The sequence below is a fragment of the Chenopodium album genome, chromosome 1 (assembly GCF_948465745.1).
Source record: "Chenopodium album chromosome 1, dcCheAlbu1.1, whole genome shotgun sequence".
In the NCBI taxonomy this organism is placed as follows: domain Eukaryota; kingdom Viridiplantae; phylum Streptophyta; class Magnoliopsida; order Caryophyllales; family Amaranthaceae; genus Chenopodium; species Chenopodium album.
The window spans coordinates 32,630,621-32,702,709 of record NC_137834.1 but is presented as its reverse complement, the minus strand read 5'-3'; the positions used below and the strand labels follow the sequence as shown (position 1 = coordinate 32,702,709).

Sequence of the window (72,089 nt, the reverse complement as noted above, 5' to 3'; positions counted from 1 at the left end):
TATAGAGAAAATCAGTCGGATGGATAAAAAAACGAATAAGAGTTTCAACGAGAATAAAACACGATTAGCGCCAAACGCTGGTCATTAGCGCCAGGCGCTAATGCTTGTCGTAAGGCGCTAATAATCAGTTTCACGCGTTTTTGTTTTTATCATATCTTTTGATCCAGAAGTCAAAATAAGGCATATAATATGTCGTTGGAAAACTATTGAAGTCTTATTTCCAACCCAATTAGAATCAGATTAAAATCTTTTGTAGATAAAAATATATGGAAAAAATAGTGAAAGGGTGTCAATTTTGGATAGAGTTTCATATCTCATTCATATCTTTTTCGTTAAAGCTCGAATTTAATATTATAATATATCATTGGAAAGATAATTTCAATATCTATCCAACCATATGAAATTTGGATAAACATTATGAGGCACGAAATTAAAATCTGAATATTTTCCACTTCGTACAAAACAAGGATTTTAAAAAGGTGTAGTTTTATTCAATTTCAAGCTCTTTGAAACATAATTATCAATCCTAACTCCATTAGGATTTAAAAGAACCTTCTAGAGTATTCTAGAAGACTATAATCAATCCTAATAGATTTAAGAATGATAATTAATAATAGGCCCTCCTCTAGATCATTGGGCCGCATATAAAAACCAAATCAGGCCCAATTTAGTATTTTAGCCATAACTTCTTCATTATTCATTTGAATTGGGCTTATAATATATCGTTGGAAAGGTCTTTTCAAGCCCTATCCAACTACACAATTATTGGACCCTTATCATGGACCAAACAAAACTGGAATGCACGATTTTCATAAATAAGGTAAGAAAAGAAATGTTTTCAAAAACAGAAAGAAGAGATATTTTAATAAAACCATCCTCATCACTAGGCTTTTCACACTTTTTCTTTGTTCGATAATCAAATTACATGAAAGGTATTCATCAATGGGTTTGGTTTTGGGGAGACACATTTGGGTGTCTACAGAAGCCCCCACTTTGACTGAGTTTGGAGAAGCGCAAGTTTCGAAAACAAAAGTCAAAGTAGCGATAGGGACGGAGAATGATTCAAAACGTTCTGCGATCCTATATTATTCTTGTAACGCCAATACCTGTAAACTAGAGTTAGTTAAACATATAAAAGAGTTAAGAAACGCGTATCTTGCACCGTCGAGCACACGTCCCTGAAGTAACTGATTTGTTGCTGTTTTTTTGTTGTTTGTGACAACCTTCCACAATCTAGGGAACGCCATCTTGTTGTTTTGATGTCCATTCGTCTTTGAAAAATAGAGCTTTTTTTGGAAGAAATATCCACGCGTCTCTGAACAAAAGAGCTTCTTTTTAGGATTGTTCACTCGTCTCTGAACAAAAGAGCCTTAATAGGATGCACATGCGTCTCTGAGCAGGAGAGCTTGAAATACATGTCCATCCGTCTCTGAACAAAAGAGCGTGATGATATGTCCACGCGTCTCTGAACAAAAGAGCTTTGATGATATGAATGTTTGTTGTGATAATATTCCGAAGAAAACTTTTGAAGACCAACGCTTGTCGATCTTTAAAGCTCGCTTGAACTTTGCTCCCGCTATGCCAGTACGTCGGCGCTTTTGCTGCTTGTGAACCATTATGTCGGTGCATCTGCTATTTATGAACCAGTATGTCAGCGTCTCTGCTGTTTATGAACCAGTATGTCGGTGTCTCTGCTGTTTATGAACCAGTATGTCGGTGTCTTGCAATGAGCCAATGCTTAGGCGCTTTAATCTAAGTGAAACGATCTTTCGTCAGGTCGATCACTTATTGCGATTGTAATCAAGCCGACTACTTAATCATGTCAAATTGCTTATAGGGGCTAACTGGGGTACCAAGGAACCCGAAATTGCTGAAAGAGGTTGAAATAACTGCTCTGAGTGGCTGAGCGTTCTGTCACCGCTAAAATGCCTCTGGCGCCGCGATTTGGCTCTGTCGGCAGACGCTGGGATCTAGCACCATGCGCTGAAATCTGTTGCCAGACGCTAGATGTTGTCGTCTGGCGCTGGAGTAGGGTCTTCCCTATTCTGCTCTTGCTGCCACTGGGATGCACTTGCATTTATCTTTGACTATAGGATTTTACCAATTTCTTTAATTATTTTAGGGTTGACCTAAGGTTTAATGTCGCTTGCCTCATTGACTTGACACGACTCAAAGTATAAACTTGACTCGCTGTGATTGACTCGAGGTTGACTCGACTCGAAGTGAAATGACACGTGTGACTCATGACCCGTGTGTGCATTGTATTGTGATCGTGCGACTCGAAAATGCAAAAAAGCAAAAATTTTCCGTCATTATTGTGGAGGGTACCGACTTTCTCCCGAAAAAGAAAGAATAGAAAAAAAGAAAGAAGCGAAGTTTTGATGGTGCATGTTGAATGAGCTTAATCAAATGTTGTCTCTCACTATATAAGCATTGTAACATCTTAGACTGTCCTAGTTGACTCGATAATACTGAGGCTAAGTACTTCATACTTTGTGATGTAATGATGATTGATTGACGAGTGATTTTGATATGACAAGGCATGCTTCAACGTTGTGTTAAGATTTCATGACAAAGGGTTCCTAAGGGAAGTATATTTGGTCATGTATCCGTGATGTGTGTGATAATGACACTAAAGTTAGGCCGCAAGGGCTAAGTGTGTGGAAAATATAATGAAAATAGTCAAATAATGGTGACTCTTAGGCTGGGTAAGCTAATGATGTAAGGATCAAGCCCCCAAGTCTAACTCTAAGTAGATAGGAATGAGCATAGGGGATCCCTTGATATGATCATAATGTGTGAATGTGAATATGAAAGCATTTTTATTATGGTCGCACCTCGATGTGAGGTTGCCTTCGTATCCGTTAGGAATCAGGCCGAACGTAGCTCTAGCCGAAACTCGCACAAGTGTGTGTATACCTCAAAAAGGTCTTTTGAAAGGTTGTAACGTGGTTAGGCTAAAGGTTTGAAGAAGAAGGGGATAAAGGCTCAAGACCCTAGATAAGCCCCCAAGTTGTGCAACTTTGTTTTTGGATCATTGTATTTTTATGCTTGAGTTTCTACTCTTTTTTAGCTCTCTTTTCTTTTTCTTTTTCTTTTTTTTATTTTTTTTTAATTTTTTTTCTTTGCTTTAGCACTTATTTTATTTTTATAAGTGTGGGCAATCCCGATCATGCGGTCCATCACTCACTTGGCATTCATGTTTCTCAGGCACAGTACCGAGCACTCGATAAGAGACGCAATCTGAGACGTGTTCATATCAAAGACAGGTTCATGTCAATGACATTGGAACACTTTCCTTTTTGTACACTTTTATTTATTTATTTTTGCTTATTTTTTGCTTTTTTAATATTTTGAAGTCACTCATGCTTTTTATGAAATTGAAAATTGCATAAGTTGCACACCATCCCATCCCAAGATTAGGTAGATATGGGTTGAAAAATGAAGGGTCTATCGTTAGACGAGGCTCAAAGTGGTTTACCAACAAAGGATTGCATATTTGAAGAGTGAAAGGTGATATGATGTGGCTACAAGGTGTGCCTCAAATCATTGGTATACCTTGTGCTTAGTTTGACATGGATTTTATTTCAGGAAATTTTGATTTTTACCACCTTCAAATAACTACTTTGTCGAATTTACCACCTCAAAAAAAAACATTTACTTTACCCCTCATAAAAAAATTAAACATCAGTTTTACCACCAATCACCTCCAACTAACGGATTCCGTCCAAAAATCCGTTAGTGGGGCCTACCCTGCACACGTGTCGCCTTATTATTGGGTAAGTTTTAAAAAAAATTAAAATAAAAAATAAAAAATCCCCATCAAGCAATCGGTGGTTGCTGCCACCGTCGGGACCCCCGCCGCCGGACCGGCTACGACCAGCCCTACCACCTAATCGTTACGACTAGCCCCCACCACCTAACCGCTACCAGCCACCGTCAAAACCCCAGCCACCGCACCAATTTAGACCTTAAAACCCTAGCCACCACCTAACCGCTACCACCGCACCGCACACCACAGCCGCGCCGATTATTTCGACCCCCTTTCCACCAATTTCCGACCTCAAAACCCTAGCCACCACCTAATAGCTACGACCAACCCCACCACCTAACCGCTACCACCGCACCGCACACCACAGCCGCACCGATTTCTACCTCTTTCCACCAATTTCCGACCTCAAAACCCTAGCCACCACCTAACATCTACGACCAACCCCACCACCATCCAAACCCAAACCAGAAACCACCGCCACCCAAACGTGAAACCACCGCCACCCGATACCACCACCACCCAGACGCGAAACCACCGCAACCCACCCCAGCCAACCTAACCCCAAAACCAACCTAACCCCAGACTAGAAACCACGCCACCCAGACGCGAAACCATCGCGACCCGAAACCAAAACCACCTAGACGCGAAACCCACACGAAATTCCGACCAACCGAGGTAGTCTATGTCGTTGCTGGTTGGTTGACATGGAAGATCGGGGAAGATGAAGAAGAAACGTCAAAAATGTGGGCCATACTAACGAATTCATGGACGGAATCCGATAGTTGGTGGTAAAATCGAAGTTTTGGAAATTTTGGTGGTGGTAAAGTAAATCTTTTTTTTTGGGAGGTGGTAAATTCAATTAAGTGGTTATTTGAAGGTGGTAAAAATTAAAATTTTCTTTATTTTTTTTTTTTTTTTTTTTTTTTTTTTTTTTTGAATGCTATGCAACGATCATGTGCAAGGAAACAAATGCTCATTTTATTTGAAAAGTGAAGGGTAAAAATCAAACTCTAAGAAATAAAATCAATGAGGATGAAGGGTGTCTATGCTAGACTTATTGGGGAAAGGGTTTGAAAAAAAAGAAGAAGAAAGCATGAAATCTTGGTGAGAAGCTTGCCTTGTGCAATTGTTTCATCATTACCCTCTTTTTTTTTTTTTTTGTCAATCACATGTCTCAAACTCGATTCAACATGCATGGATGGAAGAAGGTAGGAAGAATAAAGGTTGTGATATGGAGAAAACATGTAGAGAATGGAAAGATGATGTAGATGGAGAGATATGAAAAAAAAAATTAGGAATAGAATGTACTCCCAACTCAAATGACGGAAAAAAACCGACTCGTGCATGAACCTAAGACATGGTCATGGTGTGAAAAGAGTATGTACAAAGTGTGTGCTAAGACTAGTGAGTGTAGGTGACATGTTAAGACTTGTGTCATGACCATGTAGCTAGACTATGTGACTAGACTCGAACAAAGACTAAGTTAAGACCTCACGTATATGCATTAAACTGGACAGACTGTGGTATTTTAGTCATAACTTTTGATATGTGACTCTGATTGGGATGAAACCAACTCCAAATTAAAGATAAAAGTCGGGGCTACAGATCCATAGGTTAGACGACTAGTAGTTATTCCAAGAACTTCGTCTATGACAAAAACAAGTTGACGTTTGTGCAGTATACGAGAATAAAAATCCGGGTTGACTTAAAGGGACTATGACTCGATTTTAGACATATTTATTAGCTCAAATTAATTAAACAAAGTATTTTATTCATTAATTAGTTTATTTAGGCTTAAAACAAGTCAAACGAACGGTTAGGAAAAACACATAGAGTATGCACAACAAATAATGCACAATTAGTCAAGTAGGCACAATATGATGTAATAAGTTTGCAACCTAACCATGGCTCTAGTTCTCTAAAGTTCGGGATATGGGTTAGTCAAAGAGGGTCCATGGTTAATTGTCCGGATTCACTGCGTGGAAGCCTAACCGTGAAGGGTTGGCGCGAGTGGATGGGACACCGCGAGTTAAAAACTCGCTTCCATGGTTTGGTGAATTCAACATTCTCGGATGTACCCTTTGTTGCACGGAGCGTTCAATCAGGTAGATGGAGCATGAATTCCCAAAGGGTTATGTCCATATGTAGAACACATATGGGTTTTCAGAAAAGTGAGAAAAACTTAATCAGGAAGTAGGATCGAGCAAACAGTGCTAAAAATTGGTCAAAATTAGAACGCATATTTCTGGCTCGGTATTGGAAGAACTTGGCGCCAGCAAACAGAGGTCGACGCCACAATTTGGCTTTAGCGCCTGGCAACAGAAGCTGTCGCCTAGCGCTAAAGTCAAATAAGTGGCGCTAGACTTTGTTTCTTGACGCTAGTTCCTACATGCCTCAGCAGCTTTCTGTGCTCGATAAAATTTTCCAGTTTCGCGCAGCATTATTTCGGTCCTAGTTGTGAAAGATATTCCTCAAATTTCCTACGTGTAAAAATCCTATGTTTTAACTCATTACGGATGGTCTTTCCAATGAGATCTTTTTTATGCATATGACAATAATGTTAATCAAAATTACGCACATTAAATACTTAGAACTTTTCGAATCTCATCTACTCATTCTAAATCATTGCCGAAATAAATTTTAGGAACTAAAATAGAAATCCTCCCCAGTGGAGTCGCCAAAAAACTGTAGGGAATATTTCAAGCATTAATCCTAGCTTGAACCCCACTGTGATCATACACTAAAGTACGGTGGCGTCCAAAGGGAAAGAAGATAGAGCAAAAGAGTGGCCAACAAGTTTTAGGAACTTGTAAACCGCTCACGAGGGGAAGGTTACACCCCTTAACAATCCAAGAGATCGTTAACTCCAATAGGTCTGGAACCATGACTGGTAGTTCGGGGATGAAGGTACAAATCCAACCTAAAAGAGATTGAACCTGCCTTAATAATAGGCCTCTACTTTATTCTGATCGTATTCATGTGCACTTTCTAAGTAACATACAATCAATAGGTTTACCCTAAACCTGTTTATCTATGTTGGTTGAATATTAATGCACAAATAAATCAATTATTGGTGATCACTTGAATTATAATCATATCAACCCTAAAAAAGATTATTAATTATCTTATTAAGCGTGATTACAAGTACAAATTCCCTTTAAACATGCATAAAAGGTGTGATCAAGTAATAACAAAAAATATATATCAAGCAACATAATAATTATCATAACAATTATTATAACAATTATAATAATCATAATAATAAAAATCATAATCATAATCATGTTAAAACATAATTATAGCAAGATCCTAGGCATGATACTAACAAGATTAATAACAAACCCTAGCATATCACTAAATATCAAAGATCAAATATATAGCCCTAACATGATACTAACATGAATATTAGGAAATAAAATAGGAAGCATCGCAGGAATCACAATTGTCATATTTGATATTAAAATTATAGTTATTACCCTAAACATGATATTAGGAAGATCAAAACGCCCTAATATGACGCTAGGAACCATAATAACAACCTAGACATGATTTCTATATCATAATATCAATAAATCAATTAAAGCACTTACTTGGATGCCTCGTATCTCTTTCTAATAATAAAAGACACACGTTAGTAACTTCAAGGAAAATATAAAATCAAAGAATTAAATTAAATAATTGAAATAAAGATTTGGGACCAAACCCTCAAAAATTAAAACCTTTCACGTCTAGGGTGAAGGCAATTTCGAACTTGGATAAGTATGTCTAGTGCTAATTTATGAGGAATTGTGTTGGTAAAAGGCCAGGCTTAGAAAGAGAGAGAGAATCAAGAAATTCTTGATGAGAGTTGATGAGAGAGAGAATTAGAGAATTGATGATTGAAAACAGAATTTTAAGAGGCTATTTATAGAGAAAATCAGTCGGATGGATAAAAAAACGAATTAGAGTTTCAACGAGAATAAAACACGATAAGCGCCAGACGCTGGTCATTAGCGCCAGGCGCCAATGCTTGTCGTAAGGCGTTAATAATCAGTTTCACGCGTTTTTTTTTTATCATATCTTTTGATCCGGAAGTCCAAATAAGGCGTATAATATGTCGTTGGAAAACTATTGAAGTCTTTTTTCCAACCCAATTAGATTGAGGTTAAAATATTTTGTAGATAAAAAAATATGGCAAAAATAGTGGAAGGGTGTCAGTTTTGGATAGAGTTTCATATCTCATTCATATCTTTTTCGTTATAGCTCGGATTTAATATTATAATATATCATTAGAAAGATAATTTCAAGATCTATCCAACCATATGAAATTTGGATAAATATTATGAGGCACGAAAATAAAATCTGAATATATTTCACTTCGTACAAAATAAGGATTCTAAAAAGGTGTAGTTTTTTTCAATTTCAAACTCTTTGAAACATAATTATCAATCCTAACTCCATTAGGATTTAAAAGAACCTTCTAGAGTATTCTAGAAGACTATAATCAATCCTAATAGCTTTAAGAATGATAATTAATAATAGGCCCTCCTCTAGATCATTGGGCCGCATATAAAAACCAAATCAGGCCCAATTTAGTATTTTGGCCATAACTTCCTCATTATCATTTGAATTAGGCTTATAATATATCATTGGAAAGGTCTTTCCAAGCCCTATCCAACTACACCATTATTGGACCCTTATCATGGACCAAACTAAACTGGAATGCACGTTTTTCATAAATAAGGTAAGAAAAGAAATATTTTCAAAAACAGAAAGAAGAGATATTTTAATAAAAACATCCTCATCACTAGGCTTTTCACACTTTTTCTTTGTTCGATAATCAAATGACATGAGGTATTCATCACTAGGTTTGGTTTTGGTGAGACACATTTGGGTGTCTACACCACGCCATATTTTTCATGACGCAATGCTGCTCAACTTGTCGGAGAGGTCGCCTGCTGGTACTCCTTTGCGATCTCAATGCATCTCGGGGCGGTGCTACGTGGAGGATTTATTTTCGTTGTTAGCTCCAGCCCCTGTTTTGTCATAGGAGGCGGCGGTATGATTTTTATCTTTTATCTTTTTGCTAAGTAGCCCCCAAGTGATATTTTATTCACTTTGGTTTGCTTTTTTCCAGACCGAGCCTACTGAGTTCATTCCCCCTCGTATGTCCATCCACTATCAGGGGACATACGAGCCTATTGAGGAGATGATCCCTCCGGCTCCCGAGGATTAACGTTTTGTTGAGCGACCTATCCCTCGCCACCAGACTCGGGTGAGTTATTTACTTGCTATTTGTTTATATCTGTCTTGCATTGTTACTGATTTTATTTCTTTGAAAGCTCTTGCGCGAGGTGGTTACGGCGATGGCGAGGTGCATAGACGCCTTTCGGAGCCAGCTCGTGAGGATGAGGAACGTGGCTTCCTGTCATCGTGACGACACTGTTCGGGAGGTAACTTTTCCTCTTTATTTCTGCATTGTTTATAGTTCTATTTTCTTTGCCTCTGACTTGATTTCTTCTTGCAGGGACAGCCTATTCCTTCCCGCACTCGAACAAGACCTGAGGTTCGGAGAGAGCTGGCTAGGTCTAGTTCGAGGCGTCGCCGCACTACTTTTGGTGATCGGGTTGGCCGATCCGATGCTGCTCGGACCGAGGCGGTGGAGGGCTCGGGCTCTTCATCTGAGAGTGTATTGGCTGGGCTAATAGGCCAGGGAGAGGCGACTTCAGCTCCGAGAGGTGGTGGGACTTACGAGGTCGGCTCATCGTCACAGCAGCCTCATCCTCTGCTGATTCATCACCAGGGCGACCTTGGGTGGACGGGTCCTAAGTTGAGTTTCCCTCCTCCTGGAGAGACTGGAGCTGGTGGGGAGCTTACTCCTCGATCTACGCAGTTCTTTGACATGATGAACATTCCTCATCATCTGCGTCCTCCAGCGCCGTAGTTGTACCTGTGTTGTTATTTATTCTGACATTTATAGGACTTTGCCTGACTGAATCATTTGTTAGACATATTTTGTATATACATATTATATCTATTATGACTGTATTATCTTTGCATTTATTTTTCATTTTTATGTGCTTATATGTGTGCAAAAAATTGTGATTAATTTTTGCGCAAAAATTTCCGTCATTTTTATTACTAATGGAGGGTATCCGAATTTCTCCTCTAAAAAGAAAAAATAAAAAATAAATTGGACTCAAAACAAACCTAAATTTAATTAAGTCTGAATAAATCCAAACAGAAAATAGAAAGGAAATTGTAAAGTCATTGTACGAATTCGAATCATAGCCAGAAAAACGAGGTTTGCATAGCACATTGATGAAGCGTTGCAGCGCCGCATGCCACCACGTGTTTTGCGATGTCGCCGAACGCTGCTGATGTCGCGCAGGCGACAAGATTGTCATTCGGCGATGCAGTGCCATAATTCCGAGTCCTTTCCGGAGTCAAACTGCATCGATTTTGTAAATAAATAGCCCCTAATCTGCCGATTTTCTGTATAATTAGAACAAATTAATTATAATCTTAGTTTCTCAACAAATAATCATGTCTTTAGTTACTAAGAGTTTTAGCAATTTCACTCATGAATGGTGTCGGTCTTAACTACTAACGAGAGAAAATAACTCGACTTTTTTCACATGGGGGGTATTTATGGTGTTAAGGGGGTAGATCTTGATATAGATTTTATTCATACCGCCTTAGAATATTGGGACACAGATACACATTGTTTCAGACTAGGGTGTGATGAAATTAGCCCTTTACCGGAAGAATTTGGTGCCATCCTAAGCTTTCCTTCATTAGATCTTGCAGTAATCCCTAGAATAAATGAATATTATTATAAGGATTTTGAGCGCTTGTTTAATTTAAGAGACAGAGATCTAACAAATATTGTAGATGGTAGTGTAGTTAATTTAAAAAGAATTTATACGCCACTACTTTGATAGATCTTATTCTGAATTTTTCATGTTTATAGAAGAAAGGCTTTTCTCTTTTGCATGCTTAATCAATATCTTCTCACTAGTGGTAGAACTAATGAGGGTCAAGCAATTATATTAACTGTTTTGGAGCAAATTGAATCTGGAAGAAACCCAATGTTATTAATTGTTGGAGAGACTATGCTTAGCCTTGATGAATTGAAGAAAAAAATCTAAAAGCACCTTTTCGGGGCTCTCCAATGTTATTACAGGTAGAAAAATAATATTTTTAATTACAGAAATCAAAAACTTATTTTTGTATAGTAATATTAATTTATTGGAAAATTTTTAAATTACCACCCAAAAATATAACCATTTTCGAACTAACCACCCGTTTAATTTTTTATTTTAAATTACCACCCCTTAAATTAAATAAATGCTTAGATTACCCCCCATTTCAAAAATCCGGTGGATTTTTCATCTGTGGGCCCGACCTAACGCTTATTTTGACCCTTTTGACTGATTTTTCCCCGATTTTTCTCTTTAAAAACGCTCTCCTAGCTTCAATTCACATTTTTCTCTTTGAACTTTGGTATAATTTGGTGAAGGAAATGAGAATTAAAGTTTATAGAGCGTTTCTAAGGCGAAAAATTGGGGAAAAAATCAGTCAAAAGGGTCAAAATAAGTGTTAGGTGGGGCCTACAGACAGAAAATCCACCGGATTTTTGAAATGGGTGGTAATCTAAGCATTTATTTAATTTAGGGGTGGTAATTTAAAATAAAAAATTAAACCGGTGGTTAGTTCGAAAATGGTTACATTTTTGGGTGGTAATTTAAAAATTATCCTAATTTATTTGCATTGATTTTTTTTTTCGCAGATATGGCTAATGGAGAGACTAGAATTAATTAGTCCTCCTAACAATATCGAAAAATATACTCCAAATTGCTTTGTGAGGCGAAAGAAACGCTTCTCTAAGATGGGGCGCCATGAATGGAGTAAAGTCTTTGCCTCTTGCAACTTTGCTATCAAGTGGGTCGTCCCCTGGTGGAAAATAGAGAAGATGGTTGGTGTCAACAAGCAACCCTTCTGCCTTCTTCCAAGCTTAACCAAGATGACTTTTTATTATCCCTGCAGGGTAAAAAGGCAGTACGGTCTACTTCAAACAATTCCTTCTGGGGATCTTCGTCGTCCCTATGAATTCCCCGTTTCACAAGAAGTAGAGAAATTTGACACCTATTGGAGTGCTAGACCTTTATGGGAAGTGATTACCCAAAAGGTTCCTCCTTGCTGCCCAATGAGGTGAAGAGATGGCTACTTAATAAGCCTACAAAGGACATGAAGAAAAATCAAAGTAGAACCAATGTGAAGAATCGTCTAGGTGACAAAGTGATTTATGTTAAGGAGCACTTGGGTGAAAAGATTGAATTCAAAACACCTGTGATGCCTAAGAAAAAAGACTCTACAAAGGATAAAGGGAAAAGAAAAGCTGACACTTCAGAAAAGAAGGTTTGGGTAGAAAAGAAACATGGAGTCCTAGCTAAGGGAGAAACCATTTACACTAAAATTGAATGTAGGTCCTCTAAAGGATGCCTACTAGCTAAAGTCATGGATGATGAAGAGGACGCAGATAAAAATTGGAAAAGGGCAAAGAAAGAGAAGAAAGATTGAAGCATTGCTTAACTTCCAATTTATTAGACTTAGTTTTATTTTAAAGTAAATTTGTTTTATTAAGCTTTCATTTAAATAATGTAATTTTTATTTTATTTTATTAATGAAATCTCAGCTTTTTAATTAAATCAACTTCTTTAAAATTAATTTATTAAAGCAATGAAAACAAATTAAATTATTTTATTTTCTAGAAATTTTTTCGAGTAGGGAAGTCGAAAATTTTCCGAAAAAACACCGAAATTTGCCCAGATATTCCCAGAAAAACGGCGTCGCCATTTTGCAGCTGTCGACAGGCGTTGCTTTCTGTCGCCGAGCGATAGGCGCTGTCGCTTTGCGCTGCAGTCTGTCGGCCGGCGATAGACCTCTTTCTGTGGTGCTGCTATACCGTTGAATTTTGTATTACTTCTGGGATGCGACGTTTGCAAAAATTAAAGTGGCCGCACCCTGTAAAGGGTTGCCTACGTATCCTTTTCCTAAGGAATCAGGCCAAACGTAGCTCTCTTCAGTGTCCTACTCAAGTAATTATGGGTAGTACTTTTTAAGTTGATCAAGGTTCGTCATGTTTGAGAACTCATTACCATCCATGTCAGTTAGTTTTGTTGCACCTCCTGATAGGATGGTTTTGACGATATATGGTCCTGACCAATTAGGCCTAATTTGCCTCTTGGATCCAAAACATTTTTCCTTAATGCTTTTAACATCAAGTCTCCTAGTTTGATGATTCTTGTCTTGACCTTCTTATTAAAATGCCTAGTCATACGGGTTTGATAGCATTGGGTATGATGTAGAGCTTCTAGTCGCTTTTAGTCAAGTAGAATTAGCTCTTCATACCTTGCTCTAGTCCATTCGACTTCATCGAGTTTACTTTCTAGTGCAATGCATAGAGACAGTATCTCTATCTCTACAGGTTGTACGACATCCATTCCATAAACCAAGGAGAATGGCGTATTTCCTGTTGATGTGCGAATTGACGTGCGATAACCCCAAAGTGCAAAATGGAGTTTGTCAGGCCAATCCTTGTAATTTTATATCATTTTCTCGATGATAGTCTTTAGATTTTTATTAGCTGCCTCGACTGCTCCATTTTCTTAAGGTCTATAAGGGGAAAAATGATGGTGTTGAATGCCATATTTTTGTAGCAATTCTTCACATTCAGCTTGAAAGTGAGTTCCATTTTCACTTATCATCTCATGTGGGACTCCGTATCGACAAATAATATTCCTTTCGATAAAGAGTGTTGCATGTTTTGCATTGAGTTTAGCATATGATTGTGCTTCAACCCACTTTGTGAAGTAATCAATTGCTACTAGGATGTATTCGTGACCTCCTGTCCCAGGAGGGGTAATTTTACTAATAATATCAATCCCCCATGTAGAGAATGGCCATGGTGAAGTGTAGGAGTAAAGTAGAGATGGAGGAACATGTTGTAAATTGGCATAAATTTGGCATTTAGGGCATCTTTTTACATATTGATGACAATCCCTATTCATGGTAGTCCAATAGTAACCCTCTTGCATTATCTTTTGGACTAGCATTTGTCCATTAACATGGGTTCCACAAATGCCTTCGTGGACTATTCTCATAGCTCTTTGGGCGTCCTTTTCCCTACACATAAGAGAGCTCGACCCTTAGGTACCCTTTTATGTAACTCGTTGTCAATGAGTACGTATTGGGAAGCCAAGAGTCTTAAGGCTCGTTTTGCTCTCTTGTCAGCATGAGGAGGATATTCCCCTTTGGTGACGTAATTAAGTATATCCGTATACCACGGTCCTTCTTCTTCTTCTTCTTCTTCTACTTCTTTATCTTGGACCACTTCATCATGTTCTATAGCTTGAATGTAAGCTAGTTTATGCCTTTTTTTTCTATGGTTAGAGGCATTTGCTCGATTTCCGTAGGAATCTAAACCATTGAGGCTAGTCTTGCCAAGGCATCAGCAAATTGGTTTTCCTCTCTAGGTAGATAGGTGTATTCTACCTTTTCCAACTGGTTGGTGAGAGTTTCCAGATAAGTTTGGTAAGGAGCTAGACTTTCACCCCTTACTTTCCATCTTTTAGAAATCTGGTTGATGATCAATGAAGAGTCTCCGAATATTCGTAATTTCTTCACTCCCAATGCCAAAGTTGTTTCAAGGCCTACCACGCATGCTTCGTATTCAGCAGCGTTGTTAGTAACTTCAAAATATAGCTTTATAGAGATTGGAACGTGCTCTTCTTTAGGTGATACTAAGAGTACTCCAACGCCACATCCCTTTTGGTTTGAGGCTCCATCGAAGTATAAAGTCCAAGTATCATCTTCCGTAACCATCAAGTCTTCGTCTGGAAATTCATTGTCATGTACCGGCGTCGAATCTTCTATTAGGAAATCCGAGACCACGGATCCTTTGATAGCCTTTTGAGGCATGAATATTACATCAAACTAGGCTAAATTGACTATCCACCTTGATATGCGCCCATTGAGTGTAGACTTTTTGAATAGATACTTAAGTGTATCCATTCGAGAAACTACAAAGACTGTGTGCACAAGCATGTAATGTCTTAGCTTGGTTGTAGCCCACACCAATGCGAGGCACAATTTCTCAAGCGATGTATAGCGTACTTCATACTCGAGCATCTTTTTGCTTAAATAGTAAATTGCGTTTTCTTTACCTTCTACTTCTTGTGCAAGAATAGCCCCCATTGTCTCCTTGGTGATTGTTAAGTACAACCTAAGAGGGATCCTTGGGAGTGCTAGCGCTAATACAGGAGGATTTGCGAGATAGGCTTTGATCTTCTCAAAGGCTTTTTTACACTCATCGTCCCATATTACTGGCACATTATTTTTGAGCTTCTTGAATATTGGTTTGCATATCGTTGTTAATTTCGATATGAACCTACTTATATATTGCAACCGGCCAATAAATCCTCGAATTTGTTTCTCAATTTTGGGCGGAGGCATTGACATTATCGCCTTGATCTTGGTTGGGTCTATCTCTATTCCTCTAGAGCATATGACACATTTAGATGGATTCAACCTCATGTTGTATTTTCTTAGCTTTTCGAAGAATTTTCTTAAGGCTACTTGATGTCCTGGACGATCTTTTGATTTGACAATCATATCTTCTACATACACTTCAACCTCTTTGTGCATCATGTCATGGAGTAGGGCAGTCGCTGCTCGTTAGTAAGTAGCACCCGCGTTTTTCAACCCGAATGGCATTACCGTGTAACAATAAGTACCCCATGGTGTAATGAATGTTGTTTTCTCCATGTCTTCTTTTGCCATGAGAAATTGATTGTATCCTGCGTATCCATCCATGAATGAGAGAAGCGCATGATTTGTTGTATTATCAACTAGAATATCGATGTGTGGTAAAGGGAAGTCGTCCTTTAGACTCACCTTGTTGAAATCTAGATAGTCGACACACATTATTTCCCTTCCATCCTTCTTTGGAACTAGGACCACATTTGCTACCCATTCGGGGTATTTGGATACCCTGATAAAACCTGCAGTTATTTGTTTTTTATCTTCTTTTATTTTAAGAGATACATTGGGTTTCATTCGACGCAGCTTTTGTTTTACAGGTTCATTCCTGTAATTAGTGGTATAGTGTGTTGAGCTATTTCTCTATTAATGCGTGGCATATCTTCATATGACCAAGCAAATACATCGATAAATTCTTTGAGTAGATTAATTAAATTGGTTCTTTCTTGTTTATTAAGCGTTAATTCGATTTTAACTTCTCTTTTGATGGTTGAATCATTTGAGATATCAACCGTCTCAGTATCCTCAATTATCGGTGTTTTCTTTTCAAGTGTTTCCATGGCTTTAATAATTTCTTTGTCTTTTTCATTGTTAGTTAAGCAATGCTCGTCATCTTGGGTTAATGAAAAACACGAGGAGTAAGAGGAAGAAGACATATTATTAAATTCTGAAATCATTACATTGAACAGGGAAATGTCCTCAAGGACTTGATTACTAAATATCCTAGGAGTAGAAATAGAAGAGTTAAAAACAGGGGATGCTATAGCTAAAGATTTGGAAGACTCTACAGGAAAAGACTCTGACTCTGACTCTGAATCAGACGACTCTTCAAACATTGGTCCTTGCCCTGTTGTTATCGAGATTTTTCTTCCACTCGGAGTAGTCACCTTGACCGTCTTGCTCCATCCTTGCACTAAATCTTCCGCTGGAGTGATAAGCTTCGAAGGGTCAAAGTTCTCTCTTTGTAGGACCGTTTGGATGAGCGAGGAATTATCCTCTGCATATTTTGGCTCATCTTTTTCACGCCCAAAGAGTAGTCCCATGACATCAAAGTCAAAGCATCGGGGTGCTTTCTCCTTGTGAATAGGAGTTGGGATCTCATCTAGAAAGTACCAATCCAGAAAGATTTCGAACCCAGGTTGCCTTATGCCATTTACAACAAAAGGTTCGGGAAATTCATAACATGGATAGTCCTCTCCTTCCCTTATGAATTGTCCATTGAGGTTAAGAGGATACCGATCCATTGGGATTGCTTTCTTTTGGGTGCGAGCGTTCCTACGCGCCTTAGACCTTTCCTGGGCTCGCTGAAGATCTTCCCAAGTCGGTTCGAAACCAAGTCCAAAAGTATCTAATTTAGAGAGGCCAGGTAATTCCATTTATTTTGCTATCTCCTTTTTCTTTCCTAGAGTCATTCCAAGATAGTGTCCCTGCCTCTTGAGAATAGCATTTACTGTCATATTGTAGTGAGGGTCGTGACAAAGAGGGGTCCTTTCATCCTCCTCGATTAAGGAGACCTCTTCATTAAAGCCCCACAAGTCTTCATCATCCTCATCGTACTCCACAATAATGATCGGATTTTCAACGGCTTTAATCCTCATAGGTGAAGCATCGATTGTGATAGGGATTCCTCCAACTATGGCTTTTACCTGTTGGTTAAGAGATGAAGGGACGGCCTTGAGGTCATGGCATCCCAACAATAAGTTGAAGGAAGCCTTGATATCTACCACTTGGAAAGTAGTGGCATGTTCTATTGCTCCTGCCATTACATTCATAGTGATTTTTCCAAGAGCTTGGCGACAAGTATTGTCGTAGGCTCTTATTCCTTTTGTTGATGGGGTTAAGTCTTCATCCCTTATGCCTAACATCCTCGCAGTTCTGAGTGGACAGAAATTAATTGCCGATCCGTTGTCTACAAGAGTTATTGGGACGTTCATCCTCTTGCAGACTACTATGAGATTTAGTGCCTTGTAATGCTTGTCACCTTCTGGAGGTAAATCTTTGTCAGAAAAAGTGATCAAGTTGATAGGACTAGGATGATCACTCGTAGGAAGTTAGCCAACCCCTTAGGAGTGGTGTCGGAATCTATCCCTGTCTTATCCAAGGCATTCATTACTCCAACCTATGTTCTCGGGATGTAGCTAGAAGTTTCCATACGTTTCATTTCGACCTTAGTCTTCTTAAATTGTTTGACAATATCATTGTCCTCTATAATAGGTATGGGAACTTGTTGCACGGTAGGCATGGGTTGTGTGGAGATGGGAGGTTGCATTCTCCCGGATCTTGTGAGGATTTGTATGGGTGAATCCTCTTCATCCCAAAAATCCCCTATTGAATATGACATTGAAAGTGGAGGTTCTTCCATGTCTTTTAGGTAGACGTCTTCATCATCGATGTCCAAAACCTCATTAATGCTTATGTCTTGTTCTTGTGGGATTTGAACTAGCTTCTTATCATCAACATCTTCTGAACCTGTTTGTCCTCTTTAGTGATTCAAATGGTCTCGGTTCGAGAGGTTTGACCTTACCATTCTCGGAGAGCATTTTGAACATTTTAGCATAGGAAGTCCGAATTGGAGTATAGAGTTTATTACTCTTCTTGGGTGTGTCAGTTACTTGGAGAGGGAATGTTTTCTTCTTCATGGGTGGAACTTTAGCATACTTGCTCTGAAGTTCCTCTCCTTGTTTCTTTGATAATTCAATAGCTTCATGTAGTAAGTCTATTCCCTCCCACATTGACCATATAAGAATTTTCACTTCTTCCTTAGTTGCAAGTTCTTATTCGGAAGGAAAATCATCCATGGCATCAAAAAAGGTTTCCTCTTCTTCTTCGATAGCATGAATTTCTTCGACAGTTTTGATGAGAGACGAGGGATCAATATGGTTTTCCTCATCAGAGAAGGCCAAGGAATCGGAGAGAGGTGCATTGTTGATGCTTGGCTTCTTACTTGCAGGGGGCAATGGTAGTTTGTTGTTATCAATTAAATCTTGGATAGCTTCCTTAAGCTTCCAACAATTCTCAGTGAGATGTCCCCTACCTTGGTGATATTTGCAGTGTGCATTGGGGTTCCAATTAGCTGTCCTCTTTTCAACTGCTGGGTCCCCAAATGGTCCAATAGGAGTTATAAGACCTTTTGCATTCAGTCGATCGAATGCGGTGTCATAACTCATACCAATAGGAGTAAAATTCCTCCTAAATGGTTTATTTTGTCCTTGGTTGTTCATAGCAAGGACTTCACTCAAATTAAAGGTGCTAACATTATTTGAGTGGGTGGTTTTGGAAGAAGAAGGATTGTCGTTCTTCTTGCCTTTCCAGCCACTGTTGGAATTATTGTTAGCAGTTTTTTGTTTAGCAAGGTCGTCTTCAATGTTAATCCCAATATCATAGACGGCCTTGAAGGTGTGTAGATTGTTTTGGTACTTAAGATGCTTGGAGTACTTTTCTTGGAGGTTCTTGATAAACAATGTAACACCCCAATAATTCTCCCTTTTCCAAACCACTTACTTTAAATAAAAATAGAGGAGAACCATTGGCATGTTACCGCCACGTGTTAAAACGTTAAGGCTTTAACAAAGTATCGCAGCGGAAAATCAAACTTAAGTCTTTAAAATAACATAATTTAGAAAATCAATAAGTCAAAGCTTACAAATTGGAACCATAAAGGCCCTTATTTAAAACCAAACCAATAATCAAAGTCCCAAAACATAATTAAAGTAGTAAAACATAAATAAGTTCAACACAAAGAACGAATACTCTCAATCACACCAATCCCTTGACAATGCATATGTCAAATCCCCGAACTTCACATCATCAAGCTAACCTGCGCAATACTGCTCCCCAATAATACAAGTGTAATAATTGGATCATCACATGGTCATTGAAAGGCGAAGGCCATGACCAAAAGAAAACACACAAAAGAACGCAATCAGCAAAGCTGAGTACATACAAGCTACAACGCACAAAACCTGACATGCTCAACTAATTAAAGTAAATAAGCATACAACTTGAATTCATTAATCAAGACTCCACACTTAAACAATTCAATTGACTCAATATACTTTCTAACCAATTCTAAACACTCGACTCTATATATTTAATTTAATTGATTTAGTTTGGAGTAAGCAATAGACGAGGTTGTCCAATCCATCAAATCATTTTGGTCCTAAATGACCATTTAAAATAAAAGTTTAGCGCGATGCAAGAATGGGCGCGACTCCATTCTCACAAAGTTAGTCTAGGATCCCATCTAACTTTCATTATAAAATAAAATGTAAATACCAAAAGAAAAGAGGACATGTTGATCAAACAAGCCTCGAAAAGCCACGGGCTACCACCGTGTACCCCAACCCATAATTGTCAATACTCTAGAGGTGCACGCTTTCTAGAGTTTTATTGCTCATCCATGTTTCACTTTACGTGATTACAATTTTAATTAATAGCCAACTCAATCAAATAGACCATACATAAAATCCATACATCAATTTACTTTTAATCTTATTTAGTACAATGGTGATCACATCACAAATTGACCTTTAATTTCATTAACTTCCAAATTATCCAAAATTGTTGAACATAGTCAACTCACCTATCCATTCATCTTAATCCACCTTTACTCAACATACTAACGAGTCATGATTGAGTAATAAATAAAATAAATAACAACCTTGTGGAATAATTAATAAATTCATTCCACTTAAACCATTCAATTTCAATCCTTTAATAATCCAAATGTGGTTAACAAACCAATCCAATAAAATTATGCTTGTATCAACATTTCATACAAACAATTAATCCAATATAATTCAACATGTTTGCATCCATAATTCTATGCAAACATAATCAATTCACCAAAACATGTCTCATAAACATAAGCACATGAATTAATTAAATGTACAACCAAACAATTTTCATCCAAGTGTTCTCTAATCATGAAACTAAGTTCTTTTCTTTGGTACCTAAACATGATACTTCTTACAACGAAGTAGACATGTACGTACCTCGTATAAACAATCCTTTGTGCCACTTTTAATCACTTAAAAGTCTCCTAAGAAATAATCACTTCCTAGAAAACAAACCAACAACAATAAATTAATACTTAACCAAATTTCCAGCATAATAATTTAGATTAAAACTCCTTAAAACTTCATTAAAAACATGTTTTTATGCTTAATTAATCATTAGAAATGCAATAGGAACAAAAGCCCCAAGTTAATTAGTCATAAGAACCCTAAAATCCCAAATTAAATAAATTGAAACCCTAGGTTTTAAAATTATAAAATCTGAAAATTATAACAACAATTATAATCTGAAATTATTAGTTTAAAACATCAAAAACATGATTTTGATACTAAAAATATAAACTTTATACTATAAAATCAAAACCCAAAACTAATTAATCAAACATTAAGCATAAATGAAATAAAACAAAGGAGAGAGAGAGGGGCAACCATGGTGGGCCACAGCTGGGCCGCTGGTGGGTCGCCGGCGGTGGTGGGCGGTGACCAGCGACCGGCGGTGGTGGGCGGTGACCGGCGACCGGCGGTGGTGGCGGGCAGCAGGCGACAGCAGCTTCTCACGTAGGAAGGAGGAGGAAAAGAAAAGAAAGAAAAAAAAAAAGGGAAAGAAAAGAAAATAAAATAAAGGAAAAAGGAAATAAATAAAATAAAGGGAAAATAAAACAACTAACCTTTTGTGTGGGGAAAAATTTGGGGATGTATGGGGTATTTATAGGAGAGAGAGTGGTGTAGGGTAAGTAGTAAAATTGGGCCTCAAAATTAATGGGCCAATTAAGTAAGTAAAGTGGGTTAGGTTTGTTTGTTGAACATAAATTATAGAATGAAGGTATGTATAAAAATTTGTACCAAAATAATTTTCGACCCAAAATTAAAAATTGAAACTTTTGAAATTAAATTCCGGAAAAATACAAATAAATATTATAAATAATATATAATTTCATTTATAATATATTTTAAAAATATGGGGGATTACAAACAACCTCACAGATTCCTTTTCACTCGGTACTTCAATCATCCTAGCATAGGTTTCTCTACATTTATTGAAGAAAGAAGTGAAACCTTCATCTCTTTCTGTTTAAGTATTTCAAGTTCCCTATGATCCGTTTCAACTTGAATATTGCATTTATACCAATCAATGAAAGCGTTTACACTTGATTCCCAAGTAGAGGTTTTCTCTTTGTCAAGGGAGAAGAACCATTGTTGGCAACGCTTTCAAGAGATAAGGAAAATAAAAAATGAAATATTATTCTATCAATACCCTTAATATTCATTATTGTTTCAAAAGCTCTTAAATAAAAGTAAGGGTTATCAGTTGCCTTGAATTTTGGGATGTCGTTGGCGTTGAACTTCTACGGAAGAAGCTCCTTGTCCATCGAGACCCCTTCTAAACTAATGCCCTGGAACCTGTAATCATTAGATATCTTGCTCAAGCTTTCTTGCATGAGCTCCATTTGTTGTTGTTTCACAGGGTCATTAATTTGGAGGGTTAAAGTCTTTAGTAGTTCAGTAACACCAGCCATTTGCTTATTGAGCTCATTAACTTCTTCTTGACTCGCCATTATCTTCTTGGCTTTCCTTTTTCGAGCGATTGTTTTGTCAAAAAGTTGTACTTGAACGAAAAGGTTGTCTCTGATTAAACGTCCTTCCTTTCTTGACCACGAGCTGTAAATTAAACCATTTTTATTTTAATGACTTGACTCAAAATGACTTTGACTTTACGGGTTTATAAAGAAAAAGAAAAAAAAAACAAAAAAAGGGTGTATATTTTTTGGAATCAAGTATATGGGTTCAAACAAGTGGTTTAATTGGAGGATTAATATCTGACTTACCCCCCTAAAAAAATGACGGAAATCACGCGCATACAAGACTCTCTAGACATGGTCAAAGTGTACATACATATTAGTGTGTGCTTTATTTGTGGGTGCAAGTGACATGCTTTGACTCTTGTGTAAGACCATGGGACTTAGTGCCTAGACTCAATTAAGGACTAAACAAAGGTATTGTTATCAACAAAATAATCGAGTTGATTAGCAAATTGTTTAATTAGACTCGTCGTGATGACTCGAGAAAAATGTTGAACTGTCGCCGCACACTGCAGTGCAGCGCCAGACGACAGAATTGTCGCTCGGCGTTGCACAGCAGCGTGTGGCGCTGCAGTCCAAATTTTTGCGCCATTACTGGAGCATTAATCTGGGACTGCTTTCAGTATTTTTACTCTACGGGACATGCCTAAAGTCGCACTAAGTCGATTCTGATTAAATTATTAGACTTTAATTACTTAAATTAATTAATTAATTAATTAGGCAAAGTCCTTTTAGTCAGTAATTAGTTTATTTAAGGCTTAAACACAAGTCAAACAAACGGTTAGGAAAAACACATAGAGTATGCACAACAAATAATGCACAATTAGTCAAGTAGGCACAATATGATGCAATGAGTTTGCAACCTAACCATGGCTCTAGTTCTCTAAAGTTCGGGATATAGGTTAGTCAAATAGGGTCCATGGTTATGAGTCCGGATGCACCGCGCGGAAGCCTTACCTTTGGAAGGGTTGGCGCGAGTGGATGGGACCCGTGAGTTAAACTCGCTTCCATGGTTTGGTGAATTCAACATTCTAGGATGTACCCTTTGTTGCTCAGAGCGTTCAATCAGGTAGATGGAGCATGAATTCCCAGAGGGTTTTAGAAAAAAGAGAAAAAAAACTCAATCAGGAAGTAGAATCGAGCCAACAGTGCTAAAACCGGTCGAAATTAGAACTCGTATTTCTGGCTCGGTATTGGAAGAACGCGGCGCCAGCCAACAGGGACTGTCGCCGCGATATAGCCCTGTCGCCTGGCGACAGAATCGTCGCTCGGCGACAGGCTCTGTTTGCTAGACGCCAAATCCTACATGCCTCAGCAGCTTTCTATGTTCGTAAAATTTTCCAGTTTTTCGCAACATTATTTTGATCCTAGTTGTGAAAGATATTCCTCAAATTTCCTACGTGTAAAAAATCCTATGTTTTTAACTCATTACGGATGGTCTTTCCAATGAGATATTTTTTATGCATATGACAATAATGTTAATCAAAATTACGCACATGAAATACTTAGAACTTTGCGAGTCTCATCCACTCATTCTAAATTATTGCCGAAATAAATTTCAGGAATTAAAATAGAAATCCTCCCCAGTTGAGTCGCCAAAAACTGTAGGGAATATTTCAAGCATTACCCCAAACTTGAACCCCACTGTGATCATACACTTAAGCATGGTGGAGTCCAAAGGGAAAGAAGCTAGATCAAAAGAGTCGCCAACAAGTTTTAGGAACTTGTAAACCGTTCACAGGGTGAAGGTTACACCCCTTAACGATTCAAGAGATCGTTAACTCCAATAGGTCTGGAACCAAGACTGGAAGTTCGGGGATGAAGGTACAAATCCAATCTAAAAAAGAAAGAACCTGCCCTAATAATAGGTCTCTACTTTATTCTTCTCGTATTCATGTGCGCTTTCTGACTAACATGCAATCAATAAATTAACCCTAAACCTGTTTATATATGTTGGTTGAATATTAATGCACAAATAAAACTATTATTGGCGATCACTTGAATTATAATCATATTAACCTTAAACAAGATTATTAATTATCTTATTAAGCGTGATTACAAGTACAAATTCCCTTTAAACATGCATAAAAGGCGTGATCAAGCAATACCAATAAATATAATCAATCAACATAATAACAATCATAAAAATAATCATCATAATAATCAAAATCATAATCATGTTAAAGCATAATATTAATAGAAAGTTCCTAGGCATGATACTAACAAGATTAATAACAAACCCTAGCATGTCACTAAACATCAAAGATAAAAGCTTTAACCCTAATATGATACTAACATGCTATTAAGAAAGACAATAATAAGCATCACAACAATCAAACTTGATATTAGGAATTTAGTTGTTACCCTAAACATGATACTAGGAAGCAAAATAACAACCTAAGCATGATTTCTTTATCATAATATCAATTACAGCAATTAAAGTACTTACTTGGATGTCTCGTATCTCTTTTTAATAACAAAATACACGCGTTAGTAACTTCAAGGAAAATAATAAATCAAGACAATCAAACTAAATAATTGATTAAGAAAGTTTAGACTAGATTTGGGACCAAACCCTCAAACATATAACCTTTCACGTCTAGGGAAAAGGCAACTTCGAACTTGACTAGGTGTGTCTAGATCTTGTGAATGCGGAATTTTGTATGTAAAAGGCTAGTTTAGAAAAGAGAGAGAGTACCAAGAATTTCTTTATGAGAGTTGGTGATTGAAAACGGAGGTTTTAGGAGGCTATTTATAACGAAAATCAGTCGGATATGATAAAAAAGAATCAGAGTTTCGAAAAGAATAAAACACGACGTTGTCGCCAAACACGTCCCTGTCGCCAAACGACAAAGCCTGTCGCCAAGCGATAGACGTGTCGTCGCGACGCCAGGCCAGTCGCCAGGAAACAGCCTGTAGTGCGGCACTGCAGATAGTTTTTCCACACGTTTTCATATTTTGATAAAATTTAGGCGCACGAAGGGTAAAACTGTAATTTCCTTAAAAACACTTCTTTTATTCTAAATAAAACTCTTAAAACTCAATTATCAATGCTAATCACATTAGGATTTAAAAGAACCTCCTAGAAGATTCTAGAAGATTATAATCAATCCTAATTGCATTAGGAATGATAAATCATAATAGGCCCTCCTCTAAATCATTGGGCCGCATATAAAAATCAAACTGGGCTCAATTTAGTAATTTGGTCATAACTTCCTCATTATTCATCGGAATTGGGCCTATAATATATCGTTGGAAAGCTCTTTTCAAACCCGATCCAACTACACTATTATTGGACCCTTGCCACGGACCAAACTAAACTGGATCGGCTATTTTCATAAAATAGGTTTTCAAAAACAGAGAGAAAGAAAAGAATTAAAAACTAACCGCAACACCAGACTTACCACACTTTCACTTCAGATTATGATTCGACGTGAAAGGTACTCATCACCGGGTTTGGTTTTGGGGAGACACAAATGGGTGTCTACAAAGACGATCATTTCTTTCCTTTGCGATTGATAATCTTCAATTTAACCATTTTGAATCAGAATTATAAACTTAGATGACACAAAAACACAGAAAATAACAAGTTAAACACAAGACGAAGGCAAAGCAAGAAAGAAAGTAAATAATTTAGAGAGAGAATTGCAAGATGAGAGAGAAAATAGAAAAAAATGTGATAAATGGCGGTTGATTGAAGAGACAACTCTATAATAATGGCGGTTTGGGAAAAGAGATACAAAAACACAATTTCAAATAAAACGGTTGTAAATAAAAAAATAACGGGGCACCAAACGGGTCTGTTATTTTTTACATCAAGTCCGTTATATTTTGGGCTTCAAAACCTTGGGCACGTTATGTATGCTGACCACACCATGTGGACAGCCACAAACAAAAATTTGTGTGAACGAAAAGGGAGATGGCCATTTAATTTTCCATTTTTTTTACGAGCTAGGCTCTTGAGAGTTGAGGGAACCCTACCCTCAAGTATCCTTACTTGGCATGATTCAAACCCCAAACCTGAGGTATGAAATTTAACAAGCCAGCCAACATTGTGTTGGTGAAGGGGAGATGGCCTAGTGTATATTGGTTAGGGGTCTAGTTTGCAACTTCTCCACTTAGAAAACAACGCTTACCCCTTGATGAAAATTCTACATATAGTGAGTTTGTGACTTGTGAGCAGAGAACCATCCAAGCTTGAGGGTTTTCGCTGACTAAAAGTGAAACTGCTAGTTACAAGATGACCAAGATAACAGAAAGATTATAATTGTGCTAGAAAGCCAAAGAAACCACAAACCAGTACAGAAAACAGCAACTGAATTGCTCTATATTTATACTCGTGATTGTGTACAATAAAAAGATTTATCATTTAAGCTCCCACAACTGAAATGAAGATTCACATTATACTCCATTCATAGTACCTACTATAAAGAAGAAAAGCTACAAGAGACCCCTCCTAGTCAGAAACTATGTCGAATTGTATTTACTTCTGCTCCCAGTCCTTTAGTTTTTTGCTTCCTTTGGGTTTTGCAATTGGTTTGTTCATGCCAGCCATTTTAGCATTGTATTTTGCCCGTAGAGGATCATTGTACGTCCACCTGCATAGTATGAAAATTATCAGCATATAGTGCCAACATGTATGGTATTACAGAGTAGTCATATTTGTATACAAAACTGCATAATGCATGTAAAGTGGCTGAGATATAAGAAAAAACTATTTCACGTAAAACTCAAACAAAGCCCCAAACACCCTTACGATAAAAGTAGAAAAGAAAAACAGTGCAATAGTCAAGTGATGATAACGTCAGGTCCTAGGGAGGAATAATACAGTTCTCTTTTATTTTACTACCCTCACCAGCAGATCAGCCAGGAAAAATGAATTAAGCTCTAAGAGAAAGGTAGGAAGGAAGAGCGCCCTATTGTTATTACTTTAATATGTACCAAGAAGTTAGAACTGAAAGACTGGGCTTAGAAATTACAACTTATCATCCGTGGAAGCAATACCACCAAAAAAAATATATCGACAAAAAGCTAAGGCATTCACAAAAGATACTATAATACATAAGAAGCCTAACATATCAGTATGCCACCCTTAACTTGTGATATATGGAGTCATGGACCCACCAATCTCCAATACCAGACTTTGCATAAGTTGACCTGGGTATGAATCATACACATGAAGGATAAAACAGAAACATCTACTCCTTTAGTCTCTCTTCCAACAATCCAAGAACAGTAAGTCCATAATACTTCCTCCGTTTCTTTTTAGTTGACACGTTTCTTTAGTCACATTTGCCAATGCACAAATTCAACCATTTATATCTTTAATTACCAATAAGCAAAAATTATGGAAAGTTGATATTTTGAAAATATTTATTGTGACGAATCTAACAAGATCTCGCATGACTATATTTTTCATTACGGACAAAGCACAAAATACGGTGAAAGGGGAGTGTGTGAATAGTACTAAAGTCAAAACGTGTCAACTAAAAAAAAAAAAAACAGAGGTAGTATTTAATAGGCAAAATTGGCCTTAACACTCTCAACTGTAGCTTGAGTGCACTCAGCACTAGTTGCTAACACACCACTAACCATTGATTGGGGAGCAACGCGTACCATTTATTAACTTTTAATTACCAGAAATGTATCACTTAAGCCAAAAAAATACCCATAAGTGGCACTCGTTGATTTTGCCAGCGACTAACAGGTGCACCCAAACTTGAGGCAAATTTTGCCTTTATAATATGATGTGAAATATTTCATTTTGTTTAACTTTCATGAACCTAAAATTTGGAAATTGAGGCATTGATTCACATGAGATGGAACCAAATGTACAAACATTTAGTAACTGGAGGGAAGGGACCATCTCTCTGATTCCAATCAATGGTTGGTTGTTAGTTGTAGAGAGATATTGTAACAAAAAATGAGTGGCTGCTATTTCCTGCGTTATTTAATGAAGCTTGAGATACAGGACTATGAATTTTTTTATTTGAGAGGGATTGACAGGAAAAGGGAGAACTTCTTAGTTACACTACCCCTTCAATCCCAAAACAAACTTCACACCTATTTTTTGAGGTCAAAGATCATCAACTCGTTGTTGAATGCAACTGTTGTCATAACCAGCTCTCCTACCAGGATGCTGAAGACATTGAGCTCTGCCAAGATTGGCAACATACATGCTAACACCAAGACCGTGATGGAGATTAATACTCCCATGAACACTCGGAATAGGCTGTATGCCAAATTGCTCCCTCAATGGTCTGTTGGGAGCACCACAGAAAGACTCAAGGACTCGAGATTAAGGCTGCCACAACAGAGTTTGGTGGAATGTGAGAGAAAAGGGTTCTCTTTTCTTTTTTTCTCTTTCTCAAATTTTAATTGGTTAAAATACCAATTGAAGTACCCAAGATAAAAGCAAAGATTTAAATATCAATCTAATTTCAGAACTCAAATAGCCCAAGTAGAACCATGCCAAAACTCCAAAAATTTAGTTTGATTGACAAAAAACAATGGTGGTTTGATGTGTGAATACTGTGATAATCACCCTAGCCTTTAAGAATACCAAGTTACAGCAATTATTCTGCAGTACCAAGAGTAATTGGCAAACCTTAAAAGGTATTGGGTAATTCCTACCAAAAAATTTATCAATAAAGACTTGGCTCAAAGAATTAACGCTCACCCTCTACGGCTATGTTATTTTCACCTAAAATATATAGTTTCAGGACAAACAATTCAGATGAGGTCCAACAAGGGCTATCCAAGTTCAACCAAAAAACACAATAAGTTAAAATACAAGCTAATGAGTTCATATAAGTTTCAACAAGTTCAAAAATGTGCCACCAATATAAATAAATTAAAAGTTTAGATCAATGCCAATGAGTTCAAACAAGTGAAATTCAAGTTAAAACAAAACACCCAATATGGAGTCAAAACCCCGAAAGGATCAGCAGAATTAAAATTAGAGGCAATCATATGAGAGATTATGATAATAAGATATAACAAGGTAGGATCTCAGTACTCAACATAAAGTACCTGTAACAAGAAAATTCGAAAAAATTCAAAAGAATTTGCAGGAAGCTTTGGATTTGGGCTAGAAATAGTTATCTAGGCACATGAAAAAATAATTTCGGAAAATCTTGTACTTAAAAAGGCTATAAAATTCTCAGTTCTAGTTTACTTCTCATAGTTACCACCGCCAAAAAACTCTTGAAAGAAGAATCGTTCAAAAGTAAGGTTTCTCTAAAACCTTATTAAAGATACAAATTCCCCTAAGGCCCTGAGTGTCACCTCCTAAACACGCACTATACAAACTCCAAAAGTACATCTTACATTTATCAGCTTGGCCTATTAAGTTTTATCAAGCTAGCTGACAACATTTAGCAAAAGGCTCATGCACATCTGCGCATCAAGTTGTATACAAATAAGGTTATTGAGATCCAAATGGAATCAGTACTGGTCACTTAGTCATAACAAATATGGATCGTGCAGGAATTAGAAATAAAATACTGAGATGTTCTGGGTGTAAACATCCTTAATTACTGCCTTCACTCTCCAGAAATACATTGGGAACAATCTCAAAGACTTGGCCTAGTGATACCATAATCAGATTCCTATATTAACATCCACCAATCACACCATGGTACTAAAAATACTTAACATTCCAATATGAACCCTGATTTAGAATTTCTAAGTACTCACTATCTGGTACGCTATAATCCTAGACTAGTTTTTCCTTGTATAGAATACAATGCAACCCTGTACTTCATCAGCTTATTACCCTAAGAAAGCTACTCCAAAGACCCCAGACCTTTTGTAGTAACTGAAGAGCTGAAAACAGGTTTGGAAAAATGATTTTATCAGTCTGGGTGTCAACCATACAAGCACTTAATCTAGTGAGCTCAAATAAGTATTAAACACAACCCTTGCAACAGCAGAGCAAGATTATCATTCGAGAATTTTATTTTTCTCCTGTTCACATGCCATGGTCTTTGCATAAGCTACTTCACATAAAAAAGCTGACATATTAAAGCTGTGCAACCACTCTTTAATGAAATTGAAAGCTCCAAACAAGGACCTTTACGCTAAACCTTCACTCCACTCCCACATTACCTCTAAAACAAAGCCTCTAACCACTTATGAACTATTCAAATTCCAAAAAACATTTTCACATTTTGCCAAGAACAAGCATCTCTAGCATTCAAACAATGAAGTCTTACACAGAAATCAAGAAAACTGATCACTGTGACAATTAAAATTAATAAGAATTATGACATACTAATAAATTCAACAAATTAGTGATAATCTCAAATTTGACGGGAGTAAGAGAAAAGAGAGCATACGGATTATTCCAATCTGTAGTATCCTCATTAACAAGGTGAGTCCATTTGGTCCTGCCACTCCTTCCAAAGTGTTTAACCTGCATAACCTTAGGCAAAATAGTCTTATCAAGCTTATCATCCCCTGTGGGTTCTGAGAAATCGCGGCGGAAAATGGTATCACCACCAGCAGTACCAGCCCTATCATCAGGATCCTCCTGAAAGAAAGCACCCTTATGATAATACTTCTGCATGAACCTCCATTTCTGCTTCGCCTGAGGAGCATTCTTCGGGTTCTTCCTCTCCCATTCTCTCCTCTCTTCCTCTGTCATATTCCTTACCTTCTCAATCTCCTCCTTCTCCTTCACCATGGCCTCTCTATCCTCCCTATCACGCTTAATCCTTGCTATCTCCCTCGCTTTCCAGCTCTCATACTCCTCCGCCTCATTCACCTCGTCATCAGTATCAATATCAGCAATATCCGCTTCCGCTTCTAAATTCTTCTGAATCACCTCATACTCTCTAATCTTCTCCACAACAATCTGTTTCGTCTCCACTTTTCGCTCCTCCAATCTCCGCCTCACCGCCTCCTCTAACGCTTGCTCCTCGGCTTCCACTCTCTCCCTCTCAGCAATCGTCTCCCTCTCTTGCTTCGGCACGAAAACCGGCTTCGCCAGCTTCAACTGATTCATCTCCTCCTCTTCGGAATCCGTCTCATACTCCGACTCCTCCTCCTCCGATTCCTCCTCCGCTTCATCATCCTCCTCCTCAATCGGAGCCAATTGCTTCTCCTCTTCTTGCCTCCTCTGCAACAACCTCTCCCTTATCTTCCTCCTCCTCTCCTCCAACGCATCATCATCATCTTCCTCCTCTGCAGCAGCTTCTTCCGCACGATTCTCCTCCTCTTCCGTCGACACAATCTCCGCTTGCCGAATTCTCCGGTGATCAGCTCGTACCTCCTCCTTGTTCTCCGCCCGATTCTCCGCCAACCGCCGAAGACGGGGATCATCACCGCGCGTAAAGGTAGCATCCTCGTTCACAGGAAAAGCGTGTTCTAGGGTTTGTCGACGAGATGAAGTGCGAAGATCGGCTTCTTCTTCGGCTTCGTCGGCCCATTCTGGAGCTTTACCAGGCCAGTATCGCTTGACTTTGGTTTGGCCGATCTTACCTCGAAGCTTCTCTCTAATGGCGATAATGGTGTCACTGACACCAGCGGTGACCGACATTGCTGCTGATTGGGTTATCTGCAAAAATTAGGGTTGTTTTTATAGAGTATCTTGATTTCATGTGATGATAAAATTAGAATTCTACTTCCAAACTACAAGTATGAAAAGGAAGCCGGTAAAATTAGCATTTTTTTTTTCTTTTTTTGACAAAAAAATAAGCATTACCTAAGAGTAAGATTAGACTTGTCAATCTTAAAAATTTAATTAATTGCCACATTAGATTTTATATAATATTTAATTATTTTTTTTAATTTAGACTGCTTAAGACTCATTCATATTTATCTCTTCAATCCTAATACTTATTTTAGATTTCTTTAAAATATTTATTAATTTTTTTTGTCTTTTAACATATATATTTCAATATATATTTTTTTGAAATACATATACAATTTTAATATGATATAAATATGTGGGGTAATAAATTTCTATTCCAATTTAGATGTCATAGTTGAAAAATAGTAGCAAAATGATCAAGCAAAAAAAAATCAATTATAATGGAACTACATGAATTTAATTGATTTAAAAATGCATGAAATTTTAAAATTACACATATTGCATTAAATAGTTGTAAATTTAGAATAAAAATGACTAATGTTAAATTGATTTGGATTCAAATATCACTTCCCCCAAAACAACTCCACAAATGTTCAACCAAATCATGTTGCAATTGATGATGTCTTCTCCGATTTCGAAGTCTTCGATGGTTCTCAAAGTATTTTTCACGATTGGCATAATAATTTGGATGGAGACCAGCCTGCACTTGGGGTCCATCTCTTTGACTCCTAGCTCTATTATATGATACTTCTGCATCCAATGTTATGTCATTTCTTTCATCCTCGATAATCATATTATGCAATATAATGCATGCTTGCATGACATCTCCAACCTCATGTTTATCCCAAAGACGTGATGGGTTGGAAATCTTTTTTGTAACACCCCAAATGCTCGTTCGATATCCTTTCTTGCACCCTCTTGAAGTCTTGCAAGCAACTTCCTCTTCTCTGATATCAAATCTACCCAAGGAATGGTTTTTACAAAGGCTGGCCATTCTGGATAAATCCCATCTTCAAGATAGTATCCCAAATTGTATACAGATCCATTTAAAGTAAATTGAACTACAAGACCACATCCTTCAAGAAAATTATTAAATATTGGTGAGTGATCCAACACATTGATATCATTGTTAGATCCTGCAACTCCGAAGTATGCATGCCAAATCCACAAATCATAAGAAGCTACAGCTTCAAGAATCATAATGGGCTTACCTTGATCACCTCGGGTGTACATGCCTTGCCATGCGACCGGACATTTCTCCCAGGCCACTTCCAATGCATACAATCGATGCTACCAAGCATACCCAGAAAACCACGACGCTCCGATTCCTCAAGTATTTTATGATTGTCTTCAGTTGTAGGGATTCTCAAATAATGCTTTCCAAATATCTCATTGATACCAATACAAAATTTTTAAGGCACTCAATTGTCGTGTTTCCAGAAATTCTCACATAATCATCTACAACATCGCCTGAAACCCCATACGCCAACATTCTTATTGCTGCAGTGCACTTTTGAAGAGGGGATAATCCTTTTCTACTAACAGCATCATATCTTTGTTTAAAATACTCGTAATGATCTTCTAGATTATTTACAATACGAAGGAACAAACTCCTCATTCGAAATCTTCGTCGAAATTGATCATCTGAATATATAGGACTATCAGAGAAGTAATCATTCCATATTCTTAGATGGTCTTCTTCACGACGCCTATCAGTGTCAGGATTTCGTTTTTTTCTAGTATTTTTAGTAGAGGATGAGACAACTTGTGTAATTGCAACGTTGATATTTGTTAAAATATCAAAAGTAATAGTATCTTCTACATATGAATTTAAGAAGTTGTTAATGTATTCGTCAATTATGTGTTGGCCATTGACGACATTTGACATATTTCACAATTGCTAGGTTGAAAAAGATGGTATTAAGAGTGTTATAATTATTCAAGAAAGAGAGTATGTGAGTTGTGATGGGTGATAAAATTTATATATTTCTAGCTTATAGCCTTTGTTCAACAACTTTTCAAAAATTAAAATACTTCAACAACTATTTTTTAACTACTATATTTGAAACTACCAATATCTAAACAAAATTTGATATTTGAAATTTAATTGTTATATTATAAATATGTATAATTGTAGGGAATATTTCAAGCATTACCCCAAACTTGAACCCCGCTGTGATCATACACTTAAGCATGGTGGCGTCCAAAGCAAAAGAAGCTAGAGCAAAAGAGTCGCCAACAAGTTTTAGGAACTTGTAAACCGTTTACATGGTGAAGGTTACACCCCTTAACGATCCAAGAGATCATTAACTCCAATAGGTCTGGAACCATGACTGGTGTTCGGAGATGAAGGTACAAATCCAACCTAAAAGAGATTGAACTTGCCCTAAAAATAGGCCTCTACTTTATTCTTCTCATATTCATGTGCGCTTTCTGACTAACATGCAATCAATAGGTTAACCCTAAACCTTTTTATCTATGTTAGTTGAATATTAATGCACCAACAAAACTATTATTGGCGATCACTTGAATTATAGTCATATTAACCCTAAACAAGATTATTAATTATCTTATTAAGCGTGATTACAAGTACAAATTCCCTTTAAACATGCATAAAAGGTGTGATCAAGCAATAACAATGAACATCAGGCAACATAATAATAATAATAATAATAATAATAATAATAATAATAATAATAATAATAATAATAATAATAATAATAATAATAATAATAATAATAATAATAATAATAATAATAATTTTGATAATAATTATAACAATTATAACAACAATCATAATTAAAATAATCATGTTAAAACACAATAATAATAGCAAGATCCTAGGCATGATACTAACAAGATTAATAACAAACCCTAGCATGTCGCTAAATAATAAAGATCACAACTTTAACCCTAACATGATACTAACATGCTATTAGGAAAGAAAATAGGAAGCATTATAGAAATCATAATTGATATAAGAAACTTAATCATTACCCTAAACATGATACCAGGAAGCAAGCAAAACATCCTAACATGATACTAGGAATCAATAAAACAATCTAAGCATGATTTCTATATCAAAAGATCAATTAAACAATTAAAGTACTTACTTCAATGCCTCATACCTCTTTCTAATAACAAAATACACACATTAGTAACTTCAAGGAAAATATAAATAAAAACAATTAAATTAAATAATTGAAAGAGAGATTTGGGACCAAACCCTCATAAATATCAAACCTTTCACGTCTAGGGCGTAGGCAACTTCGAACTTTGCTAGGTGTGTCTAGTGCTAATGTATGAGGAATTGTGTTTGTAAAAGGCTAGGCTAGAAAGAGGGAGAGAGAGAGAATAGGCTTTGGCTTAGAGAGAGAGAAGAATTAGAGAATTCTGATTCTTCAAAAACGGAGGTCCAGGGACCCTATTTATAAGAAAATAGTCCGTAATCGATAGAAACGAATCAGAGTTCGAAAAGGAATAAAACACCCTCCTGTCGCCAACGACAAGGCTCGTAGCCAGGCGACAAAATCGTCGCCAGGCGCTGCACTTGTCGTTTGGCGATGCAGAAGGTTTTCAACGCGAAATCCACTTCTTGATAAAATCGAGTCGTAAAATCCATGTTTAAGGATAAAATCGTATTTTCATATAAAACACTTCTTTTAACTCATAAAATATAATTATCAATCCTAATCCTATTAGGATTTAAGAGAACCTTCTAGAAGATTCTAGAAGACTATAATCAATCCTAATAGTTTTAGGAATGATAATTAATAATAGGCCCTCCTTTAGATCATTGGGTCGCATATAAGAACCAAACCGGGCCCAATTTAGTATTTGGGTCATAACTTCCTCATTATTCATCGGAATTGGGCTTATAATATATCGTTGGAAAGCTCTTTTCGAGCCCAATCCAACTATACCATTATTGGACCCTTGTCATGCACCAACATGAACTAGACTGGCTATTTTTATAAAATAGAGCAGGTTTTCGAAAACAAAAAGAAAGAATTTTTATAAAAACTAACCGCAACATTAGACTTTTCACACTTTCACTTCATTCGATTATGATTCGACGCGAAAGGTATTCATCACCGGGTTTGGTTTTGGGGAGACACATTTGGGTGTCTACAATAATGAAGCATTTGTTGAAAGTAGTAGTCAACGAGAGCTAAAAGTTTACTCGGATGTGTACAAATTGGAAATAAATTACGTCATTGTTGTATTGCAAATCAAAGATAGGTACAAATTGGAAGCTTGAAGTTAGGCTACAAATTAAATTAGCTACCTAAAATATACTAAAAGATAAATGTTTGACAACTATCATTGACTAACTAGATTAGCTGAACCATTTGCTAAAAGCAAGGGAAGTAAATATAAATTAAGTAAATTAGATATATACAATAATTATATAATATATGATAAGTATATTCTAACAACATATTCTAATATATTTTTATCTGAATCAAGAACTAAGTAAATTAGATATATACTACGTATTAGTTGAGTAATCTCATGCAAATTAAATTTCAATGTATGTACTAAGTTGGTCTTATGAAGATAATTAAGCTAGCTTATTTATAGGATATGTAGTACCTAAAATATTTGTCAAATATTAACAATCTCAGGTAAATATGTTGGTGATACATGAAGATAATCACCCTTTGCATGCCACTATCTGAAAGGATCAATGGTGTTTTGTATTGCAATTCAAGAAGTATCAAATACAATTATAATTACAAGAGAGTTAGCTATAATAGGAAAGAAATAAAAACGTTTACAATAATAATGTTGTACAACTATAATATAATATTATGATTGATATAAGTTAGGCATAAGATAGGCATGCAAGCTCAAAGGAACTTATCTGATATAATTAATCTTGCCGGCATTATAGGAGGAGCTGCCCTCAGTAAATATGCCATATTAACAAACTTTGTTAATATGGCTCTCTCTCCTCCCCCTCCAAAAGCAATTTGTTCTCTCTCCACTCCTCCCAAAGCACTTCAGACTCACTCCTTTGCTCAGCCATAGTTGCAGGACCACCTTCGAAGTTATAATCAGGCCAGCCGGCCAAACAAAAGACACCCTAGTTGCAAAACATGTAAATTGGGGCCATACTAACCCTTTAGGGAAAGGAAATTGCTCGTGCGACGGTGTTAATGGTCATTGCGGTGGCGCTAATGGTCAAAATGGTGGTTTCAATGGTGTTGTGGTGGTTGCACAATGGTGTTAACGGTAGTACAGTGGTCGCGCGATGGTGTTAACGGTAGTACAATGGTCTCGTGATGGTGTTAACTGAAGTACGATGGTCGTGCGGTGATGTTGGTGGCCGTGCAGTGGGTGGTGCGTATGGTTGTGAGGTGGTGAAAGGTGGGATGAAGGTGTAGGTAGAGGAGAGAGAAAAGGGGTAAAGCTAAGAAAATTCAAAAATACCCTCATATTAACATTTTTTGTTAATATGGCATATTAACATGTATTTTCTCTTATAGGATTGATACATGATGAGAATAATATCAAGATATTCTCCTGACATTATCTCTAATACTATCCTCACCAAAAAAAAAAAAAAAAAAAAACTAATAATTGTTTTATTCATTAAAAAACAACTTACATTATATTTGATTAGCAAAAAAATAAGCAAAAGAAATCAACCAAATACGTAAAAACTAACGGAATAAAATTTACCTAATTGAATTGAAATAAATAAATTATAAAAAAAAAACTAATCATCGACATTCAAACCATATTTCTCAGCTATTGCTTGCAAATTCTTCTCGTGCATCTTTCTTTGTAAGGGGTTCATCTTGCTAACATGTATTGTACTTTGTTTCATACAAAGAATGAGAATAAAAAATTTTCAATGACTCATCATACCCACTTTTATTTTCATATTGACTATAGCACCCAACAAATTTATTCACTGCTCCATTGATAATCCACCGGTGTTGCTTGCACTAATTTGGTTCCCTTGGAGCTTGATCCTTTTCCTTATTCTCATTGAAGAAATGTGTCACTTGTATCCAATAATCATCCGATTTTTGTGAATTACCGGTGATTTTATTTTTACTACTATGTAACCATGCAATAGCTAGGAGACAATCATCTTTAATCGTCCAAGAAGTCGATTTTCTTTTTCGACCTTGAGTAGTCGTAGGAGGAGTTTGTACCTCAATATTATCCAACCCTTGTTGGCTAGGAAATTCAGGGAGTTGGGATGAAGCTTGGAGAAATTGGCAAAATTTTGGACTTGCATATTTTGAGAATTTTGCATTGGTTGTGAGGGTAGATTTTGATTTTTATTGCTTTGAATCAAATTCATAAAATATTGCAAATCAAAATTTTGAATAGGATCCATATTTGAAGAAAGCTATAATATTGTACGTTGTTTATATTTTTTTTGTAGGCTTTTAAAGAAGACAAATAAATGATAACACAATCAATAGGATATTTAGCTTTTATAATGCATATATAGAGTAATTTTATTATGACTAGGTACATACATGATAAATATTAAAAACCAACAAACAATAACAAAAAAAATAGGATAATTTAAATACAAGATAACTTAAATTGATAATTGTTGTTAAATCGTGATTGGTATGTATTTTATTTTATTTTGCAACAAGATAAGTACGTAATTAAGATAAAAGAGAACAAACAATGATTTTTGCATATAAAAAATTAAAACAAACGTACATATCAATAAATTTTTTTTTGGAAACAACGTACATACATTTTTTTTAAAAAAAAAACAATGTACATAGAATTTTTTTTTTTTAAAGAAATGTACATAGATTTTAATGTATTTAAGAAATTAAAAAAAAGTTTTTTTTTATTTATTTTTATCAAAACACTATGTTTTGATGTATATATAGGGAAAACACAGTGTGTAGTGTGTAGAGTTGAGTCTTCAGTTGAGTCTTGAGTTTTCAAGACTCCACTTTAGATTTTGTTAAGACTTAGCTTCTTAAATGCATTAAAAAAAACAAAGTCTTGTCTTAACATCACAAAATAAAAAATGATAATGTCACCCTGAGACTCAGGGCTAATCTTGCTCTTTTAAGTTGTTCTGTTCTATTGAAACTTGTTATGCTCTCCTAAAATTTGATATATGTAGTATTTAAAACTTTAAATATAATTGCTCAAAAAAAAACTTTAAATATAAAATTAATAATAATAACTAGTTTTTGCCCCATGTCATACAAGGACCCATAATAACAAGATTTGTAAATCATAAAATTAAAATCAATATATAACTTAATTTATATATTGTAACTTTTTATCGTGATGTTATTTTTTATGGTTTTTTCACCATATACCCCTCAGTTTTTTGGTTTATTCACCATATACCCAGGAAATTTTTCAAGTTTACCATATACCTCTAAGTTGTTACTAAAATTCACCATATACCACTAATGAAAATAAGATGAGTGGAATTTGGTTAATTATACATCAAAACCACCTTAGATCTCTCTCCCTCATCCCCCGAACCATTCATCTCTTTTCTCTAGCCCCCTAAACCACTCTAAATCTCCATAACCATATCCGTATGATTGAGTTTGAAGACGAGATAAGGAAATTTAGGGTGATCTGGGGGTGGGGAAAAGGAATGTGGGTGGTTTCGGGGGTAGGGGAATATATGTAGGGTGGTTTTGGTTCATAATTAATCCTAATAATTGACAAAATTAACAATCATTAGTCATCAAGGGTACATGGTATATTTTTGTAAAAACTCGAGGGTATATGATGAATTTTAAAAAGTTCAGGAGTATATAGTGAATTAACAAAAAACTCATGGGCATATGGTGAAAAACATGTAATAACTAACATTCAATGATAATAATTAATATTTAATATTATTAAACACATAATTTAATGTTATAAAAAGAATAAAAAAAACCTCAAATATCAAATAATAATAATAATAATAATAATAACAACAACAACAACAATAATAATACAATAATAATAATAATAATAATAATAATAATAATAATAATAATAATAATAATAATAATAATAATAATAATAATAATAATAATAATAACTTCACCATTATCGAATTCGCTATAGCTAGAGGGGAAAGGGCCCAGATTGTATCTCGATTCCCCGCTAATTTCTTTTAAATTGATAATAACAACAACAACAACAACAACAACAACAACAACAACAACAACAACAACAACAACAACAACAACAATAATAATAATAATAATGAAAATGAAAATTTGGCCGCAACAACAGCAACTATTACAAAGGAGCGTGTAGCAGCACAATCTTTTAATGGGCGCACATAATGTTTTAGGTGATGTTGTGATTCCCTCGGACTCTGGTCGCGTTCTTATGACAAGTAGACTCGGACACCTGCAAAAAACGAATATTCCGGTGACGGAATATTCGCCTCTGACGGTTAAGTTAGTAACCTGAAATCGCAAAGGCTAGAGAGAGAAAGTAGAGAGAAGTTGGTGTTTTGTGCTCTATTAAATGTTGTCTTAATCCATCCCACCCATCATAAATGATTGGGGTATTTATAGTGGTGGGAGTCTGAGCTTTTTAGGGTTTGTACCCTTGAATGACGTTTTTTAATTAGCGACACGTGTCCTTGGGAAGCGCCGTTTTGCGGCTTTCTTGGGATTTGGGCCTCCTGATGTAAGGAGACCCTTTTTCTCTCTTATTTAGGTGCTCTTAAATAGGGTTGCATACGTGGCTTCTTCCTATAGTGACACTTGTCGCCTTCTAATTGAACCACGTGTCACCACGGGATTGGTCCACGTGATGGGATAAAATTTTCCCCAAACATTTGCCCCTCAGAGGGGGTGGCTTGTACTTTATGGGTCGCCTCCTCTGTTTTTTTTACTCGTTCGGTCATGTCCGGATATTCATAAAGATTTGAGTGTTGCGTTGGTATGCGGACATTGCCACTCGTTTCATTGGGAGACTTCTCATTTGGGTCGGAAGCTTGGTCCTGTCCGCTTGTAATCCCTTTATTTGAACACTTCTTAGGTTCGGAGGTTAGTCGGACAAAGTAGGCTGACTACCATTTTAGAAAGGACACCTGTTGCCTGAGATTTCAGGACAACGGTTTAGATTCGGCTAACCTCACTAGTAGAAAACACGTAATGGGAAACCCTAAATGGCAAGCGGTTTTAAAAATCCGCTTGCCATTTACCCAATTTTTTTAAAAAAAACCTCTAATATTGATTGACAAGCGATTTTGGCGCGAACCGCTTGCCATTATATATAATGACAAGCAGTTTAGGGTTGAACCGCTTGCCATTAGTTATATTGGCAAGCGGTTCAACCCCAAACCGCTTAACATTTATTTTTTAAAAAAAGCGGGATCAGAAACTCTAAGCTACGTCGAAATTTTTGGCCCAATAAATCCCCACCTCACGGCCCTTATTCTCTCGCTTCTCTCCCCTTTCCATCCCCTTCATTTATGAGTTCGCTCTCTCTCCTCTCATTCACTCCCTCACTTCTGTCTCCTCTCCCCCCTCCATTATCACGCCATCTCCTACTCTTTCTTCTCATCTCTCCTTTCTCCATCTCCTTCTCTTTCTCTCTCATCTCTTTCTTTCCTTTCATACGCCTCACTTATTCGAGCCAATTCCGGTGGTAGTCCGGTGGGTTTTTGAGCCAGTTCGAGCCAAGACCCTCATTGGTGCTCTTGGATTTTTGAGCCAATTCATGTGGGTTTCAATGGTGGTAGTCCGGTGGTGGTGCGTGTGGGTTTTTATGGTTGAATTCGACAATAAAAACTCTAGATCTAGAGTTTTTATGGTCAAATTTGTCCCATAAAACCCAAATTTAAAGCCAATTTCGATATTTTGGTGGAATTCAAGGTATTTCATTTTTTTTAATCTTTTATTTTTTTCAGTTTTTTTTTTTAATTTTATTGTGATGTGTGGTTGAATTGGTTTGTTTCAGGTCGATCTGTTGTTGGTGGGTGTCGTAGTGGGTGGTGGTGGGTGGTGGTGCTGGTAGTTTTTTGGTGTTAGTAGGGGTCGTTGTGGGTGGTGGTGCTGGTCGGTGTTCTGGTATTGGTGGGGCCGGGGCCGTGGTGGGCCGATGGTGTTGGTGGTCGTGTCTGGTGGTACGGTGGAACTAACATGAATTATTTTTTTAAATAGAGCTGATTTTATTATTTGTATTAGTAGTATTAATTTTATTACTTGTATTAATTTTTTTTGATGTAAATGTAATATTACAACAAACAATTACTAAAAATATTAATGTTTTTACATATGTTTGGTTTGTGTATCAATTTATGTGAAAAACCCAAAAAAGATTTTTTTTGAAATTTTTTATACCCATAATGGGCAGCAGTTTGGCGCCAAAACCGCTGCCCTTTCTCTAGTAATGAAAACCCCCTAAGCCCATGCGGTTCAAAACCACTTGCCATTAGGGGGTTTGAACCGCTTGCCCTTACGTTTTTCTACCACTGCCTGTTCGTCTATTTTGACGTGGCGTCAACCTGTTCGTCTTCCCTTCCGTTTAAAATAACGGAAGACCGTTTTTTACCTATTCGAATTCTTCGTTAGCTTTTTCAAAAAGTAAACGTTTGAATTTTTAGGCGAGAAAGGTAAATTTACCATTTTGCCCCCATAAATTTGCTTATAAATATGGGGTGTTTGACTTCATTTTCTTACTTTGGAACTTTGAGATTTTTAGAGAGAATTTAGAGCTTTTAAAGAGAGAAAGTGACTTCTTCCCTGAATCCTCAAGAGCTCCGCCGTACGATTGAACTTTCCGATCACAAAGTTTGAGTTTTCCAGCCAACTTCCAAGACTTTCAAGGATTTCAAGAGTTTTCTACATGTACAGATGTAGGCCGGCTGTTCTTCTTACTTCTCTCTTTTTTATTTGCCTTAGTTTTTCTTTTTGTTTAAACCTGGCTCAACACTCGGCTTCGTCTGTTTCTCCTCATGAGGTCGGTTGTTCGCCTGGGACTGAGGAGTCTAGAGCGGACGGACACGAGCTGTCTCCTTCATGGAGTGGGTCCATTTCTAGTATGTACCAACTCTCATCCACCTACTCTTCTCTATCTCTGATGAGTGTCATATATGACACTCTTAGGCTAGGTTTTCTCTATTGTTTTATTCTCGTTTTTAGTCTTTTATGTCGTGTTTTTAGGGAGTAATGCTTGATTTGCGTGTTTGTGTGTTAGTCTAGAGAAATATATGCTTTTATTAGTTTTCTTGTCATTTTGTTAATTTCTCGACTATTTCTCTCGCTTCTTTGCTTCCTTGACTTGTTTGGTAGGTGTGTTGAATTTCCTGAGGTTTGATCACCAAAGAGAAATCTCGAGCGCATTCAAGTGGGTTGATGGAGTTAAGTCCGGGATTTCAAGTATGCAATTCAAGCTAGCTCCCCAAACTCGAGGTCCTTGGAAGCAATGCTTTGGCTTGAGGCGTTCAAGTGCTTGGAAGATAAGGGAGCTGCCCTTCTCATAAGCATCGCCTCGAGTACACCAATGATAGGGATGCTCGGGAGCGTGGAGTTTGATCGAGCAAGCAAAGGAGCCAAGGCCACGTGCACCAAGCAAGGGTGCGCGCGCGGCACAGGGGGTGCGTGTGCGCAGACTCAGCTGTGCACGCGCGCGGCTTGGGTGGTGCGCACGCACAACCCTTTCCAGTCCCCTTCGCTTGTTTTTTCTATTTATAGCTTTTGACTTTATTTTTTTGGGACGACTTAATTTTTGTACTTGAGAATTAATTTTCCAGAAATAGTAGAGAGAGAAAGTAGAGAGAGAAGCTTAAGGTTTACTTGATTTGTACTTAAATTTGGTCTTAGATTTCAATTGGATCTTGGAATCCCTTCTTCAATTCAATGAAAATTTGTGAGAATTCTTTCCTTTGATTTACTTTCATTGAAATTTCTTCTAGTTTCTTGAATTTTGATTTGGATTACACTCTTTGCTCTTGAATATGTTGATTGATTGATTTTCTTTTTGATTAAGCTTGAAATGAATATGATTGTGATAAAATTTGTTTTGCTTCTCAATTTCACCATGATTAGTGAGTAGATTAGTTGCTAGGAAGAAGGGGAAGCATGCTTGATTGATGATTTTTGCTAGTTGATGATCCTAAATTGATTGAATTGTTGCAATTAAATTGGTTGACAAAGTTGTGCATGTGATTAATTAGAATAGGAGTGATCAACCTATAAGATTAATCTAGATTGCATTGCAAATTTCAATGACATGAACCCTTGATTTGAGAATTGCTTTAATTGATTGAATTTGATTGTGATTTTTCCTTGTTAGCCATTCATAGTGAACCCTAGCTTGGCTTATAGGAGATAGCTTTTGAATTCTTTTGATTGCAACTATTGTTTGTCCTTTTTGATGTTTTAATCAATTGAGTGATCTATCAATTAGCATAATCATTGAGCTTGCATGTGGAACCTATATCCCGGCCTAGTGCTTAGCATATTGTATTTCTCGATTTGTCTAGTTTCTTGATACCTTAGTTACCAACCATAACCATCTACATTCTTCAAACTATCTTGACATAGGCTATAGCTTGCACCTACTCATTCCTTTGGGTTCGACCCTTGACTTACCATATACTCATATTAGGTTGGTTGAGTGTTTACAAATTTAGTTTGGCTCTAGGAAAGAGTAGATAACGACTTACATTTTCCTGTTGTCAATCCCTGCAATCGAAAATGGCCCGGACGAGACAGACGTATGATAATTACGCCGAAAGAAACCCAAACGACAGTCTGGTAAACCCTAGAGTCCCCCTCAATCAAAATAACACGGCCGGGGAGACAACCACCACCACAAACACAAACACTAACACTGCCACGGTTATTGGCAGCGAATGTTTGACGATTGAAGTGATTGTCTCATTCAAGGAACGCCAGAGGCAAGGCGTTCCCTTAGGCAGGGAAGCGTCCGAACATGCTCCTAGCCTCCGCTTTCCCCAATTTTCCAACTCGTCAAAGACCCGGCCGAGTTGCAATCTCTGAAAGAACCTCCTTCCTCTTCTCCGGCGGACATTGGTACGTCTGCTCGAATTTTGGAACAACCCCTTCCACAATCTACCAGGTCAGCCAGACCTATAACTGGCATTGTAATTTCTAAATCGGCCGACCTGCCATCTCGTAGCGCTCCTCCTCCTGGAAATCAGGCGGACACCAAGAGGAAGGATAAGGGAAAAGGGCCCTTACTTCGGAGGGAGTTTCTATCTCTGAAGGCGGCCGAGGATCTAAAACTAGGAGTTGGGTCAAGGCTACTGCACTAGACACCGTGCTTTCCTCAGAATTTGGGGTCGTCCCCACCCCGATGAAGGGGAGGAAAAAAACCAAGGAGTAGAGAACCCAGATGCCGAGGAGGCTGATGAGGAGGCCAATGCGGACAATTTTAAGGATTTGTATGCATGTCCGATTAGAGACACGACCTTAGGCTTTCTTAATGATGGGCTGGAGGAGTGCAAGAACTTCTTATAATGGGGGAAGGTTATGAGATCAAGGCCCCTAAGCTCTCCCATTCTGTGGCCGCCTAGGAGGATGAGCGGGCGTGTAGGCACGCCTTCAGCGTGTACCGCGCTTCCTCCGAGGTGGGACTCCGCTTCCCCCTTCATCCATTCATCTAGGAGCTCCTGGATGAGTACAACATTGCCCTTTTTTAGCTGATGTTGAACAACTGGTTGAACATCTACGGGTACTTGTGATGTGCATTAGGCAAGGCTTCAAGCCAGACGTCCCAGTTTTCTATGAGATGCATTCCATGGTCCTCTTGGACAAAGGGACAGATGTTTAGTTTATCTTAGGCACCACCAAGGACTACATGGTGGTGATGGGCCGAAGTCTAAATGGCGAGACTGGAAGAACAGATTCTACCGCATTAAGACTAAGGACATAGAATTGAACTTGTGGATGAATAGGTTTAATGCTGCCCCCATTTAGCTTGGCCAAGGGAAAAATCGTCCGTACAAACCACCCGTCCATCCGGACTATGCATACCAACTTGACTATTTTAGAGTTAAGAGGGTAATCAGGGGCGGCAAATTGGTGGATGTGCCTAAAAACTGGATTCCCCTGTCTAGCTGGCTCGGGGATCCGATTTTTATGTCAGCATACGGCCCATACTGCAATATTCCCCAAGGTGGAGACTTGTACCTTAGCCACTTATGAGTAAATTATATCAAAAATTTCTCTAACTCTTTTTCCTTTTTCTTGCACAGACGAAGCTCTAACTATGTTGGACCCAGAGAAAACAGGGGATGTTGACATGTACGAGCTTGAATTGGCTCGGTACAAAGCCCGTCAGCAATTGTACAAACAGACCAAGGAGGTAATGGATATATATATATATGTAGGCGTCATTCGAAGTGCGCCTACATTAAAAGCATGTAGTGAATATGCTTGGCACTCATAGGAAGTGGGAAATGACATTACGATTAGGGACAAATAAAGTAGGGAGCCGCCAACAAGTTTTTAAGGAACTTGTAAACCGTTCACGGATCATAAAAAGGCAACCACGATAAGGGACAACGATAGGCAACAACGATTGACCCGTGAAGGTTACACCCCATTCATAATCCATGAGATTACTAACTCCATATGGTTCGGAACCACGAAAGGAGGATCGGGGATGATGGTACGAAGTGAGTCATGGAGTCACATTCGCCCGTATTGGCCTCTACTCGATTCTTATATTGAAAAGCATTCCTGCGATCTCAAAGGCATACAAACAATAATTCAATTCGCTCCAAACTATTATTTAACTAAATATCTTCAAGATTAATGCACACATAATTCTAAAAATTTGGTGATCACTTCAATTAATAATAAGATTAAAAGGATCCTAAACCGGTTGTCCAGATTATCTTATTAGTCGTGATTTTCAATTACATATTCCCTTTAACATGCAATATGGTGATAAAAAAAGATACAATAGAATAAACATTAATATTAAAACCAATTTAATCACAATTCCAACAACATAAAATCGTTAGAAAAATAATAATAATAAAAGGAGCATGATCCTTACTTTGAATCTGTTTGTTTGCAACTACAAAATAATAAACGAGTTAGTAACTTCAAGGAAATAATAAAACGACGATTAAATTAAATTAAATAAAGTTGATTTTGGGGCCAAACCCTCAAACAGTTCTACCTTTCACGCCTTGGCTTAAGGACAGAACCTCGAGTAAAATATGGACTCCTTTGAGTGCTTTTAGAAGGAATTTTGAAGTGAAAAGGGTAGGCTAGTGTTTAGGTTAATAGCATAGAAGAGAGAAAATAATAATAATAAAATTCTCGGTGCCCCGTTCATCAGAAATGAGGGGGTATTTATAGGGAAAATGTGCTGAGGGAGCACACGGAACCCTAAAATGATAAAAACCCTAAAAAAGTATCCCGTGACACGGTCAGACTGTACCGTGACACAGGATCCCCCACCGTCAGACGGTACACTTTCCCGTGACACGGTACTGTTTTGGAGTGACGCGGGATATTTTCAGAAAACGGGATGAAAAACGCGTTAAGGGTTTACGCGGAAAGGACACGGAACGTCCCGTGTCACGGCAGACCTCCCGTGTCACGGGAAGTCCCACCGTTAGACGGGAAAGATTCCCGTGACACGGTGGCAGTCTGCCGTGGCGCGGGAACTTCCAGTCCATTTTTCCGTCTAAATTCATTTTTAACCCTAATTTCTTTCGGCTTTTTAAGTGCCGATTGATAATTTCGGGCTTTTTTTGGCTTTTATTATTCGGGCTAAAATAAGAAAATAATTAAATAATAAATAAAAATAAATAAAAGGTTTGGGCTAATAAATAATAAAACAATAAAATAAAATAAAAAGGTTTGGGCTTAAAATTAATTAATAAGTTTGGGTTCAAACTATGCTTTTACCAAACATCAAGACTAATCCATGGACCATTCAAAAATATGAATTTAATAAAATACGATTTTTTAAGCACTCTCGGGATTAAATATTGAACCCGACCAATAGTGGCGGTGAAAGGTTGTTCATCATCGGGTTTGGTTTTGGGGAGACATTTTTAGGTGTCTACATAAGCCCCCACTTTGAGTGAGTTTGTAGAAACGTCAGTTTCGAAAACGATAGTCAAAGTAGCCGATAGGGACGGAGAATGATTTGAGACGTTCTGCGATCCTAAATCATTCTGTATACGCCGATACCTGCAGAAAAATGTTAATTCCACAGATAAAAGAGTAAAGGGATAGAATACATATCTGGCACCAGTGTATCGGTGACAAACGAATTTGGCAGCTTCCTAAGCTTGAAGGAATCCACCGAGTGACATTTGTTGAAATGCTTTCCATGCTTGAGGAAAGCCGACTGAAGAGTTTGGTAGTTTTCTAAGCCTGAAGAAAGCTACCGGATAATACTTTCTATGCCTGAGGAAAGTCGACGAACGAATTTGGTGTCATTCTATGCTTGAAGAAATCCACCGATAATGCTTTCCATGCTTGAGGAAAGCCGACAAAGGAATTTGGCGGTTTTCTATACTTGAAGAAAAATCCACCGATAATGCTTTCCAAGCCTGAGGAAAGCCGACTTGGCGGTTTTCTATACTTGAAGAAAAATCCACCAATAACGCTTTCCAAGCCTGAGGAAAGCCGACGATTGCTGAAATTGGTAAGTGTATGATGGTTCGATTATCCTCGAATGTGGGCCGCAGATGTTTCACAATATTAAGCTGATTATCCGACCATATTAAGTGCTTAAAATGCCGAAAAATAGACTTTGATACTTACCAGGGGTAAAATGGTAATTTTAGTCCCCCTTAAATATCAGTTAGAATTTTCCGCGTAATTCTAGCGGAAAATAACCGCTCAATAACCTCGAAAAATCGTTCAAACTGGTCAAAAACGTCAGGAATATTCGCTGACAATGCTCAGAATTGCCGCGCCACGTCACGGTTTTGCCGTGACACGGGAATAACTCTCGTCAGACGGGACAAAACCCCGTGTCACGGGAACATTTTCCCTCTTTTTTTTTATTTTTCTGTTTGAATTGGTCAAAAAACGTCAGCGTGCCACGTCAAATTGTACCGTTACACAATAACGGTAACCGTGGCACGGGGAACGGGGTCCGTTGCACGGTTACTTTTTTCCTTTGAATTCGCATTTTTGCTCTACCATTTTCGCCATTTCTCATCTCCACTCTCACTCCAAAAAGTTCAAAAAACTCCTTGGGTTGCCGTGTCTCGTCGAGCTCTCACCAGTGCCCGGTTTTGCTTCCCGTCGGCCGGTTTCCACCACCGTGTCACGGGTTTCCTGCCTTTTCTCTTTTTTTTTTTTATTTTACTGCGGGCTGCTGCTACTGTTGTTTCGTGCTTCCTACTGCTGTTGCTGTTGTTCGAAGTCGCTGACAGAGTCACCGGAGCTGCCGTCTGAGTCGCCGGAGCTCCGTCGCCTGTGAAGCTCACCGTGACACGGGACAGCCTCGCCGTGTCACGGATTTTGTTGACCGTGTCGCGGCGGTCTTGCTGGTGGCCGGAAGTTTTTTCGCGCTTTTGGAGTTCGAATTTTCACCAATTTGCTGTAATTGCTTGCTATTTTCCTTATTTTCGACCCTCTAAAAGCATCCATGTAAGTTTCCTTTGATTTTTGTCTTGAATTTGCTTCACGTAAATAATCTCATGACAAACCCTTAAAAATCAATTTGGGGGTTTTTGATTTTGAAGTTTTATGTTGAAATTCTTGCCATGATTTTACTTGTATATGTATGTATGTGTGTTTGTGAGAAATTTGAGACAAAAATTGCATGATTTGATGGACAATTGAGCAAATCACCATTTTTGGGTGCTACTTTGTGAAATAATGTTCATGTTTTGCTCTTGAAATGGTGAAAAAAATGGTGGTGAATCTTGTGAAATGATGTGTTGATTCATATTTTGCGTATGTACTATATTGTCATGGAGAACATAGTATCATGCGGCTAGGAGAACTGTAGTATTAGTTTGTCATGGAGAAACTAAATACCATAATTTTGCCAATTTTTAGCCTTGAGGTAAAAATTTAGCATATAATTTCAAAAAAATTAAATAACTTAGGAAATGATGCTAAGTATTTTTATTTTTGCAACTTGAATTAAATGTTTAGGAAATGATGCTAAACATTTAGATTTTGATAATAGCATGCCTAGACGACGAGATTGCGATCTTTTTACCCACGGCCGGCGTCGGGCTTTTCGGGAGGACATTCCCACTGTCCCTGAGGGCATGGACGACGACGTCTTAGAGTCCGAGCCTCGGACTTCTACGAGTAGGGGTAGGTGGGTTCCACCTCCGTGGACTCCGGACCAGTTGGTTTTTTGCCGTGAAACCACGTCTCTCATCGCGCACTCTCCGGCATAGTCGATGGCACGCTTCGCCAACATGGTTCCGGAGCCGGCGATTTGATCCCTCGACTTCACCAGGTCATTATGAGGGATCCTGCTACGAGCGCCTTATGGGAATCGGCTGGCTTGGTAGATTTCTACGCGGAGGTTGTAGGGTTTCGCAGCCCCCGGGGTTGCGGCGCGACAGTCGTTCGCGCATTGTTGGAGTATTTCTGGGATACTACCAACACCTTTCATTTTGCTTGGGGGGAGATGACGGTGACCCCTCTAGACTTCAGCATGATCAGCGGGCTGCGCTTCACCGACCGGGCTGTAGGTCAGATGTCCGATCTATCTTGGGGATCGGCTGAGGTAGCTGATTTGTTGGGTCCGATTGTTCAGCACATCAGGACCCGACCAGTGTCTTGAGGTGGTCCTAGGAGTGGACGATCGGAGCTGGCTTCAGTTCTAGCTCGCGGCTTCGAGATGGAGGATACGACGGATGAGCAGCGGGTGCGGATTTTCATCTTGATCCTGATCTCTATGACCCTCTCTCTCGACAGGAGTTCACGCGTGCTCCTTTGCTACCTCCCCTCTTTGGCCAGGATCCCCGAGATAGGATCCTATAGCTGGGCCAGTCTTGGGTACGCAGATCTTCTTTTGTCTCTACGTCATGGCTGCCGGCAGCTGAATGACGAGTCCCCTATCACCGTTTATGGCCTGTGGAGAGTCGTAGAGGTGATGATCTTTTCCCTTTTTGTTTCACTTTAGCTTGTTCGACTCATGTGCTGAAGATTACTTTTATCGCAGCTATGGTTCTACGAGTACTTCCCAGTCATGGCTCCTCGCCGGCGTCGCGGAGCGGTCCATGATTTCCCTGTCGGGGCCAGCTGGCGTGACTGAGGAGAGTTGCGGGTGGAGTCCGTTCTGTCACTTCGTGGGCTACTACGCCGAGGCACCTCTTCCGTTGGCGTAAGGATTAGTTTTGTTGCGTTCTTTCCTTCTGATGTTGTTTTCGTTGTTTCACGCCTAACTTTTTATGGTTTCCAGGTTCCCATCGATGTCCAGTATCGTCCTTGGGCCGGGATGACTGATCTTCTTGAGGCCCTGCGTCTTTCAGCGTACCGTACCATTTTGGTTGGTACTGGAAGCTTTGTCTGGTATTTGGGGGAGCGAGTCGTCCGTCAGCATAGCGGCGATCGCTTTGTGGTGCCCTCATCTCCACCAGAGTCGATGATGGAATCCCGCTTGATCAAAGAGTTGATCAACAGGGGGGAGCGCTATACTCTTCCATGGCAGGAGCTTGTTCACATGGAGAGTGACTACGCGCGGGACTTGCTTCCCTCTCTGGCTCCTCCACCCCGTCTTCCTGAGGTATGATTTCTTTTGAGGATCTTCTTTACTAGTCTCTGTTTTAAATAGTCGAATAACTTGATTATTCGATCATATTTTCAGACGACCATCCGTCCTGTGGGGAGGATCGAGATTCCTCCTCAGTCTGTCCGCTATCCAGGGCCGATTGGTATCACGAAGGACCATATTGCTGACGTGCCAGAGGGTTATAGACAGGCGCACGAGTCTCTGCCCGAGGTCTTTGAGCCGGTGAGTTTTCTTCGACGCTTTATCTATCCTTTTAATACTGCTTGTTACTGACTTTTCTTTGTTTTATCCTCAGCCTAACCGCCCGGAGATGATGGGATTCATGAAGCTGGTGGACACCCTGAAGTATTGCATCATCAAGCTTTGGCGTGGTGCGAGTTGTCGGAGCTCTAGCGACGTTCTTGAGGTATCACTTATTTTTTTCATTTCTACCATTTGTTTTATTTTGCATTGTTGACACCTTTTGATTTTGTATCTTTCAGGAGCGACGGAGGTCCCGCTCGCGCTCGAGGCCCAGAGGCTCGGACGAGGAGGAGCTTGGTCGTGGTAGGCGATCTCCTGAGGCTCACCGACGTTCTCATTTCAGCGAGAGCCTCAGACTGCTCAGCCATTTCAGGAGGCTCAATGGCAGCAGGGTCAGTCTTCCCAGCGCTTTCCGGGCCAGAGTCAGGGGCAGCGACAGTCGTTTTCACATCCTCCACAGCCTGAGTTTGGGTCTGTTCTGACTCCTTTGGATCCTGGTTCATTTTCAGCTCCATTATCCGGGATTCCTCCACCGCTGTCGGGCTTGTTCTCGGTTCCGATGTATGGGACGATGCCTTCACCGACGATTCCCGTGTCTCTGGGCCAGTCTACTCCGTTTTCTGGTTGGACGGGTCCTGCCTTGAGCTTGGCTACTGCTGGGGCTACAGGGACTAGTAGGGACGCTACTCCCCGTACTCGGATGGTGGAGGGACTCTTCGGTTCGCCGTTCCCATATGCACAGGGTGGACCATATGCACAGGGTGGAGACGAGACTGATTCTGGCTCTAGGGACTTTTGACCGAGGGTTTTTGTTTGTACATACTAGACACTTGACATATTTATGTATTATGACTCTTTGTACATTATTTACAGTTTATGTATTTATTATTGTGTGTTAGTGTGTGTTTGAGACTCCTTGTGTGTGATTGTGTATTTATTAATGGTACGACGAAAAAACATAAGTGGAGTAATGGAGGGTATCGACCTTCCCCAAAAGAAAAAGAAATAAAAAGACAAGAAAAATAAAATTATTTTCCCCAAAAGAAAAGAAATAAAAATAAAATGATAAAGAAATAAAATAAATAAAATTACCTTCCCCAAAAATAAAATGATAAAGAGATAAAATAAATGAAATTACCTTCCCCAAAATAAAAATAAAGAAAAGACAAAATATAAATAATGTGATAAAGAAATAAAATCTTAAAATAAATAAAATAAAGATAAAAATAAGAATATAAAAGGTGAGAATTTTATTAGAAATAAAACTCTCAGAAAAAACTGAAAAATAAACGGTGAAGATAAAATATTATAAAAAATCCGGATAGATACGGGAAAAGATGAAAAAAAAGAAAACGCGTGAAGTGCCGTGACACAGCACTGTACATCGTGTCACGGCAAAACCTGCCGTGTTCCCGTGACACGGTGGAATTTCCCGTGTCACGGGACGCGTATTAGTCAGCGGTTTGCTTTACGCGTATGAAAAGATAAATTCTGGGCATTTTCGAGCGCTTTTGCTATAAAATAAGACCAGATTATTCATGATATGCATAATTACGAAACACAAAATAATTTAGAAATTCATATTTCAATAATCATGACTCAGAATTTTGATAATACATTGCGCGACTGGTCTTATTCTTTGACCAATGCTGAAAAAAGAGAGTTAGAATTATTTCATGTCAGGGGTTTGCTAGCCCTGCGACACGTAGCTATTGAACATGATTTTCTTAGGGCAGCATTAGATTATTGGAGTCCAGAAACACACTGTTTCAAATTTGATTATGATGAAATCTGTCCTCTGCCGGAGGAATTTGGTGCAATCTTTGGATTTCCTGCTAGAAATCTTATTGCCATGCCTACCCTACGTGAATATTATTACCAAGATTTTGAACGCCATCTGAATCTAACAGATCCAGATTTAAATAGAATTGTTTGTGGTAATGAAGTAGACTTAGAAAAACTTGCTAATTTATATTTTAATCGCCCTATCTCTGAGTCTTATCATGTATATCGTAGAAGGGCCTATATTTTTTGCATGTTTAGCAAACTACTATTTGCAAACGGTAGGGTAGGACATGCTTGTCTAGCGTCTGTGCTTGAGCATGTTGAATCCGGAAGATCTCCTATGCCGACGTGCCTTGGAGAAACATTTCGTGGTCTTGACGAGGCAAAAGATGACCGGAAAGCCATCAGGAAGGGCTCTTTGGTACTACTGCAGGTAAAAACACGCTCCAAATAGCCCCCATGACACAAAACAGGCACCGTGTCACGGTGGGTGTCTGCCGTGACACGGTTAAAACTACCGTGTCACGGGAATCTGCAATTTTTTTTTTTGCTGTGATGCAATGCTGAACCGACGCGCATATTTGATCAACAGAGGGCGGATTTTTTTATTTTAAAGTGGCCGGGCCCCCTTGAGGGGTTGCCTACGTATCCTAAAAAGGAATCAGGCCAAACGTAGCTCTATTGGGTCATGAACCCATGCGACTAGGCATAGAATTTCTTGAGTTGATCCAAGTTGGTTAAATTATGGAAGCCGTTACCGTCCATGTCTACCAATTGTGCCGCTCCGCCTGACAGGATGGCTTTAACAATGTACGGGCCTGACCAGTTCGGTCTGAATTTTCCTCTTGGATCTAACACATTTTTACGAAGTGCCTTAAGCACTAGGTCACCCTCTTTGATATTTCTGGTCTTGACTTTTTTTATTAAAATGTCGTGCCATACGCTGTTGGTAGGTTTGGACATGATGCAAAGCTGCCAAGCGTTTTTCATCAAGCAAGACCAGTTCGTCGTATCTTGCTCTAATCCAGTCGACTTCATCTAGTTGGCTTTCCAATGCGATTCGAAGAGAAGGTATTTCGAGCTCGATTGGTTGTACAGCTTCAACTCCATAGACCAAAGAGAAAGGGGTGGCCCCTGTCGATGTACGAACAGAAGTTCGATAACCCCAAAGGGCGAAATGTAGCTTACTTGGCCAATCCTTATAATTTTCTGTCATCTTTTCGATGATAGTTTTCATATTTTTGTTGGCTGATTCGACTGCTCCGTTTGTTTGTGGTCTGTAAGGTGATGATCGGTGATGTTTGATATGATATTTCTGTAATAATTCCGCGCATTCGGCTTGGAAATGTGTTCCATTATCACTGATCATCTCATGTGGTACCCCATAGCGGCATATGATATTTTTCTCAATGAATTGAGCTACGTGTTTTGCCGTCAGCTTAGCATATGAGGCAGCCTCGACCCATTTGGTGAAGTAGTCGATTGCTACGAGAATGAATTCATGCCCCCCTTGTCCTGGTGGTGTTATTTTTCCAATGATGTCAATGCCCCAAGTGGAGAAAGGCCATGGAGAAGTATACGTGTAGAGAAGCGAAGGTGGAACATGTTGTAAGTTTGCGTAGATTTGACACTTCATACATTTCTTGACGTATTTGTGACAATCTCTCTCCATAGTAGTCCAATAGTAACCTTGTCGTTGAATCTTTTGGACTAACATCTTTGCATTCATGTGAGTTCCACATATACCAGCATGAAGGTTTTCCATGGTTTTATGTGCTTCTTTCTTGGCTATACATAAGAGATTTCTTCCCATTGCAGTTCTCTTGTGGAGTTCTCCCCTGATGAGCACATATTGTGAGGCCAGGAGCCTCAAAGCACGGCGTGCCCTTTTATCAGTATTAGGAGGGTATTCTCCTCTTGTCACATAATTAAGGATGTCCGTATACCATGGCTCTTCATCTTCTTGTTGTGGTTCCTGTTCATCGTCAAGTGCATGAACATAAGCTGGCTCATATCTTCTCTCTATGGTCAGTGGCATTCTGATTGTGTCAGCTGGAATTCGCACCATTGATGCTAATTTAGCTAGTGCGTCGGCAAACTGGTTTTCTTCTCTTGGCAAATACGTATATTCCACTTCATCTAGTTGCTCCGTGAGAGTTTCTAAATGAGCTTGATACGTAGCGAGACTTTCACTTCTCACTTTCCATCTCTTGGAGATTTGGTTAATGATTAGTGAAGAATCACCGTAGATTCTGAGTTTCTTAATTCCCAAGGCGACAGCTGTTTCTAACCCCAAAATGCATGCTTCATATTCTGCGGCATTGTTGGTGACATCAAAGTCGAGCTTCATGGAAATTGGGATGTGTTCTTCATTGGGTGATACGAGCAAGACTCCTACACCACATCCCTTTTGGTTTGAAGCTCCATCGAAATAGAGCGTCCAACTATCATCTTCGGTCATGAGTAAATCTTCGTCAGGGAAATCGTACTCATCTTCTTCCTTTTCAGCTTCTTCTAGCGGAAAGTATGCTAAGAAGTCAGAAGCTGTAGAACCTTTGATGGCTTTTTGTGGCACAAATCTCAAGTCAAACTGAGCCAGATTGACTATCCACCTTGATAATCTGTCGTTGAGTGTTGCTTTCTCGAACAAGTATTTGAGAGGATCCATCTTGGACACGACATGCACTGTATGAGTGAGCATGTAATGTCTTAGTTTTTGTGCGGCCCATACAAGTGCGAGACACAACTTCTCGAGTGGTGTGTATCGCGTCTCATATCCTTGAAGTTTCTTGCTCAAGTAATAGATTGCATTCTCCTTGCTTTCGATCTCTTGTGCTAGCATTGCCCCCATCGTTTCTCTTGTGACCGTAAGGTATAGTCGAAGAGGAAAGTCAGGTATTGCTGGCGCTAGCACGGGTGGGTTTGCCAAATACTCTTTGATTTTGTCGGAAGCCTTTTGGCAATCATCATCCCATGTGACTGGGACATTCTTCTTAAGCTTCTTGAATATAGGTTCACATATTGCTGTGAGCTTTGATATGAACCTACTTATATACTTGTAGGGAATAATTTCAAGCCTTAAAAATCCCACTAGCTTGAACCCCACTGTGATCATACACTAAAGTACGGTGGCGTCCAAAAGGGAAGAAGATAGAGCAAAAGAGTCGCCAACAAGTTTTTAAGGAACTTGTAAACCGTTCACGAGGTGAAGGTTACACCCCTTAACGATCCAAGAGATCGTCAACTCCATAAGGTCATGAACCAAATAAGGGTTCGGGGATGATGGTACAAATCCAACCTAAAAGAGATTGAACCTGCCCTAATAATAGGCCTCTACTTTATTCTGCTCGTATTCATGTGCGCTTTCTGATTAACATGCAATCAATAGGTTAACCCTAAACCTGTTTAATCTATGTTGGTTGAACATTAATGCACAAACAAATCTATTATTGGCGATCACTTGAAATTATAATCACAATAAACCCTAAAAAAGATTATTAATTATCTTATTAAGCGTGATTGCAAATACCAATTCCCTTTAACATGCAATAAAGGTGATCAAGCAATAAATAAATATCAAGCAACATAATAAATAATCAATATCATGAATAATAATTATAATAATAATAAAAATAATAATAATAATAATAATAATAATAATAATAATAATAATAATAATAATAATAATAATAATAATAATAATAATTATAATCATAATCATGTTCATGTTAATATTAAAGCATAAAAAATAGCAAGATCCTAGGCATGATACTAACAAGATTAATAACGAACCCTAGCATGTCACTAAGCAATAAAAATCAAATCTTTAACCCTAACATGATACTAACATGAATAAATATTAGGAAGAGAATAGGAAGCATCGCAGGAATCATATTTAATATTAAAGTTACCCTAGACATGATACTAGGAATATCATAATAACGATATAAACATGATTTCTACATCATAAATCAATTAGATCAATTAAAGTACTTACTTGGATGCCTCGTACCTCTTTCTAATAACAAAATACACACGTTAGTAACTTCAAGGAAAATAATAAACAAAACAATTAAATTAAATAATTGAAAGAGAGATTTGGGACCAAACCCTCAGAAATTAAAACCTTTCACGTCTAGGGCGAAGGCAACTTCGAATATGGCTAGGTGTTTCTAGATCTAATGAATGCGGAATTTTGTATGAAAACCAAAGTTTAGAAAAGAAAGAATGAATGAAGAGATGAATGAATTCAAAGAATTTGATGAAGACTTAAGAATAGAGAGAATTGGTGAATGATAGATGTAGATGATGAAGATAGTTGATGAAGACTTAAGAATAAGGAGAATTCGTCCATCAAAACGGAGTTTTTGATACGATAATTATAGAGAAAATCATCCAAAAAAGATAATTTATCAAAACAGAGTATGAAGACCACAAATCCACCTTGGCGCCAGACTTGGCTCATTGGCGCCAGGAACTGTGGCTAGCGCCAGGCGCCAATTCTGGCGTCTGGCGCTAATCTTGATTCCAGGCGCCAAGGCCTGGGGTTGGACGCCAAACTGGATTTTAACGCGTTTTCGAAAATCTGATAATTTTACCGTACTGGAAGATAAAATAATATAATTTCGGTCGAAAATGTTATTTGATCTAATTTAAACTCTAAAGAATCTTAATTGAATTAAAAATGATAAAACCTTCTAGAATGTTCTAGAAGACCAAAACCATTCCTAATTACATTAGGAATGATAAATCATATTAGGTCCTCCCCTAGATCATTGGGCCGTACTTAAAACTCAAACCGGGCCTAGTTTAGTAAATTGGCCATAAATTCCTCAATGTTCATCGGAATTGGGCTTATAATATATCGTTGGAAAGGTCTTTGCAAGCCCCATCCAACTACACCACTATTGGACCCATATTATGGAACAACCAAACTGGATTGGCTGTTTTCTTAAAAATAAAGTTTTCAAAAACAGGGAGAAGAGAAAAGAAAAGAAATAAAACTTTCCGCAACACTAGACCTTTCCACACTTTCGTTTCATTCGATTATGATTCAACGTGAAAGGTACTCATCACTGGGTTTGGTTTTGGGGAGACACAAATGGGTGTCTACAGAAGCCCCCACTTTGACTGAGTTTGGAGAAACGCAAGTTTCGAAAACGAAAGTCAAAGTAGCGATAGGGACGGAGAATAATTCAGAACGTTCTGCGATCCTAAACCAATCTTATAACGCCGATACCTGCAAAACTAGCATTAGTTAAACAGATAGAAGAGTTAAGAAACGCGTATCTTGCACCGTCGAGCACACGTCTCTGAAAGTAACCGATTGTTGCTGCTTTACTGTTTTGATGACCTCCTGCAAGCTAGAGAATGCCATCCCGCTTGAAAACCGCTACGCCTTGTAACTGCTTCCAAATTAGAAGATTGCTTTGACTGAAATGATCCTCCTCCGCATTGATAATATTCCACATCCTAGGGAACATTATCGAAGATTGCTTCTGTTGAAACAATCCTCAGTTGTTTGTGACACTCTCCATAATCCAGGGAACGCCACCTTGCTGTTTCGATGTTCACTCGTCTCTGAACAAAGAGCTTCTTTTTGATATGATCTTCTGAATAATGTGTCCACGCGTCTCTGAACGAAGAGCTTGATAATAGGAAATCTTTGATGATATGTCCACGCGTCTCTGAACAAAAGAGCTTGAAAATAGGAAATGTCCACGCGTCTCTGAACAAAAGAGCTTGAAAGAAATGTCCACGCGTCTCTGAACAAAAGAGCTTTGAATGAAATGTCCACGCGTCTCTGGAGCAAAAGAGCTTTTGATGGAAATGTTCACGCGTCTCTGAACAATAGAGCTTTTGAATTATATGCCCACGCGTCTCTGAGCAAAAGAGCTTCAATGAAATATCCACGCGTCTCTGAACAAAAGAGCTTAAAAGAAATGTCCACGCGTCTCTGAACAAAAGAGCTTTGAATGAAATGTCCACGCCTCTCTGAACAAAAGAGCTTTGATGATATGCCCACGCGTCTCTGGAGAAAAAGAGCTTTTGATGGAAATGTTCACGCGTCTCTGAACAATAGAGCTTTTGAATGATATGCCCACGCGTCTCTGAGCAAAAGAGCTTCAATGAAATATCCACGCGTCTCTAAACAAAAGAGCTTTGATGATATGCCCACGCGTCTCTGGAGCAAAAGAGCTTTTGATGGAAATGTTCACGCGTCTCTGAACAATAGAGCTTTTGAATGATATGCCCACGCGTCTCTGAGCAAAAGAGCTTCAATGAAATGTCCACGCGTCTCTGAACAATAGAGCTTCGGTGATATGCCCACGCGTCTCTGGAGCAAAAGAGCTTTTGATGGAAATGTTCACGCGTCTCTGAACAATAGAGCTTTTGAATGATATGCCCACGCGTCTCTGAGCAAAAGAGCTTCAATGAAATGTCCACGCGTCTCTGAACAATAGAGCTTAGGTGTTTGTCAATCTCTGAAGCTCGCCTGAACTTTATTCCGCTAAAACCAGTATGTCGGTGTTTCCGTAATGAGCCATATCTTAAGCGCTTTAAGCTAAGTGAGACAATCACTTATTGCAATTGTAATCAAACTGACTACTTAATCATGTCAAATTGCTTATAGGGGCTAACTGGCGTACCAAGGAACCCGAAATTGTTGTATGAGGTCGAAATCACCTTTCTGAGAGGCTTCGAGCTCTGTCATTGCTGAGATATTTCTGGCGCCAAGAATTGATTCTGTCGCCGAACGCTGTGATAGGGTCTTCCCTGTTCTGCTGCACTTGTATTTATTTTGACTATAGAACTTTGCCAATCTTTTTAATTATCTTAGGGTTGACCTAAGGCTTAAAATTATCTTAGGGTTGACCTAAGGTTTAATGTTACTTGACTCATCGACTTGACACGACTCAAGATATAAACTTGACTCGCTGATTGACTGACTCGAGGTTGACTCGACTCGAAGTGTTTGACACATGTGTTAGACTCAAATCAAAGTGATATGACACGACATGACTCAATGTGTACATGACTCGTGTGTGCATTGTAATGTGATCGTGCGACTCGAAAAATGCAAAAAAGCAAACATTTTCCGTCAATTTTGTGGAGGGTACCGACTTTCTCCCGAAAAAGAAAGACGCGAAAAAGAATCGAAAGTTTGAAGATGCATGTTGAATGAGCTTAGTCAAATGTCATTCGATACTATCTCTCAAGGTGCAAGGATTAATTCATCCTAGGTTATCTCAATGGTTGACTCCATGATGAAAGTATTTGGGGAACTTAGGCACGGAGGCTAAGCACTTCATACTTCGTGATGCAATGATGATTACGATTGATGAGCAATTTTGATATGACAAGGCATGCTTCAGCGTTGTATTAAGATTTCATGACAAAGGGTTCCTAAGGGAAGTATATTTGGTCATGTATCTGTGCAGTGTGTGATAGTGACACTAAAGTTAGGCTGCAAGAGCTAAGTGTGTGGAAAAATATATTATTGAAAAGAGTCAAATGGTGGTGACTCTTAGGCTAAGTAAGCTAATGATGTAGGGATCAAGCCCCCAAGTCTAGCTCTAAATGAATAGGGATGAGCATTGGAGATTCCTTGATATGATTATGGTGTAAGTGTGTGAATGTGAATATGAATGCATGTTTATTACGGCCGCACCTCGATGTGGGGTTGCCTACGTATCCGTTAGGAATCAGGCCGAACGTAGCTCTAGCCAAACCTCGCACAAGTGTGTATACCTCAAAAAGGTCTTTTTAAGGGTTGTAACGTGGTTAGGCTAAAGGTTTAAAGAAGAAGGGGATAAAGGCTCAAGACCCTAGATAAGCCCCCAAGGTATGCAACCTTGCTTTTATGCTTGAGTTTCTACTCTTTTTAGCTCTTTTTGCTTTAGCATTTATTTTATTTTTATAAGTGTGAGCAATCTCGATCATGCGGTCTATCACTCACTTGGCATTCATGTTTCTCAGGCACGGTACCGAGCACTCGATAAGAGACGCAATCTGAGATGTGTTCTTATCGAAGATATTTTCATATCAAAGACATTGGAACACTTGCCCTTTCGTACACTTTTATTTATTTATTTTTTGCTTATTTTTGCTATTGCTTTCTTTTGAATTTGCTCAAGCTTTCTTTAGAATGGCATAAGTTGCACACCATCCCATCCCTAGGATAGATAGATGTAGGTTGAAAAAAGAAAGGTCTATCGTTAGACGAGGCTCAAAGTGGTTTATGAAGAAAGGATTTGTAAATTAGAAAGGCGAAAGGAGATATGATGTGGCTACAAGGGTGCCTCAAATCATTGGTATACCTTGTGCTTAATTCGACATGGTTTTTTTTTTTTTTTTTTGTATTTTTTTGTATTTGATGCAATGCAATGTGATGATCATGTGCAAGGAAATAAATGCTCATTTAATTAGAAGAAAATAAAGAATCTACAAAGTTAATCTAAGGAAAGGAAAAAGGCGCCTATTCTAGACTTATTGGGGAAAGAAAAGATGAAAAAGAAAAGGCCATGAAATCTTGTCGTTGCAGCTCGCCTCTTGTCTTGTGTTTCTTCCCTTATCATTACTCGCTTTTCTTGTTAACTGGAGGTATGGGAAGCTTGTTGTTATCAATCAAACACTGAATGGCCTCCTTTAGCTTCCAACAGCTCTCAGTAGTATGACCCCTACCTTGGTGGTATTTGCAGTGTTCGTCTGGATTCCAACTAGGCGATCTTTTCTTAAGTGGGGGATCTTTGGTAGGTCCAATGGGAGTAATGATTCCCTTGGCATGGAGTCGATCGAAAGCATCATCGTAGCTAATTCCAATAGGGGTAAATTCCCTTTTCGGTTGTTTTCAATTATCCATGGCTAGGATCTCAGTAAGGTCGAAAGTACCAACGCTCTTACTAGAGTAGGTGTTTTTGGAAGAAGAAGGATAGTCGTTCTTCTTCCTTTTACAGCCACTGTTACCATTGTTGCTAATCTTGGCCTTCTTGTCGCGTGGAGGAACATGAAGGAGATTTGAATCAATGAAATCTTGAACACGATCCTTGAGGGCGAGACACTTTTCAGTAGTGTGACCGCGACCTTTATGATATCGACAATAGGAATTTGGATCCCAATTAGGAGAACGTTTTTCAGATGGAGGGTCTTGACTAGGACCAATGGAGTGAATGAGACCTTGATCGTGAAGACAGTCAAAAGCTTCATTGTAAGTCATTCCTATTGGTGTGTATTCTTCAATAGTCCGTTTTGTTTGTGGCTTAGGAGCATTGAGTTCTTCATTAAACTCTTGGCGAGAATTTTGTTCGATGGCCATCACCCGATTTGCTAATCCTTCTACCACATTCAAGAGCATGGTAATGACATCTTACAGTTTTCGAATGTCCTCTTTTAGACCTGACGAGTCTTCCTTGGTATTATCTAAGAAAAGACTTTCATCCTCCTCGATTATGGCCACTTCATCGAGAGAGTTCATATAAGCTGTCTCGATCATAGGCTCTCCTACAGGTGTGATAAGAAGTGATGGGTCAAAGGATGCTTGGTCATCTTCGATGGCTAGAATCTCAGAAGTTTCATTGTCATCGATCAGATCTTGAATAGCTTCTTTGAGTTTCCAACACTCTTCAGTGTCGTGACCCTTTCCTTGATGATATTTACAGTGCTTATTAGGGTCCCACTTAGGTGGTCTAGCTTCTGGAACCGGATCTTTGATGGGCCCTATGGGCATGACTAGTCCTTTGTGATGTAGCTTCTCGAAAGCCGTTTCATAACTTATACCAAGTGGAGTGAACACCCTTTTTGATCTTTGGATTCGTGGTTTAGAGATGTTTGTAGCATGTACCTCATTAGAGGAACAAGAAGGATGGTCGCTCTTCTTTCCTCTCGCACTATTATCTTTTAGAAGGTCATCTTCAATGTCAATGCCTATATTATAAACAGCTTTGAAAGTATTCAAGTTGTGTTGGTACTTTAAGTGCTTTGAATACTTCCCTTGGAGATTCTTGATAAACATCCTCACATATTCTTTTTCGGTAGGAGCCTTGACCATATTAGCAGAAGCTTCCCTCCATTTATTGAAGAAGGAAGTGAACCCTTCGTTTTCCTTTTGTTTTAACATCTCAAGTTGTCTGTGGTCTGTTTCATCTTGGATGTTGCACTTATATATATCTATGAAAGCGTTTTTTATCGACTCCCAAGAAGAGGTTTTTTCTTTGTCGAGAGAAAAGAACCATTGTTGACAAACGGTCTCGAGAGATAGTGGGAACAGAGAGGGAAAAACCTTCTTATCGATACCCTTAATATTCATTATTGTTTCAAAAGCTCTTAGATGGAAGTAAGGGTTATCTGTTGCCTTGAATTTAGGGATGTCAGTGGCGTTGAACTTATGTGGAAGAAGTTCTTTATCCAGCGAGACCCCTTGCGAGCTTATGCTCTGAAATTTGTAGTCACTAGATAGCTTGCTCAAGCTTTCTTGCATGAGGTCCATCCGTTGTTGCTTCACGGGATCATCAACTTTGAGTGTGAGGAGCTTCAGTGTTTCAGTCATGGTAACCAATTGGTTCCTAAGCTCATTGACTTCTTCTTGAGTTGCCATTATCTTTTTAGCCTTCCTCTTTTGACGAATCGGTTTATCAAAAAGCGAGACTTGAATAAAGAAGTTGTCCTTGATTAATCGCCCTTCTCTCCTCGACCAAGTACTGTGGAAAAGGAAATTGGGGATATTTATTGTTAATTATTTGACTCAAACTTTATTCAACATGCAATGGATGGAGGAGGTGAAGAAAGATCGGAATAGAATGTGAAGAAGATTTAGGTGGAGGGATGTGAAGAATTAAGAATAGAATGTACCCCCTCAACTCAAATGACGGAAAAAAAACCGACTCATGCATGAACCTAAGACATGGCCATGGTGATGTATACTCAAAGTGTGTGCTAAGACTAGTGAGTGTAGGTGACATGTTAAGACTCGTGTGTAAGACCATGGGACTTAGTGCCTAAACTCGAATATTGATTCAATTAAGCAGAATTAACCGAATTAAATAGGAAACTGAATAATTAGACATTAGGTGATGACTCGACAAATAATCCGAACTGTCGGCCAAGCGACAGGACTGGCGTCACAATATGGTGGTTGGCGCCAGACTTTTTAGTAAATGTCTGGCGCTACACACCATACAGTGGCGCTACAGCCCAAATTTTGGCACCAACATTGGAGCCTCGGTCTGGGACTGTTTTCGATATTATTAGTCAACTTGGGTATGCCTAAAGTCGTACTAGGTCGATTCCGATTAAAAGAAGAAAAAATTTTATTGACTCGAATTAATTAGTTAAATAATTAATTTAGGCAAAGTTCTTTAAGTCATTAATTATAATCTCAACACAAATCAACAAACGGTTAGGAGGAGCATAGAAAATATATGCACAACAAATAATGCACAATTAGTCAAGTAAGCACAATATGATGCAATGAGTTCGCAACCTAACCATGGCTCTAGTTCTCTAAAGTTCGGGATATGGTTTAGTCAAACAGGGTCCATGGTTAATTGTTCAGATGCACCGCGTAGAAGCCTAACCGTGAAGGGTTAACGCGTGTGGATAGAACACCGCAAGTTTTTAGAAAAAACTCGCTTCCATGGTTTGGTGAATTCAACCTCTCAGATGTACCCTTTGTTGCCAGGAGCGTTCAATCGGGTAGATAGAGCATGAATTCCCAGAGGGTTATGTCCATATGTAGAACACATATGGGTTTCAGAAAAATGAGAAAAAATTCAATCAAGAAGTAGGATCGAGCAAACAATACGAAAAACCGGTCGAAATTAGAACGCATATTTCTGGCTCGGTATTGGGGGAAATTGGCGCCAGCAAACAGAGACTGGCGCCAACTTTTAACTGTAGCGCCTGGCGCCAATACTGGCGTCTGGCGCTACGGCTAAAAGTTTGGCGCCAAGCTCTGGCCCCTGACGCTACTTCCCACATGCCTCAGCAGCTTTCTGTGCTCAATAAAATCATCCAGTCTCGCGCGGTGTTATTTCAGTCCTAGTTGTGAAAGACGTTTCTCAAATTTCCTACGTGTAAAATCCTATGTTTTTTACTCATTACGGATGGTCTTTCCAATGAGAACCTTTTTATGCATATGACAATAATGTTAATCAAAATTACGCACATGAAATACTTAGAACTTTTCGAGTCTCATCCACTCATTCTAAATCATTGCCGAAACAAATTCAGGAATTAAAATAGAAATCCTCCCCAGCGGAGTCGCCAAAAACTGTAGGGAATAATTTCAAGCCTTAAAAATCCCACTAGCTTGAACCCCACTGTGATCATACACTAAAGTACGGTGGCGTCCAAAAGGGAAGAAGATAGAGCAAAAGAGTCGCCAACAAGTTTTTAAGGAACTTGTAAACCGTTCACGAGGTGAAGGTTACACCCCTTAACGATCCAAGAGATCGTCAACTCCATAAGGTCATGAACCAAATAAGGGTTCGGGGATGATGGTACAAATCCAACCTAAAAGAGATTGAACCTGCCCTAATAATAGGCATCTACTTTATTCTGCTCGTATTCATGTGCGCTTTCTGATTAACATGCAATCAATAGGTTAACCCTAAACCTGTTTAATCTATGTTGGTTGAACATTAATGCACAAACAAATCTATTATTGGCGATCACTTGAAATTATAATCACAATAAACCCTAAACAAGATTATTAATTATCTTATTAAGCGTGATTGCAAATACCAATTCCCTTTAACATGCAATAAAGGTGATCAAGCAATAAATAAATATCAAGCAACATAATAAATAATCAATATCATGAATAATAATTATAATAATAATAATAATAATAATAATAATAATAATAATAATTATTATAATCATAATCATGTTCATGTTAATATTAAAGCATAAAAAATAGCAAGATCCTAGGCATGATACTAACAAGATTAATAACGAACCCTAGCATGTCACTAAGCAATAAAAATCAAATCTTTAACCCTAACATGATACTAACATGAATAAATATTAGGAAGAGAATAGGAAGCATCGCAGGAATCATATTTAATATTAAAGTTACCCTAGACATGATACTAGGAATATCATAATAACGATATAAACATGATTTCTACATCATAAATCAATTAGATCAATTAAAGTACTTACTTGGATGCCTCGTACCTCTTTCTAATAACAAAATACACACGTTAGTAACTTCAAGGAAAATAATAAACAAAACAATTAAATTAAATAATTGAAAGAGAGATTTGGGACCAAACCCTCAGAAATTAAAACCTTTCACGTCTAGGGCGAAGGCAACTTCGAATATGGCTAGGTGTTTCTAGATCTAATGAATGCGGAATTTTGTATGAAAACCAAAGTTTAGAAAAGAAAGAATGAATGAAGAGATGAATGAATTCAAAGAATTTGATGAAGACTTAAGAATAGAGAGAATTGGTGAATGATAGATGTAGATGATGAAGATAGTTGATGAAGACTTAAGAATAAGGAGAATTCGTCCATCAAAACGGAGTTTTTGATACGATATTTATACAGAAAATCATCCAAAAAAGATAATTTATCAAAACAGAGTATGAAGACCACAAATCCACCTTGGCGCCAGACTTGGCTCATTGGCGCCAGGAACTGTGGCTAGCGCCAGGCGCCAATTCTGGCGTCTGGCGCTAATCTTGATTCCAGGCGCCAAGGCCTGGGGTTGGACGCCAAATCGGATTTTAACGCGTTTTCGAAAATCTGATAATTTTACCGTACTGGAAGATAAAATAATATAATTTCGGTCGAAAATGCTATTTGATCTAATTAAAACTCTAAAGAATCTTAATTGAATTAAAAATGATAAAACCTTCTAGAATGTTCTAGAAGACCAAAACCTTTCCTAATTACATTAGGAATGATAAAGCATATTAGGCCCTCCCCTAGATCATTGGGCCGTACTTAAAACTCAAACCGGGCCCAGTTTAGTAAATTGGCCATAAATTCCTCAATGTTCATCGGAATTGGGCTTATAATATATCGTTGGAAAGGTCTTTGCAAGCCCCATCCAACTACACCACTATTGGACCCATATTATGGACCAACCAAACTGGATTGGCTGTTTTCTTAAAAATAAAGTTTTCAAAAACAGGGAGAAGAGAAAAGAAAAGAAATAAAACTTTCCGCAACACTAGACCTTTCCACACTTTCGTTTCATTCGATTATGATTCAACGTGAAAGGTACTCATCACTGGGTTTGGTTTTGGGGAGACACAAATGGGTGTCTACAATACTGCAACCTTCCAATGAAGCCTTGAATCTCCTTCTCATTTTTGGGTGGTGGCATGGCCATGATCGCTTTTACTTTTGAAGGATCTATTTCAATCCCTCGAGAACTGATCACATATCCGAGTAATTTGCCTGAAGTGACTCCGAATGCACATTTTGCTGGATTTAATCTCATGTTGTACTTACGGAGTCTTTTAAAAAACTTGCGAAGTGCAACAATATGGCCTGGGCGATCTTTAGACTTGACAATCATATCATCGACATAGACCTCCACCTCTTTGTGCATCATGTCATGTAACAATGTTGTAGCTGCTCTTTGGTAGGTGGCACCCGCATTTTTCAACCCGAATGGCATTACCGTATAGCAATATGTACCCCATTGCGTGATGAATGTGGTTTTCTCCATGTCTTCTTCGGCCATCAATACCTGATTATATCCGGCGTAACCATCCATGAATGATAGGAGTGCATGGTTTGCTGTATTATCGACCAGAATGTCAATGTGAGGTAGAGGGAACCCATCTTTTGGGCTTGCTTTATTGAGATCCCTGTAATCAACACACATTCTAACCCTTCCATCCTTCTTTGGAACTGGAACCACATTTGCTATCCATTCCGGATACTTGGATACTCTGATGAAACCTGTGGCCAATTGCTTCCTGATTTCTTCCTTGATTTTGAGAGCCACATCTGGTTTCATTCGGCGTAGTTTTTGTTTGACAGGCTTCATACCTGGAATGAGTGGTATCGTATGCTGAGCTATATCCCTGTCAATTCCTGGCATATCTTGGTATGACCAAGAAAATACATCAACAAATTCACTAAGCAAGTTAATTAGCTCTTTGCGTTCATCTTGACTTAGTGTTAATCCAATTTTTACTTCTTTAACAGTCGTATCATTGGAAATGTTAACTGTTTCTGTATCTTCAATAACTGTTGTTTTATTTTCGTGTTCTTCCATTGATTTTATTATTTCTTTGTCATTTTTATCATTAGCAAAGCAATATTGATCAGAGCTAGGGGAATGGCACGCATCGTAAGAAAAGGTACTCATTTTATTGAATTCATTGGCTAATACATCAAGAGAGGCAAGGTCGGCTGCGACCTCACCAGAATTATTAGGACTAGAAAGAGAGGACTCAACAAGAGACTCAGGGTTGAACTCTATAGCAGAAAGAGGGTCGGCCTCAGACTCTAAGGACTCGTCTACAGACTTAGACTCAGACTCAACATAGGACCCTCGCCAACGGTTATTTCCAACTTCTCTCCACTCGGCGTAGTGATCCTCAATGTCTTGCGCCATCCCCTTGAAATGTTGTCAGCTTGGACGATTAACTCGGAGGGGTCAAAATCCTTGTTCGCTATGACGGCTTGAACGAGCTCGGATTTATCATTGCAGACTGGCTTGGATTCATTTTTCTCCATTCCAAAAAGAAGGTTGATTCCCAGATCATCAGAGTTCGGGCTAGCTGGCTTCTCGACTGTGGAGAGCTCTTCATCGATGAAGTCATAATCGAGGAACACCTCGAATCCCGGTTCACGGATCCCATTATGGACAAATGGTTCAGGGAATTCATAGCATGGGAAGTCTTCCCCTTCTTTGATGTACTGGCCATTGAGGGTGAACGGATATGGATCCATGGCCATTTCCGTCTTCGTGATTCGAGCGTTGTTGCAAGCCTTCATTTTCAATGCAGCTTGTTTCATATCTTCCTTTGTTGGCTCGAATCCCAAGCCGAAAGTATCCTTCTTGAGCGCACCAGGATGGCCCCAAGATTTAGCCATTTTCTTCTTGAGCCCAAGGGTCATTCCAGGGAAGTGACCTTGCTTCTTCAGAATGGCGTTGATACTGGTGTTTGAATAGGGATCGAAGTCGAGATGGCACTTTTCCTCTTCTTCGGTCACAAGAACATCATCTAGTGAAAACCCCCAAAGATCTTCATCTTCTTCTTCATGTTCAACATGGACGATAGAAGTATCAATAACTTGAATGCGCATAGGAGAAGCATCGATAGTAATCGGAACCCCTCCAACTATGGCTTTCACTTTCTGGTGAAGCGATGACGGAATCGCCTTTAGCTCATGAAGCCAAGGGCGTCCTAACAACAGATTGAAAGAGGCCTTAATGTCCACCACCTGAAATTTGGTGCGACGTTCAATGACCCCAGTAGTTATATTCAATATGATAGTACCCACGGCTTGACGGCGAGTATTATCGTAAGCTCGAATCCCTTGAGTGGAGGGAGTAAATTCTTCATTCTTTATACCCAACTTCTTTGCAGTACGGAGTGGGCACACATTGATTGCAGAGCCATTATCAACCAGGATCATAGGAACATTCATCTGCCTACACACTACAGTGAGGTGTAAGGCCTTATTATGTTGGTCCCCTTCCGGGGGTAGATCCTTATCAGAAAAGGAAATCAGATTGCTAGTACTCGGCAGCTCAGTAGTGAGAAAGTTGACCAATCCTTGAGGAGTCATGTCATCATCGACTCCTATTTTCACCAGAGCATTCATCACAGCCTTTCGATGCTCGTGGGAAGTGGCCAAAAGCTTCCATACATTCATCTCCACCTTGGTCTTTTGCAGTTGTTTGACCACATCGCTATTCACAGGGTCGATGGGATCAACTATCGGATGTGATTGTGGTGGAGGTGGAGGTGGGTTAGGTTGTTGTAATCGTCCACTTCTGGTGAGAACCTTGACCTCAAAGTCCCCCCAAACATCTTCACTGGTGCCGAGAGATTAACAGGCTATGTCTTTGAGATAGACGTCTTCATCATCAGTATCCCAGATCCCATTTACTTCTTCAGTATTTGAGATAAATAAAACTTCCGGCAGAGGTTCATTCACAGGTTGAATGAGTATTGACGGATCAAAGGAGACTTCATCTCCCATGATAGCCAAAGCATCAGAAAGAGGACCTGTTTGAATGTTAGGCTTCTTGCCCCCTGGAGGGACAGGAAGTTGGTTAGCATCAATCAGGTCTTGGATTGCATCTTTCAGCCTCCAACACTTCTCAGTGTTATGACCTTTGCCTTGATGAAACTTGCAATAAGCATTGGGGTCATAGCTAGCGGTCCTATTCTCAGGTTGAGGTTCTGGAAATGGTCCGATTGGCATAATCAGTCCCTGACCATGCAAACGGTCATAAGCGGCATCATAAGTCATTCCCAAAGGCGTATAAACCCTCCTTTGCCTTTGGAATCTTTTAGGAGGAGCATTAAGGGCCAGCACATCATTGATATTGTTGGTAGCATTATTGGGCTTAGAAGACGAAGAAGAAGGAGTGTCGTTCTTCTTGTTTTTCTAAGTGCTGTTGTTATTGTTGCTACCAACAGACTTCATCAGTTCATCTTCGATATTGATTCCAATATCGTATACAGCTTCAAAGGTACTTAGGGGCAGAAATTTCAAGTGTTGCTTGTACTTATGAGTCAGATTGGCAATGAACAAGCGAACCATTTCCTTCTCCTTGGGAGGATCCACCAGGAGCGCAGCTGTTTCTCTCCACCTGCTTAAGTAAGTGGTGAAGCCTTCATTCTCTTTCTGTTTGAGAATGGAGAGTTCACGTTCAGAAGTCTTGGCTTGGATGTTACACTTGTACCGATTCATAAAGCTTTCAGCAACATCCTCCCAGGTCGCGACATGCTTGGATTCCAAAGAATAGAACCACTGTTGACAGGCATGCTCTAAGGAAAGAGGAAACACCGTAGGGAAGAGTGTCACGTCTACTCCCTTAAGAGCCATAGTTGCAGAAAAAGCCTTCAATTGGGAAAGCGGATTATCAGTAAGCTTGAATTTGGGAATGTCAGCAGTGGAAAACTTCTCAGGAAGCTTCTCTCTTATGGACGAAGAGGTGACAGGCTGTTCCACATAAGTGAACTCTTCAGAAATCTTGCTCATCTGTTCCTTGATCTTGTCCATTGCAGCAGTAGTAACATTGTTTTGATTGTCTTGCTCTACAGTGCTGACTCTAGTGGTGAGTGTCTGCATCATGTCAGACAATCTTTCGATTGTCCTGTTGAGGTTCTCAATGTCTTCCTTAGTGGCCATTGGTTGAAAGTAGACTGGAGATGGATCTTGTGGAGATGATTGAGGTGGTTTCCTTGTACGCCTCTTTGGTATAAGAGGTTGTTGAGGTATGGACTCGAACCGTAACAATCTACCCCTGCTTCTTGTCCAAGTGCTGTGACACCGAAACAAACACACCTTTAATGACCAAACTTAACCTTAACCTATCCAGATTAAAAAGAAAAAAAAAATTTATTAAAAATCTATAATTTTGAAACTCTACTTATTATTATTTTTTTTTTAAAAAAAAAACATGGGAG

At 38.6% G+C, this 72,089-nt stretch overlaps 2 protein-coding genes across 2 annotated transcripts; both read right to left on the bottom strand.

Moving 5' to 3' along the window:
- Positions 1-26,419: 26,419 nt before the first annotated feature.
- Positions 26,420-31,832, bottom strand: LOC145555351 (uncharacterized). The gene is made up of 2 exons (XM_081617101.1): positions 30,509-31,832; positions 26,420-26,767 (listed from the first exon to the last, which is right to left on the bottom strand). Exons 1-2 carry the CDS (start codon positions 31,708-31,710, stop codon positions 26,653-26,655), a joined length of 1,317 nt encoding a protein of 438 aa, XP_081473227.1. The 5' UTR covers positions 31,711-31,832; the 3' UTR covers positions 26,420-26,652.
- A 721-nt stretch (positions 31,833-32,553) lies between these two features.
- Positions 32,554-33,652, bottom strand: LOC145630922 (uncharacterized). The gene is made up of 2 exons (XM_081683048.1): positions 33,164-33,652; positions 32,554-33,054 (listed from the first exon to the last, which is right to left on the bottom strand). The coding sequence occupies exons 1-2, from the start codon at positions 33,650-33,652 to the stop codon at positions 32,554-32,556; spliced, it is 990 nt and encodes a 329-aa protein (XP_081539174.1).
- Between the last annotated feature and the right edge of the window lie 38,437 nt (positions 33,653-72,089).

Bases quoted from the DNA above. Each gene is read 5' to 3' on its own strand.
- LOC145630922 (XM_081683048.1), bottom strand. From the start codon at position 33,652: ATGTCAAATGTCGTCAATGGCCAACACATAATTGACGAATACATTAAC. The intron at 33,055-33,163 runs GTATCAATGAGA...TATGCTTGGTAG, and splicing joins GCCTTAAAAATTTTGTATTG to CATCGATTGTATGCATTGGA.
- LOC145555351 (XM_081617101.1), bottom strand. From the start codon at position 31,710: ATGTCGGTCACCGCTGGTGTCAGTGACACCATTATCGCCATTAGAGAG. The intron at 26,768-30,508 runs GTATGCTCTCTT...CATACTATGCAG, and splicing joins ACTACAGATTGGAATAATCC to GTGGACGTACAATGATCCTC.